General features: G+C 44.6%; 1 protein-coding gene across 1 annotated transcript; it reads right to left on the minus strand.

The window, feature by feature from the left end:
* Positions 1–38,728: 38,728 nt before the first annotated feature.
* atoh1a (atonal bHLH transcription factor 1a) lies at positions 38,729–40,454 on the minus strand. The gene has a single exon (XM_055641522.1). The coding sequence runs from the start codon at positions 40,165–40,167 to the stop codon at positions 39,316–39,318; it is 852 nt and encodes a 283-aa protein (XP_055497497.1). The 5' UTR covers positions 40,168–40,454; the 3' UTR covers positions 38,729–39,315.
* Between the last annotated feature and the right edge of the window lie 20,494 nt (positions 40,455–60,948).

Consider the following 60,948-nt stretch of genomic DNA (forward strand, 5'->3'; position numbering starts at 1 on the left):
TTCTGTGTAAAACACCTGGCCCCATGCATCTCCTTTAAAGTTAGCCCCTCTCTCGTTCAAGCTAGCCTTTGACATTTCCACCCAAGGATAAAGGTTCTGACTTATGCCTATCAAAATGTTATAAACTTCTATCAGGTTTTCCCTCAACTTCCGGCATTCCAGATAAAATAATCCAAGTTTGTTCAACCACCCCTTGTACATAACACCCACTAGTGCAGACAGACTCCACACAGACCGCACCCGAGGTCAGGATCAGACCTGGGTCTCTGGCACTGTGAAGCAGCACTGTGCCACTGTACTGCCCCAATGGTTATGAGACAAGGCTATGACCTGTGACTAACTGAATATCTTATCAGGGTTGCCAAACTGTGACATTTTTGGAAGGGAAATAACGTTGCATTAAATATGATCACAGTGCAGGAAGGGAGAAAAATACAGAGGAAACCAACATTTTAGCAAAAGTTCTTTCATATCCCAGAAATCTGCATCAGATGACGAGAATGCGCTTTTCAACTGCAAGTCATCGTGATAGATTCCAATCAAAGAGACATTTCCAATGACATGTTTCATTCTGAATAATATTCCAAAATATAATGTAATCGAGAACTGCAGATGCTGGTTTATACCAAACACAGACACTAAATGCTGAAGTAACTCAGTGGGTAAGGCAACGTCTCTGAAGAAAATACATCGATAGAAAAGTGTCTATCTATAATATTCCAAACAACATAGATATTTCTATTACTACCTCTGTAGTCATGAAATGCTTTGAGAGGCTGGTGAAGAATCACATCTGCGCCTTCCTCCCTCGGAACATGGACCCGTTGCAGTTCGCATACCGTCCGAACAGGTCCACGGACGATGCGGTCTCCCAGGTCTTGCACACCGCTCTCTCCCATCTGGACAGCCAGAAGGGGGGGCTACGTGAGGATGCTGTTCATAGACTACAGTTCAGCCTTCAACACGATAGTCCCCACCAGACTGGCCGGGAAGCTAATGGAATTGGGGCTCAACACCTCCCTGTGTGCCTGGGTCCTGGACTTTCTCACCGCCAGGCCCCAGGTAGTCAAGATGGGAGGGAATACATCGAAGTCCCTCACTCTGAGCACAGGATCGCCCCAGGGTTGCATCCTCAGCCCCCTATTGTACTCCCTGTACACACATGACTGTGTGGCTAGGTTCAGCTCCAATTCAATAATTAAGTTTGCTGATGACACTGTGGTGGTGGGCCTGATCTCAGACAATGATGAGAAGGCCTACCGGGAGGAGGTGGCTGATCTAGCACTCTGGTGCCAGGAGAACAGCCTCCTCTTGAACATCAAAAAAACGAAGGAGCTGATCGTGGACTTTAGGAGGGCACATCATCCGAGGACGTACACTCCATTGAGGATAAATGGGGATCCTGTGGATAGGGTGAACTGTTTTAAATATCTGGGAGTCCACATCTCCGAGGATATGACATGGACATCACACGCCTCAGCACTCGTGAGTAAGGCAAGGCAGCGCCTTTACCACCTCAGGCAATTGAGGAAATTCAGAGTGTCTCCGAGGATCCTCCAGTGCTTCTACACAGCGGCGGTGGAAAGCATCTTGTCCGGGAACATTACCATCTGGTTTGGGAATTGCTCTGCCCAGGACAAGAAGGCTCTGCAGAGAGTAGTGCATTCGGCTGAACGCACTATGGGAACTTCACTCGCCCCCCTGCAGGAACTATACAACAGGAGGTGCAACTCCAGAGCAAATAAAATCATGGGTGACCCCTTCCACCCCTGCAACGGACTGTTCCAGCTGCTACGGTCAGGCAAACGCCTCCGTTGCCATGCGGTGAGAACGGAGAGGTTGAGAAGGAGCTTCTTCCCAGAGGCCATTAGGACTGTAAACGCCTATCTCACCAGGGACTAACTCTACTGAACGTTTTTCCTTCCATTATTTATTATGTAAAAGAATATGTGTGTTATGATTGTGTTTATAATTTGTTTGGTTGTTTTGTTGTTTGTCTTTTGCACAAAAGTCCGCGAGCATTGCCACTTTCATTTCACTGCACATCTCGTATGTGTATGTGACGAATAAACTTGACTTGACTTGATTTGACTTGAAACTAGAAACAACAGATGCTGGTTTACAATCCATCATTGAAAATAACCACAAAAAAAGGACCCAAAGTGATGGAGTGACACATCGGGTCAGCCAGCATTCTGAAGAAGGATCCTGACCCGAAATGTTACCTATCCATGTTATCCAGAGATGTTGCCTGACCTGCTGAGTTACTCCAGCACTGTGTGTCTTTTTATTGGATATTCCCATTGATTGCTTGAGTTATCTGCTTAAGAAATTGACTGAGTATCAATGAGTATCATGTTGACTGGTTAGTCTGTACATCAGCTTTGTCATGTTAATGTTGGCAATGTTTTACAGTCCATTACCCACAGGATCAATTTCATTAGTTTCCCAACTGCTCCTGACCGATATGGTTACACCACATCCACTCAGTTTTGCTTCCCTTCATTTACTATGCCATTAGAACACAGGACATAGAATAGTACAGTGCAGAAACAGGCCCTTCAGCCCACCATGCCTGTGCCGACCATGATGCCAGGACTCGGAGGATTTTGCTGGGATTTGAGGGCATGGGATATCAGGAGAGGTTGAGCATGCTAGGGCTTTATTCCTTGGAGCACAAGAGGATGAGGGGTGATCTTATAGAAGTGTACAAAATCATGAGAGGAATAGATCGAGTAGACACACTGGTTCTCTTGCCTAAAGTAGGGGAATCAAGAACTAGAGGATGTACCTGTAGGTTTAAGGTAAGGGGGAACGATTTAATGGGGACCTGAGGGGTAATTTATTTGCACAGAGGGTGGTGGGTGTATGGAACTAGCTGTCGGAGGTGGTAGTTGAGGCTGGTACTATTGCAACGTTTAAGAACCATTTAGACAAGTACATGGATAGGACAGATTTAGAGGGATACGGGTCAAATGCAGGCAGGTGTGACTAGTGTAGATGGGGCATGTTGGTCGGCATGGCAAGTTGGGCCGAAGGGCCTGTTTCTGCCCTGTATGACTCTATGACTCTATGCAATCTAACTAATTTTCACTGCTTGCACATGGTCATCTATTCCTTACTTCTTCAAGCATCTAAACTAAATTCCTCTCAACGTTGCTATTGTATCTGCCTCCCCTGGCAGCGCATTCCAGACACGATTGCTCTTTGTGTAAAAAAAACAGCCTCACACATCTCCTTTAAACTTTCCCCATCACACCTTGGTGAACGTGCTGCAACCATCCCACCTTCAATCTGTGACCACGAGTATTTGACATTTCCACACTTTGTAAAGAACTAGAGTTGTCACCTCACAGTGCGAGAGACTTGGGTTCAATCTTGACCTCAGGTGCCGTCTGTGTGGGTTTGCATGTTCTTCCTGTGACTGGATGGGTTTCCATCGGATGTTCCGGTTTCCTCCCACATCCCAAAGATGTGTGGGTTTGGTACGTTACTTGGGTCTCTGTAGATTGGCCGGAGTGTGCAGGAAATAGATGAGAAAGTGGGACAACATCGAACTAGTGTGAACGGCTAATCGTAGGTCGGCATAGACCCGGTGGGTCAAAGGACCTGTTTCCATGCTGTATTTCTCAACTAAACTATCCTTGATTCTTGGGCAGTACTTGATTGGATGATAGTGTTTCATACACACCTGTTTAATGCCAACAAAGAAAGGAATCAAACGTGTAGTTATGAGATTCACGCATGTTGTTCCAGTTTTGTATACGTCCAAACATGCATTCTATCCAAACATTATCGCTTTGGAAGTCTGATAACAGTCTTCGAGAAATAATTAGTAAGTCAGTCAGCATCTGCAGAGAAACAAACTGAACCAACACTTCAATTTATCCATCGGAAAATAATGTTGGTTCTAACTCGAAGATAGACACAAAGTACTCAGCGGGCGGGCAGCTCTGGAGAAAGGGAATAGCTGATGTTTTGGGTTGAGACCCTTCTTCAGGCTGAGAGTCAGGGGATAGGGAAAGTAGAAGTATGAAAAGGTGCAGATATATGATGATAAGCTCGACTTTTCTCAGTGACTTACAGTTAGCATTAAAGCTACATTACAGCTAGCATTATAGTTAGCATTACAGCTAGCATTACAGCTAGCATTATTTTCCAATGGATGAATGTTAATTCAGTTTCTTTCTCTGCAGATGCTGCGTGACTGGCTGTTTATTATTGCAGAACACACAGGTAACAGCATCATTTTTATTCTGACAGCGTTAGAGCTGCTGCCTTTCAGCGCCAGAGATTCAGGTTCAATCCTGACTGTGGGTTCTGTCTGTATGGAGTTTGCACGTTCTCCCTGTGACTACGTGGGTTCTCACTGGGTGCTCGCTCTAGTTTCCTCATGCACTCCAAAGACATACATGTTTATAAATTAATTGGTTTCTGTAATTTGGCCCGAGTGTATAGGATAGAATTAGTTTGTATAGGGTGATCGCTGGTCTGTATGGGCTTGGTGGGCTGAAGGGCCTGCTTACATGCTGTATCTTTTATCAGAGATTACCCCGTTCATTGGCACTATCCTACACACTAAAGCAATTTGGAATTGTGCTGAAGCCAATGAACCTGTAAATCTTTGTAGTGGGAGGAAGCCGGAGCATAGAAACATAGAAAATAGGTGCAGGAGGAGGCCATTCGGCCCTTCGAGCCATTACCGCCATTCATTGTGATAATGGCTGATCGTCCCCTATCAATAACCCGTGCCTGCCTTCTCTCCATATCCCTTGATTCCACTAGCCCCAAGAGTATCTAACTCTCTCTTAAATCCATCAAGTGATTTTGCCTCCACTGCCCTCTGTGGCAGGGAATTCCACAAATTCACAACTCTCTGGGTGATTTTTTTTTTTTCTCAACTCAGTCTTAAATGGCCTTCCCTTTATTCTAGGACTGTGGCCCCTGTTTCTGGACTCGCCCAACATTGGGAACATTTTTCCTGCATCTAGCTTGTCCAGTCCTTTTATAATTTTATATGTTTCTATAAGATCACCCCTCATCCTTCTAAACTCCAGTGAATACTAGCCTAGTCTTTTCAATCTTACCTCATATGACAGTCCTGCCATCCCAGGGATCAATCTCGTGAACCAACACTGCACTGCCTCAATCAAAAGAATGTCCTTCGAACCAGTGTGAACTAGTGTGAGCACACAGAGACAACCCATGAAAACGGGTCACAAGGACCGTACAGATAGCACCAGTAGTCAGTATCGAACCCAGGTGTCTGGCGCAGTAAGGCAGCAACTCTGCCGCTGCACCCTACATTTGGTGAGCTCTAAACTAAACAAAACATTAGAGATCTAACTAATATTTAGATGCTAACAATCTCCAGTCTGGAACTAGGTTGTGCGGTAGGCACCCTTCACCAGCCTGCATTATACCACCTCTATTTGACTCTTGCGGCAGACAGTCACGTATTATCACCACAACCTTGGGAGCACCTGTCTGCTTATACGACTTGGAATCTCTCCTGCATCTGAGTAAATAACAGGCTCCACTTCAGTAAGGTTATAAATGAAAAAAAAAAGTTTATTGCTGGGTGTGTAACTGAATCGAGCCACGAGATGAAACAGAAAACAAGTTTAGACTGATTGGTAATAATTCTTCTGATCTAACTGCCACTGTATCTTGTTCTGAATTTGCGCTAGTCGTGGAGTCATACAGCATGGAAACAGGCCCTTCGGCCCAACTTGCCCATACCGACCAACATGTTGCATCTATACTAGCCTGCATTTGGCCCATATCCCTCAAAAACTGTCCTATCCATGTACCCGTCCAAATGTTTCTTAAGTGTTGCGATAGTCCCAGTCTAAGTAGCATTTATTACATTTATTTCATTTATCTTTTAAGATAATGTCTGAAAAATTGAGATTCAAACCAGGACATTGCTTTGATTCTATTCAGCATGCTAATTTATCCTTGGTTGAGAGATTCTACCTTTTCCTGATTTCTGATCTCAAGACATAACGTCACAAAATACCTCAGTGTGCATTTTCATTGAAAATACTTTGTTACTCATTGAATTTATATTGTAAGCTTCTCTCATCTATAACTACTGTCATTTAAAAAATATAAATATCTATTTTTTGTAATTGAATTCATTGTCTTTTTGTCTTTTTATGTGGTGGGGGGGGGAAGGAGGAAACTATTTTTCTCAGTCCCTACCTGGTCGGAGATGCGGCTTATCGCCGAGCCGCATCTTCGCCCCTTCCTCGCGGCCTACCAACAGTCTGGAGCGGCGTTTCCTGCCGGGTCCGGCCATGACTTCAGCTTTTGCGGCAGCTCAGTGCTGAGGCACCATCGTGGAGCAGGCGATGCCTTACCCGGGTCGCCGTGCAGTAGGCTCCGGAGAGCTGTGACCACCGACTCCAACATCGCGGAGCTGCAGTCTGTGGAGCTACCAGCCGCGGGCGGCGCTGAGCTTTAAACACCTGGGATCTCACAATGAGGTCGCCAGTGTTGGAGCTCCGACCAGCGCGGCCCGTGCACTTCGGGAGCCGCGGTCTCCGGGGAGGAGGCGGCCGCTCCAGACACTCCGAGCCGCTGAGAGTGTTCACCCGATGCCAGAGTTTCATCAGCCGGCGAGAGGGCCTGAAGCGTCGGGCTGCCGTATTGGTGACTGTGAAGGCCTCAATAGGCCCGATTATGGGTGAACAGGGGATGGGACTGGACTTTGCTGCCTTTCCCCACAGTGGGAACCATTGTGGGGGGATGTTTTTTATGTTTACTGTTACATTTTTTGATGTTGTGTCTTATCTTTATTTGTGTGCTGCAATGGCAAGTCAAATTTCACTACACCAATTGGTGTATGTGATAATAAATGTAATTTGTCCTTTGTCCTTGTTCTTGTCCTTGTCAAAGTATTATACAGCATGGAAACAGGCCGTTCGACCCAACTTGCCAACCAACATGTTCTATCTACGCTCATCCCAACTGCCTGCATTTGGTCCATATCCCCCCAAACCTAACCTATCCATTTATCTGTCTAAATGTTTCTTAAACATTACAATAGTACCTTTAAACATTGGAATAGTAGCCAATTCATGAGCTCAATCTTTGCAAAAATGTACTAAAGAATGGTGTCATACCCATTGGGACAGCCAGAGACCCAGGTCCGATCATGACCTCGGGTGCGGTCTGTGTGGCGTCTGTCTGGATTACGGGGTGTTGTGTACAATTCTTTAATAAAATATTTAATATAATCTCAGACTACTGCCAGCAGAATCTGATAATTGGAGGAGACCTAAATTGTGTACTAGATCAATACTTGGATAAATCTTCATGTCAAAGGAGAAGGACTCCAAAATCAAAATAGAGTGAACTTTTAAATACGTATATAAATAATACAAACATAACCAACGTATGGAGGATTGCCAACACATCCGGAAGAGAATACTCTTTTTATTCAGGTGTTTACTAAACGTATATATGAATTGATTATTTCCTGGTTCATGCAAAACTTATTTGTTTTACCTATAACCCTAAATTTCACAATAATATCATTTTGGACCATTGTCCGTTAACTTTCTCCTTAAAATTAGAAGGAATGTATAATAAAAAAAACGTTCTGGAGATTCAACCCACAAATACTAACTGAGACAAGTTGTTGTGACTTTCTGAAGCTACAGATGAAAATGTTATTTGAGACAAATGATACACCTGGTATTTCTTCAGCGTTTTTGTGGGAAACTTTCAAGGCCTATATCAGAGGCTGTATTATCTCTTACCAATGGAACAATTGGAACTAGAAAAACAGATCAAACAGCTTGACTCAGAAAATGTGATTGACCCAACCACTGCAAAATATAATAAGAACTTTTTATTTTTAATAAGAAAATTTAAATTTAAACCAGATAATTTCTGCAAAAATTATCAGGGTATTTCAATATACTAAGCAAAAAAATTTTGAATTCGGTGACAATCCACACAAACTACTGGCACGTCAACTCCGTAAATCAGAGAAGGATCACACCATTCAAAAAATTAAATCAGAAAAAGGAGAGTTGCTTACACTGCCTAAAGATATTAATGAAAGATTCTTAAAATTCTATCAAACACTATACTCATCAAAAACAACAGCCGAACCTGCAAAGATGAAAAGTTTTCTTGAGAACTGCAATCTCCCATCCCTTAATGAGGAGGGACGGGATGAATTAGGTGCATAGATAACAACAAAAGACATTGTAGAGACTATTAAATCACTGAAAAGTGGAAAAACGCCAGGTCTGGACGGGTTTAGTAATCAATTTTATAAAAAATTCAAAGATTCAATTTCTCCATGCTTACAAGCCCATTATAATCAAGCATTAAAAGAACAGACTTTACCACAAACCCTTGCGGAATCAACTATTACATTGATTCCAAAAAAAGATAAAAACCTTGAGGAGCCTGGATCATATAGGGCAATAGCCCTTTTAAATACAGACCAGAAGATATTAGCTAAGACTTTGGCACATGGATTCAGCTTGGTTATTAGTAAATTAATACATCCAGATCAAACTGGGTTTATACCTAATCGACATTTGTTTTATAATTTGAAACGTTTGTTTACTATAATATACTCGCATAGAATAACAAACGAAGATCTAACAATTATTCCTCTAGACGCAGAAAAAGCTTTTGACCAAGTGGAATTGGCTTATCTTTTCACAGTCTTGGAAAAATTCCAATTAGGAGAAAACTTCATTTCATGGGTGAAGCTGTTATATACTAATCCGACAGTCAGAATACTGACAAACCAAATGCTTTCACCTAAATTTCATTTATCCAGGGGTAACAGACAAGGATGCGCCCTTTCACCAATGTCATTTGCCTTAGCCATGGAACCCCTTGCTGAGAGTATTAGGTCACATTCGGTCATTCACGGATATAATACTAAATATACCACCATTAAGATTTTGTTATGTGCAGATGATGTACTTTTATACATTACTAATTCCCAAGTTAGTATCCCAAATGTACTAAACATTATAGAACAATTTGGTGCTTTCTCAGGTTGTAGAGTAAATTGAAATAAAAGTGAAATTATGCCAATAAAAGTCCAAGACCCTTCTCAACTCCAAAGATTTCCCTTCAGAATTGTTACCGAAAAGTTTAGATATCTCGCAGTTTACGTGACTAGAAAATACTCCTCCCTATTTAAAACAAATTCACCACCATTAATTACTAAACTATATGCTGACATTCAATTTTGTAAAACACTCCCTATTTCCCTAATAGGTAGAGTAAATGCCATAAAGATGATTTTCCTTCCGCAACTCCTATATTTATTTTAATCAATCCCGATATATCTCCCCAAAAGTTTAAAAAAAAATTGATTCTACTATCACTAACTTTATTTGGGATTACAAAACCCATAGAATACATAAAAGACATTTGTGTAAATCCAAAGAAAACGGAGGATTAGCTCTTCCTAACTTTCTTTTCTACTACTGGGCGACTAACATTAAAAATATAATCTTCTGGTTGGACGATACATGTCAACAGGTAAATTGGTTAAAAATGGAGAATTGTTTGCATTTTAACATAGGCTCGACTCTTCTATCTCCAATACATCTGAATAAGTCAACGTCTGAGAAAAATCCGAAAATACACAGTACCCTACGTATCTGGAAACAGTTGAAATTTTTTCTTATACTGAGAAATTTGTCTCTCCTTCTGCCTATTGCTAACAATCCCTCGTTAGTGGGAAGGAAAGTGGGATATATCTCCGTTTTTTCTTTTTGTATCTTTCTTCTTTTTCTTCATTCTTTCCTTTTTACTTTTTTTTTCCCGTTTCATGTATCAATTTATAAAATGTTAAAAATGAAGCTGTACGAAAACTGTATAATTGTTATGCCGATTGCTTTATTCTTGTACAATTGCTTCTAATAAAATAAAATAAAAATAAAAAAGAATGATGTCGATCACAGAAGGTGATGGTGTAATTTAGTGGGTCAGGCAATATTTCTGGAATACATGAATAGGCGACGTTTTGGATCGAAATCCTTCTGAAGAAGGGTCGCAACCTATCCTTCTAAAGAGCAGAGGCTCACTTTAACTACACGGATTGAAAAGTGTTTGTTTATTAAAATATGTGACAATCTGTATTTCTTCTGCCTTATTTGTTTATCTCTGTATCATTTGAGTACAGTGTCCGTGTTGGGAGTGGGATGGGACACTGCTCTCCCCTCTTCTTCTCTCATCTAGCATTTATATCAAGAGGACTGGAATACAAAAACAGAGATGTACTGCTGAGGCTCTATAAGGCGCTGGTCAGGCTGTATTTGGAGTACTGTGAGTAAATTTGGGCTGCACTTTGGTAGTAGGAACAAATACATAACTACTTTCGAAATGGGGTGAGAATCCAGAAATCGGAAGTGCAAAGGGACTTGGGACTGCTGATGCAGATGTCCCAAAAGGTTAATCTGCAAGTCGAATCGGTGGTAAAGAAAGCAAACTCAATGCTAACATTTATTTCAAGAAGGCTTGTATACAAAAACAGGGATGTAATGTTGAGGCTCTATAAGGTACTGGCAAGGCCACATTTGGAATAATGTGAGCAATTTTGGGCACCATGATGAGTGTTTGACAGCACTGGGCCTGTACTCAATGGAGTTTACCAGGTTGAGGGGGGACCTCATTGAAATTTACAGAATAATGAAAGGCATAGATAGAGTGGATGTGGAAAGGATGTTTCCACTGGTGGGAGAGTCTAGGTCATAGCCTAAGAATTTAAGGGTGCTCTTTTAGAAAGGAAGTGAGGAGGAACTTAAGTCAGAGGGTAGTTAATCTGTTGAACTCATTGCCACAAAGGGCTATTAAGGCCAAGTCAGTTGATATTTTTAAGGTCGAGATAGACAAATTCTTGATTAGAACGGGTGTCAAGGGTTATGGGGAGAAGGCAGGAAAATGGGATTAGGAGGAAGAGATCAGACATGATTGAATGGCCATGTGGACTAAATGGGTTGCATGGCCTAATTCTACTCCTATAACTTGTGAACATTTGAAAATCTATTATAAATCAAATCAAAATCTCTGCTGCGACTTGCATCCATTACTGTGTGCTTAATGATCATTAACCTACAAACCCCCACATCTTTGTGATCACATCTGAGCACCTGAAACTAGAAATGCTTGCCCCGCACATTTCCATTAAACTTTATCCCTCTAACCTTAAAGCTATAATTTTATACACTTCTCTATCAAGTCTCCCCTCTATCAAGTCTCTCCTCAACCTCCGACATTCCAGAGAAAACAATCCAAGTCGACCCAATCTCTCCCTGTAGCTGAAACCCTCTAATCCCGGCAGCATTCTGGTAAACTTCCTCTGCACCCTCTCCAAAACCTCCATATCTTTCCTGTAATAGGCTGACCAAAATGGCACTCAATACTCCAAATGTGGCCTAACCAAAGTCCAACTGACTTGTGTCTTCTAATATGTCCTTGTTGTACTTACGTTAGATAAAACTCATTTAACTTTGATTTTGCATGAGTGAATCTTGACCATTTGCGGCAAGGTGTACAAGATTTGGTGGATATCTGAAGGGGACCTTTTTCACCCAGAGATTGCTGAGTAACTGGAGTACTCTGACTGAGAGAATAATGGAAGCAAAGTTATTGACAACATTTAAGAAGCATCTAGATGAGTACTTGAATTGCTTGCACAAGGGCTAGAAGGTGGGATCAATAGTCATTGCCTATCAGCTGGCTTTAAACTTTAAATTTTAGAGATACAGCATGGAAACAGTCCCACCACATCCATGCCAACCAGGGATCACCCTGTACACTTGCACTATCCCACACACTAGGCATAATTTACAATTGACAGAAGCCATTTAACCTATAAAGCTGTACAACTTTGATGTGTGGAAGGAAACCAGAGCACCTGGAGAAAACCAACGCGGTCACAGTTAGAATGTACAAAGTCCATACAGACAGCACCCACAGTCAGGATCGAACCCATGTCTCTTGCGCTGTAAGCTAGCAACTCTGCCGCTGTGTCACCGTGCCACCCCGGCATGGACATGGTGGACTGAATGGCCTGTTTCCCTGCTGTATTACTCCATGGCTCTATCTTCAGCACTGTTTGGCGGCTTTCAAAAAGAGTAACTACCCGATATACCTCACCCACCACCACAGTTACAAAGGAATTGAATGGGATTTGTTGAACAGGGACAATGGTGGGTAGCGTTCTTTTTCAGCTTCGGTGGTGGGTAGAATAGAACGAAGGGAACTCCAGCTCCCGGTGTGTCATTACTCACTGATAGCATGTCCCTGTAGGCATTTGAGACAACAGATGCCAGCCAAAGTCACCTCCCCCACCCCGCAGACAGCCAACTTTCATTTGTAGAGTACATATATTTATCTGGCGGCTTTATCGAGCAGCCCCTCCCGACCAGGATTCTGAGGAGGATCCAGGCTTGTCCCCAATAAAACATTTACCAACCTTTAAGATAACACACATCCCATGATCCAGGAGATGATGAACAGGATAAGCACTGATTATGCCCTTTGGTATTTTAAGTATTATAAATGAGAGGGACATGGTTACCCAGAGAATAGGCACGCCTGTGTACGTGAGTGTGCTAGTTGCTAGGACAAACACTAGTGCATTTGTTATTTGAATTGGAAAGACATGACATTTTCTTCCCCAAATTCACTGATAGTGTTGATGTTTATGCCTTAATGTGGGACGGTTTGTATGAACTTTGCTTGATTTCTTTTCTGTTTGGTTACTAAGCTTGTTGGGCTTAGAACAGTCAAAAAGTTTTGATACAGTTTCATCTATAAAGCAATATGAGAAGCTTTTATAATCCATTCATTCAGTTTCTTTCATGCCATGGTGAACTGTTTAAACCATAGTGATAGAATGTTTGATACTATTTAGGTCTGTGTTTAAACTGCTGTCCATATTTTCAATGGGATACTATTAGATTTGCAACCTGTGTGTCTTATCAGATCAAAGTTTGATTAAGGCGAATGCAATTTGCCATCATTGGCTTTATGACAGCAGCATAAAGATTTTTTCTCTCTGGAACGTCGGAGGTTGAAGGGAGACTTGATAGAAGTATGTAAAAGTATGAATGGCATAGGTAGGGTAGACAGTCAGAACCTTTCTCCATCAAAAGTGGGCATAGCTGTGGATGTGCAGGACAAGATTTTTATACAGAGACTGGTGGGAGTTTGGAACGCATTGCCAGGGGTAGTGGTGGAGGCAGATACAATAGTGGCGTATAAGAGGCTTCTGGATAGGCACATGGAAGTTCAAGGAATAGAGGATATGGATCGTGAACCGACAGATGAGATCAGCTTAACTTGGTGTCATGTTTGGCACAAACATTGTGCGCTGAAATCACCCTGTTATAGGAAAGATGCCGCTAACTTAGTAAGGGAGCTTAGATGTTTTTCCAGAATGTTGCCAGAAGTTGAGGTATATGGATTGGTTATACAGGCTATGATTTTATTATGGAGAACAGGAGGCTGAGCGGTAATCTTATAGATCAAGCACAGTGACACAGCGATAGGGTAGCTTCCTTACAGCTCCAGACCTGGGTTCGATCCTGACTATGGGTGCTCTCTGTATGGTGTTTACAGATTATCCTTGTAACCGCATGGATTTTCTCCAGGTGCTCCAGTTTTCTCACACATTCCAAATACATGCATGTATGTAGGTTTTCTTGGTTTCTGTAAATTGTTCCTATAGTGTAGGATAGAACTAGTATACAGGGTAATTGTTGGTCGGCATGGAGCCGGTGGGCCGAAGGGCCGATTTCCACACTATGTCTCGAAAACTAAAATAAAACTAAAGTTTATACAGTGGTCACACAGATAAGGAAAGGTTGGACAAACATGGACTGTATTCTCTGGACTGTCAGAGGCTGAGGGGAGACGTTTGTTCGCTCGTGTGTCAGACGATGTAGCTCGCTGATGGCTTCTGTCATCATCCAACATGTTGACAGAATTGTCGCCGGACGCGTCACAGAGTGCATCGTGTCATCGCTTCCAGGGATCGCCACGAGGTGGCTTCTGTCATGATCCCCAGGGGAAACCTGATAGAAGTTTATAACATTTTGCAAGGCACAGACAGGGTAGACAGTCTGAATTTGTTTCCAGTGTGGAAATATCAAATACTAGAGGGCATAGCTCTAAGGTGAAAGGTGGAAAGTTTAAATGATATCAATGAATCCAGTTTTATTACATAGAGTTAGATGCCTGGAGAGGTGGTGAAAGTAGATACCATTGCAATGTTTAAGAGGCAATTAGACAGGCCCATGAACTGACAGAGAATGGAGGACTACAGACCATGTTCTAACATCATGGTGGCCACAGATATACAGTAGTTGGCTGAAGAGCATCTTCCTGGGATGTGCTGTTCTATGTTCTATGTATGTTAGTTTCAGCATATAAATTATGAACACGATTCAAGAATATTTTATTGTCATATGTCCAGAAACAGAACAATGAAATTCTTACTTGTAGCAGCACAACACAATATGTAAACATAGTACTCTGAAAAACACATAATAACCAAAAAGTATATTAATAACATAAAAATAGAAATACAAAATATAAAATAACACAAAATATTATATCTATATTACTAAAAGTTTGATCGTGACCACTTCCTGTTGTACTGTATATTGATTTTAGAAAAAGCGCTGCCACACGTCTGTGATTTTTGGCCATCTTACTCAGAGTCCCCCTCTGCTGCGCAGGACAAGAGGAATTTTCCCATCCATGAAAAATAAAAGAGTTATTAGTGGAGGGACTATAAAACACGGAAGTGTAGAGTGCCTCAGTCTGTTTCTGCAAGATGGGGGAAGCGAGAGGGTCATGTCTCTCAGTCTGAGCTGTGAATAACACTGAACACATGTCTACTAAACTGTGAGTGTGGTTTTACTGACCTTTAGTGCCCTTAAGGTAGTTTGAAAATGACAATGTGGTTGGTTTGAAATAATGCACAGCAAATGGTTGTTGGGGGTAGTTGGTTTGAAATAAAGCACAGCAAATGGTTGTTAGTGGTGGTTGGTTTGAAATAAAGCACAGCAAATGGATGGTTGTTGGTGATAGTTGGTTTGAAATGGCAAATGATTAAAAGTCTAAACTTGACAACTTCCTGTTTGCACTCTATATTGATTTCAGATAAAACTTTACCACTTACGGCTGTGATTTTTGGCCATCTTACTCAGTCCCCCTCCGCTCATCAGGTGCAGAGGATTCTTCCCATCAATGAAAAATATTAGTGTTTAAAAATGTCGCGAATCTCTCTCCTGTCAATCACACAATGAAGGCCACACCCCTTCTGGTGGGAGGAGGGAGGGATTATAAAACCTGGAAGTGTGGGCGTGGCTCAGTCTCTGCAAGATGGGGGAGGGAGAGGTCACAAATCTGTCTGCGCTGTGAATCAACTGAACACACTGAATGTCTACTGAACTGTGAGTGTGGGTGTTTATGTGGTTTTGTGTGGTTTTATGGTGGCTTTATGGTGGTTTCACCATGCTTGAAGTGGTATGAAACTGCACTTGACTTTGGTGGCCTTGCACCCTGCTTGAAGTGGTAAGAAACGGCAATTGAATTTGGTGGCCTTGCACCCTGCTTGAAATGGAATTTCAAGGAATAGCCATGTCAACTGCCAGCACATCAGGCTTGAGTGACTGAGCTGCCACCCCAAGAATCTATTTAGCCCACAATGTTACTAGTGGAAATCAGTCCTGCCCACAAAACCCATGCTCACACTCTTTCTATAGTGGTATATATATATATATATATATATACTATGACTTATATATATATATATTGCACCCTATATATATATATATATATATATATATATATATATACATATATATATATATATATATATACATATATATATATATATATACATATATATATATATATATACATATATACACATATATATACATATATATATATACATATATATATATACACACACTATGTACACACATATATATATATATATATATATATATATATATATATATATATATATATATATATATATAGCCTTTATTTATAGCCAATATAGGTATGTACACAAACCTACCTGAATCGTGGCCTCTGCACCCTGCTTGAAATTTTGTGCTGTTTAGAGGGGAACTAGCCATGTCAATCGAAAAATGTTCCCTAGTAAATCATTAACGGAAAATCAGACCCCGTCGCAAAAGGTTGAGTTTTTTTTATGGCCTTGTATAATATGCACTCTCCACTCCGCAACCTCTCTATCACAGCCCAGGGTTTTATAAAGCAAACAATTAAAGGTATCCATTTTTACATAGGGGGCTTCTTAAGAACCCTGTATATAAAGTTTTCTATAGCGAGTAGCTCATTTTGGGCTCTTTATATCCCGCAGTATTTTTCTGGGCACTTGAGGGCACAAATCCAGCGCAATGTGAACGTTCTAAACCAGCGCGTTCACAGGAACCCACTAGAAAGCTGATTTAAATTGACTTTACTTACAGCAATTGAACACTAAATTCCTTCCATTTGGCCTATAAATTGATGTAAATGAGATTTAAAAATCATGTTTTATTGTGAATTATTTGTGAATATTATTTGGACACTTGGGCTACTTAAAAATGTTAATCATTTATTAAGAAATGGATAGATGTTTAGATCTAATAATTGAAGTTTGAAATTAGCTACAATTGGGTAACTAACTAATTATATGCTTTAATTTCAGGTCATCCAAGTAAGATTATTTTATATTTGTTCAGAATGCTTCAATCTATGATAACTGAAAATTTCATTCAGTTCTCTTAATTTTTAAGAAGGTTATGGGCTTTTGACAGCACACGATCACAGCTTTTTTGTTATGTCCATAGAAAATCAATAGGGAACAAGATGCTAATTTCCGAGTATGAAAATGGCCACAACTTTTTTATTACTTGAGATATGAACGTGAATTAGGTGTCAAATTAAACTTATTGTTATGCTTTATCTGATTGGATAAATTGCAGACTTGATTTTTTAAATCTCAAAATTTTGTAACATTGCTACAATATAGTATATAATCGGAGCCTACATAGAAGTTGTAGTGTTTATTAGTGTTTAATTGACAACACATACATTAAGAGTTGACACACACAGAAACACATACACACATATATACACACATACGCACACATATACGCATACAAACATATACACATACAAACACATACACTCGCACATGCGCGCACATGCGCGCACATGCGCGCACACGCGCGCACACGCGCACACACACGCGCACACACACGCGCACACACACACACACACACACACACACCACCGCACCAGATTCTTTGATCAACGTTCACAAATACAACAGGGGTAAAAGATGTACCAGGTTACAATACTGTTGTATCTGGTTGAAGATCCCAAAAAGCTAGAAGCCGGCGACTTTAGGAATAATATCTTCCACTCAAAGATTAAATGTCTTGCTGATATTTTGTGGGTTTTGAAAATTGCAAGACTGGAAGAGATGTTTTAGTGAGTTTGGAATTGACATCTCCACTGTCTCGCCACTGCACTCCGTGGTCTTGTGTTTATATCTACAGCAGGCACAAGCGAAACACTGATATCAGGCGTAGGAAGGAACTGCAGATGCTGGTTTACACCGAAGATAGACACACAAAAAACTAGAATAACAGCGGGTCAGGCAACATCTCTGGAGAAAATGAATAAGTGGCGTTTCGGGTCGAGACCCTTCTTCAGACTGAGTGTCAAGGGAGAGGGAACCGGGAGATATGAAAAGGTACACAAAACAAATTAATGAAAAATGCAAAAAGACAGCTTGGTACAAATTAATGAAAGGTAACGGGTTGTGCCAATGTTTATCCATCTCGCACACATCCGCGCATGGTATTTCTGATCTGCATTCCTGAATGGGAGTTACTGATATTCCACATTATTATCCCACACCTCTATCCAAATATATTAGTTTTTTCGGATTTTGGAGTCAGTTTCGCCAAAATTCCCAATAACATTTGGGCCGTCTGAAAAAAGTTCATAAAGTTGTGAAAGATTACTCAACGCTTCTGAAAACCGGTCCATGTTAAAGAGACCGTTCTTTTGTTACCATTTTAATGAGAAGTTATTGTGGTTGTCACCTTATCTAATATCCTCTCGCTTTGCTTCAGAAGTGTTTTAGAGAGAGAAGGAGAGAGGGGGGGGGGGGGGGGGGGGGGGGGGGCGGGATGGCGATGTGATGATGTTTGTGTCCGAGCCAAGTGTGTAGCTGGTCAAAAGGCGACTGGTATGTGTCTATCCGCTCTCCAGATGGTGGACGCGGTAACCGGGAGAGATCGGGTAACGTGGCCTGAACAAATGATATTGAGAGAGAGAGAGAGAGAGAGGGAGAGAAAGTGGCTTTGCATAACCTCGGATCCATTTATTATTTATCTCTTGCATAATCGAGTTTTGTTTACTTTAGAGATACAGCGCGGAAACAGGTCTTTTGGCCCACCGAGTCCGCGCCGACCAGCTATCCCCGCACACTTGCACTATCCTACGCACACTAGAGCCAATTTACAATTTTATCAAAGCCAATTTACCTACGAACTTGTGCGTCTTTGGAGAGTTGGAGGAAACCGGAGCACCCGGAGAAACTCGACGAGGTCACAGGGAAATCGTGGATACACCGTACAGACAGCACCCGTAGTCAGGATTGAACCCGGGTCTCTGGCGCTGTAAGGCAGCAACTCTACCGCTGCTCTACTGTGCCACCCCATTTTATATCTTATATAAACGTGGCTTGTGTTCATTTAAAAAAAAATATTTTATCAATGATCCATTAAACATTAAAGCCATCACGACCGGGGATCTGGGTTTAAAATAAGTTCCAAAACACGGTATAAATGTCTGAAAAAGAGGAACGTGTGGTTTAAAAACAGAAGTCTGGTATAAACCTGCGCGATCGCCGCTCAATGCCTCCCGTGGCAACTTTCTGTCCCTTTCATCTGCTGCTAAAAGTTAATTCTCAGATCCGTAATGTGGCGAGGTTGAATTTTCTGCGCGGCTTGTTCCCCTGGGCTTAGAACCACACTGTCCCCGTGTCTCTTACTTTTAGACACACAGGGGACAGGCCCTTCGGCCCACAATGTCTGTGCCGAACATGATGCCAAGTTAAACTCATCCCTTCTGCCAGCACGTGCTCCATATCCCTCCATTCCCTGCATTTGCCCATCGGGACCAGAACGGTCACAATCCGGAACATCGCCTGCCCATTCCGTCCAGAGATGCTGCCTAACCCAAGCGCGTTGTGTTTTGTCTGTCTAAAAGCATCTTAAACACCACCATGGTATCCACCTCCACCTCCACCACCCCTGGCAGTGCGTTCTGTGCTCCCACCACCCTTCTGTGTAAAGTACTTGTTCCGCATATCTCCCTGAAACGTTGCCCCTCTCATCTTGAGAGGAATAGATCGGGTCGATACACAGAGTTTCTTGCTCAAAGTAGGTGAATCGAGGACCATAGGATATAGATTTAAGGTGAAGGGGAAAAGATTTAATAGGAATCTGAGGGGTAACTTTTTTACACAAAGGGTGGTGGGTGTATGGAACGAGCTGCCATACTCGTTAAGAAACAGACAGGTACAGAGATAGAACATGGACGTGGACCAAACGCGGGCAGGTGGGACTAGTGTGGATGGGACATGCTGGCCGGTGTAGGGAAGTTGGGCCGAAGGGCCTGTTTCCACGCTGTATCACTCAATGACACCTTAAAGCCATTGACACGTCGATTTGATTATTTATCCAATGCATTTAGTTGCAGTAAACACACTCCGAAGTGAAGGCCCTGTCGATAATACAAAGCGAAGCCAATTTTCCGATTTAAACCCGTGCCACAATTCAATAATACTTTATTTAATGTTAAGTTATTGTCACTTGTACCTAGGTACAGTGAAATGCTTTATTTTGCATACAACCCGGTAAACTCATGTTACAGATAAGCATATATGGAGAGAAGGAATAGGCGACGTTTCGGGTCGAGACCCTTCTTCAGACCGAAGACCCTTCAGTCTGAAAAGGGTCTCGACCCGAAACGTCGCCTATACCTTCGCTCCATAGATGTTGTCTCACCCGCTGAGTTTCTCCAGCATTTATGTCTACCTTCGATTTTTCCAGCATCTGCAGTTCTTTCTCAAACTGTAGATAAGCACAATCTTACATAAGTGCAACGATTATGGTCTAAGAATAGTAGACTTAACCGTGCCGAGTCCACAATTTCGGGAGAGTCTGTCTGTGCCTATCCCCGCCACGCTGAGGCAAAGAACTACCATCAAACCGTGCACTCACTCACCAAATCCAACTAATACCCGGGAGCTGGTCTCCGATCTTGCGCTGGGGAGGATTAAATTGCGATATGTAGTGGGGGAGCGAGCGAGCGAGAGAGGCAGAGAGAGAGAGAAAGAGAGTTGTGGAAGGGGAAGGATCTTGGGCGAGGAATTTAACTGCGAGTCTCAACGCGGGATAAAACTGAGCCGGTCTCATTCTCCAGACCGATATAAGACCTGCGTTAAATAAAACAGGATAGGATGCGGCGCGAGGAAAATAAATAGCTGGGTCGATTGATTCAAACGTGCTGCAGCATAAAAACGCGGAGAAAAATCTGTAGAGCCGATTTATCTGGGTGAGAAACGTGCAGACTTTCGTTATTTTTTTGCAACAGCGAAAGAGGTGCTGGTGAAGAGAGAGTGAAGCAAGTCATGTCGGGATGTTCTGCACGGTAAAATGTAGACACAAGGAACTACACATGTTGCTTTACAAATTACAAAGACATCTCCACTACGGGTGCTGTCTGTACGGAGTCTGTACGTTCTCCCATGTGGGCTTTCTCCGGGTATTCCGATTTCCTACTACGTACAGATTTGTAGGTTAATTGGCCTCGGTAAAATTGTAAATTGTCCCTAGTGTGTGGAGGATTGTGCTGGTGTATGGGGGTGGGGGGGATCTTGGTCGGCGTGGACTCGGTGGGCCGTAAGGGCCTGCTTCCACACTGTATCTCTAAAGATTAAAGATGAAACCACGCATTGACTCGGTGCCAGTGTAAGGAATCTGACAGAACAACAGAACAGTATTCGTTTAGGAAAGGCGCCCAAGAGCAAAGTGTAACTGCTGTCAACACCCACCTTTCAAGGGCTTTGTGTTGCAACTTTGACCTTTTTCTCTTATTTTTTTGTTCAGGGTTGCTGGTTGCCAACGGTGCTGCCTCTAAAGTTAGGTCTCGCCGTTTTTTTCCCCTATCCCGCTAGGTCCTGCAGCTTTCCCGGGAGTGGGGAGGGGGGGTCATGCAAGGGCGTTGGAAGGGGTTCCCCGGCGCTCGCCAGCTGACGACGCGTGGCTCAGTTTCTGCCTCTCAAGACACCGCGCACATACATACACACTGAAACCCGGCGCAAATGCCAGCGCCGTTCATTGTCCCTCGCTTAATTAATAACTGTCCTTCCAGTCACACTCTGCGGGCTAATTCTGACAGCAGTCTGCCGGCGAGATCGGTCACAAATATCAATTACATCGCACCCCCACATACAGAAGCGAATACATCTCACGATCAGGGCTTGGAGTTTTCCAACCACCGAACTTTTATATAGAGTCACCATTTATTTGGAGGATATTCGGTGGATATTGACGCGCTTTGCACAAGGTCGCTTTTTGCAAATAATGATTCGAATAATTCAATTATCATATGAACCATTTCGTAATTGATACAAAGCATTAATGATAATCAGTGAACTAATGGTTCTCGGCGATTTCAATTAGTGAAATCGTTCAGAGCCATTGGAAATGGGGCGAGGGAATGGATTATGCTACCATGAATTTGCGAAAATGGGAATATTTTTTGTTTCGCGAGTTTTGAGCATTATTCCGTCATAGTTGGAAGATTTCGCCGACCTTGCCCCGTTGATACATCCCACTTATCGCAGGGCATACTTGATAATTTTACTAGATGCGGATTATCGCCTCTTATCGCCACGGGAGGTGGTGGAGACTATAGTGTTTGTTGGTGGTAGCCAACAAACGAAAAATTCTTACTTACAATAAGCTAAATTCTTACTTCCAGATGTATAACAGGTCTGTAAGCACAGTACTTACTAGATCACATGATAAAACAAACAAAACAAGTTCAATAAATGTTAAAAAAAAAGCAATATTAGTGCAAAACAAAACAATAGCCCGAAGTCCCAGTGCAAGTAAAATAGTTCATTTAAAAAGTCGCAAAGTGCTGGAGTAACTCGTCGGGTCAGGCAGCATTTCTGGAGATCGATGTTCTCCGTGGATGCTGCCTGACCCGCTGAGTTACTCCAACACTTTGTGTCTTTTTTTTTTGTAAATCAGCATCTGAAGTTCCTGGTTTCTGCAGGACAGTTCGTAGTTTGTAGCTTAGTTTGTTGTGTTCAAGTTGTGGTTGTTGGGGAGAAGCTGTGATCTCCTGAACCTGGAGGTCACAGTTTTCAGACTCCTGTACCTCTTTCCCGATAGCAGGAATGACATGTGAGCGTGTGTGGCTGTGCACAAAAGTGCGTGTGTGTGTGTGCGTGTGTGTATGCATGTGCTGCGTGTATGTGTATTTGTGTGGGTATATGCGTGTGTGTCTGTATGTGTGTGTTTGTATGTTTGCATTTGTGCGTTTGTATGTTGTTGTATGTGTTTGCATGTCTGTGCGTATGTTCGCATGTTTGTGTGTGTGTTTGTATGTTTTCGTATGTGTTTGTACATGTGTGTATGTTTGTATGTCTGTGCGTGTGTACGTGTGTGTGTCCACGCGATTGCACACATCGGCAATTTCTTTTGCCAGTATCCTAGCTACCTGGCGATGGAGTTTAGAAGCTTGGAGCTAATTAGAAATATCGAAGAGAAAGGATGCAGTCAGCGGGATATCAGCGGCCTGGCATATGGTAAATGTGCTCCACGCACCACACAAGTTTGAAGTCTCCAAAGTGTTAATGAGATTATTAAACAGGCAGCAACAAAGGTTACAGCTTGCTAGTGGAGCAGAAGAATTCAGGCTTTCAAGTGCGAGTAGGTGTTTTAAAATATGTCTCACACTGGATGACGCCGATATTCAACTTCAGAGTCTGCAGTGACTTGAGTGGGCTTTGTTTTCCCAGGTAACTGAACCAAGTAGAACAACTAGAGAGTGGTCCCGAGCTGCTATCTATCTCACTGGAGACCATCGGACTGTCTTTGATCAGTCTTTACTGGTCTTTATCTTGCATTGAACGTTATTCAGGTTATTCCCTTTATCATGTATCTGTGCACGGTGAATGCCCGGTTGTAATCATGTATAGTCTTTCCGCTGACAAAAGCTTTTCAGTGTTCCACTGTGCCACACAGTGTTCCACACGTGACAATAAACTAAACTCAACTCATTTTATTCACGATTAGCTATTGTCATGATGTTTATAGATTGGTGTATTCGACATCGGAGTGAATTCAGAAAAGGATTCGGGAGATTCCGAAGTCAACGAAGTTTATCCATTGGAGTCACAAGAAGCTGCAGATGTTGGAATCTTCAGCAAACACAAACACCAAAGTGCTGGAGTTCTTCAGGCTCTGAAGAAGGGTCCCGACCCGAAACGTCACCTATCCGTGTTCTCCAGAGATGCTGCCTGACCCGCTGAGTTACTCCAACACTTTGTTCATTATTTTGGATATTCCCATTGATTGATTCAGATCTCCGCTTACAATAAGTAATTAATTGTTCAATGGGTATCATATTGCCGAGTTGGTCTTTACAACAGAATCTGTCTATAGTATAAACCAGCATATGCAGTTCCTTTTTATTATAAGATGCTGAGTAACTCAACGGGTCAGGCAGCATCTGTTAAAGGAACTTCTTGACCCGAAACGTTGTCTATCTATTTCCTCCACAGATGCAGCCTGACACACTGATTTCCTTCAGAACTTTGTATTTTTTTTAGAAACAAAAGAACAGCAGATGCTGTTTAATACACAAAAAGACACAGAATGCAGGAGTAACCCAGCGGATCAGGCAGCATCTCTGGAGAACATGGATAAGTGATGTTTCGGGTCGAGACCCGTTTTTTTTTTTTAACCTTTCTCGAGTTTATCCAATGTGGGAAAATAGGTTAAGTTTTAATTATGGAGACACGAAGAACGGCAGATGCTGGGACCTTGGGTAAAACACAAACTGCTACTGTAACAGCGGGTTAGGCATTCTGAAGAAGGGCCGGGCTCCTCCTCCTCCTCCCTTTTTCCTTCCTTCTCCCCTCCCACCACCATCAGTCTGAAGAAGAGTTTCGGCCCGAAACGTCGCCTATTTACTTCGCTCCATAGATGCTGCTGCACCCGCTGAGTTTCTCCAGCAATTTTGTGTACATTCTGAAGAAGGATCCCGACCCGAATCTTTGCTCGTCCATTCCCTCCCCAGATAGAAGGAATTGCAAATGCTGGGAACTTGTGTTTAGTTTAGTTTAGTTTAATTTAGTTTAGTTTAGTTTAGAGATACAGCGTGGAAACAGGCCCCTCGCCGCCTTCGTGTCCGCGCCAACCACCCCGTGCACTATCACTATCCTACACACTAGGGACAATTTATATTTTTTACCGAAGCCAATTAACTAACAAACCTGCAAGTCTTCGGAGTGTGGGAGGAAACCAGAGGACCCGGAGAGAAGTACAATACGAAATGTTGGAATAATTCAACGGGCCAGGCAGCAAACGTTTAATTGCGACATAGAAACATAGAAAAAATAGATGCAGGCGTAGGTCACTCGGCCCTTCGAGCCAGCACTGCCATCCATTCAATATGATCATGGCTGATCATCAAAAATCAGTACCCCGTTCCTGTTTTTCCCCCATATCCCTAGATTCCTTCAGCCCGAAGAAACATAGAAACATTAACATGACAAAGCTGATGTACAGACTAACCAGTCAACATGATACTCATTGATACTCAGTCAATTTCTTAAGCAGATAGAAACATAGAAACATATAAAATAGGTGCAGGAGTCGGCCATTCGGCCCTTCGAGCCTGCACCGCCATTCAATATGATCATGGCTGATCATCCAACTCAGTATCGTGTTCCTGCCTTCTCTCCATACCCTCTGATACCTTTAGCCACAAGGGCCACATCTAACTCCCTTTTAAATATAGCCAATGAACTGGCCTCAACTACCTTCTGTCTTTACTCGGTCTTGAAAGAAAGAAGGCAGTTGAGGGTAGTTGAGAGCTTTACTCTCACTTGGAAACATCGTCTTAACACGAATTATTCAATGCCATACAGAATGTCAACATGCATGAAATCATTCTTGTATTTTTAAAGTTATTTCAGGATATCAATTTAGCACCGGAAGGCACTGCACTGATTATGTGTTACATGCCTGGACCCGCTGTAGTCTGTACACCCAGGTTAGGCGTTAAACCCAGGTTGGGGGTTTCCTCCCCTTAAACCCACCTTGGTGAATCGGACCTTAGTTAGCTCTCGGTTGCCCGAAAGCGTCCGGGAGTGAAACCGAGAGAAATTTAATTTTAACGCCCGCATTTGTTCTAATCTCGCCACCTTGTCGACCGAAATCATTTTAGAATTAGTTTTTATGTTCCTATAGTACGGGGACGCAAACTCATGGCAAATATAAACGGGGGGCACAATCCGTAGCTTAAAATGAATGTCACGGCACCATGTATATAAAAGTACTGGACAGCTGTTATCAGGCCTCTCACCAGCTAGAGAGCAGTCCTGATCTCCCATCTACCTCATTGCAAACTAAAAACTATTTTTGATTGGACTTCACTGGACTTTATCTTGCACTAAACGTTATTTCCTTTATCCTGTTTCTGTACACTGTGGACGACTTGATTGTAATCGTGTATAGTCTTCCCGCTGACTGGATAGCACAAACCAAAATGCTTCCCACTGTACCTTGGTACACGTGACAATAATACACTACAACTAAATAATACACTAAACGAAACTAAATAATGGACACAAAAAGCTGGAGTAACTCCGCGGGTCCGGCAGCATCTGTGGTGAAAAGGAATAGGTGACGTTTCGGGTCGAGACCCTTCTACTGGGTCTAATGAAGGGTCTCGACCCGAAACGTCACCTGTACCTTTTCACCAGAGATGCTGCCTGACCCGCTGAATTACTCCAGCTTTTTGTATCTATCTTCGGTTTAAACCAGCACCTTTAGTTTTTTTCCCCTACACTAAACTAAACAAGTCTGAAGAAAGGGCCCCAACATGAAAAATCACCCTTCAATGCTCTCCAGAGATGCTGCCTGACCCGCTGAGTTATTCGACCATTAAGTCTTTATTTCCCCAAAATTACTCACTACTGAAAAGGTATTTGCAACGCGAGAACATGTTGCATAACATGGCAAGCGTGATCTTCAGTTTCAATCCTGTAAATAGCTTTTTTGTAGGTTTGAAGTCGTTATCGTGCTTGCGTCTTAGCAGGGGAAGTCATTTACACCTTTCTCTGGCCGCTGAAAGGGTTCAACGCCTGCGTCCCTTTGAGCTACCAGGATGTCGCCTTGGTCGAATGGACGATAGATTAATCATGGCCCTCGATGAGTTGGCGTTGGGGGTATTGCGCTGTGTTCTAACTCTGTGTTGGCTCTGTGAACTCTCTGAGAGACGATTTGTGGGGTACGGACCAAATATGGGCAAATGGGACTAGACTAGATTGCATTTTGGTCTGAGTTTGGATGAGTTGGGCTGAGGGGCCTATTTCTGTGCTTTATGACATTATCTCTCTATAACACAGAAACAGTCCATGCCGACCTTTACCCCCCCCCCCCCCCTCCCTTTACAACACAACCTAGAACAGTATAGCACAGTAACAGGCCCTTCGGCCCATAATGTCTGTGTCGATCATAGAGTCATACAGTGTGGAAACAGGCCCTTCGGCCCAACTTGCCCACACCGACCAACATGTCCCAACTACACCAGTCCTACCAACCTGTGTTTGGCTGATATTGCTCTAAACCGGTGCCATCAATGTGCCTGCCTAATTGTTTCTTGAATGTTGTGATAGTACCTGCCTCAACTTCCTCCTCAGGCAGCTCATTCCTTGTTCACAAATATTCTCTTTACTCAACTTGACAACATCAACATTAACATTAACATATTGGCAATAACATGATGCCAAGTTAAACTAATCCCTTCTGCCTGCAACATGATCCATATCCCTCCATTCCCTGCATATCCATGTGCCTGTCCAAAAGCCTCTTAACCACCACCATTGTATCTGTATCCACCACCCCTGGCAGTGTGTTCCAGGAACCCACCACTCTTGTGTAAAAAAACGTGCTCACAGAGAGTCATAGAGAGTACAGTGAAAGGCTTTGTTTTGCATGCTATCCAATCAGATCGTATATATGAACTCATGGACCATCAAGTTCACCACCAATTTTCATCCTGCACTCAAATTTACTTGGACCATCTCCGACACCACCCTCCCCTTTCTTGATCTCACAGTCTCCATCACATAGACTATTGACTGACGTCTATTACAAACCCACTGCTCCCAGAACTATCTTGACTACACTTCTTCCCACCCTGCTTCCTGCAAAGACTTCCATTACCTACTCCCAATTCCTCCGTCTACGCCACATCTGTGCCCATGTTGAGGGCATCCGAGATGTCCTCATTCTTGATTTAAATCTTTTTATTTGAATTTCACAGCAATTTGCATACATACAATGATAACAGACAGTGACAGTCAAGGCATAATTGTGCAACAGTATGTAAGCGACCCTCAAAGCCCTTGCCCTTACCCACCTTCAACCCACCCGAATCAGGTCGGAACCAAACGGGGCCAAACAACACTCACATACATACACATCCACACAAATATGGTAAGATAAATGAAACAAAAAGTACTAAAAAAAAAAGGAAAAAAAAGGGGGTCACTAATAACAGTAAATAAGTAAGTAATTAAATAAATAAGTGTGGGGAGGGGGGGGTGGTAAGGGGAGAGCAGCTGCAGTAGATCAGAACAATGGTGGAGAGCACCCAGTCCTCTTCCGAGTCCGGGGACAAGTTGAGAGAGTTAACAAGTTCCAAGAAAGGGTTCCATGTATCTAGGAATGTCTTGGTACAGCCTTTGAGAGAGAACCTAAGTTTTTCAAGCTTTAAATTGTAAAGCACCTCCTTAATCCAGCGGGCGTGTGTCGGGGGACTGGTGAGCCTCCAGTTAAGCAAGATCAGTCTCCGGGCTAACAAGGTTGTAAAAGCTAGAACCCGTTTCAGTGCAACAGAGAGGTTGGTGTTGGGTGGGGTACCAAAAATGGCTGACAGTGGGTTTGGAGGAATAGTCAGGCCGTAAACTCTGCTTATCAAGTCGAAAGCACTCCTCCAAAAGGCTGCTAGCTTAGGGCAAGACCAAAACATATGGCTATGGTTGGCAGGAGATTTATTACATCTGTTGCAGGTGTCCCTAACAGCTGGGTAAATTCTAGATAATCTTGCATTTGTGTAGTGGACTTTGTAAAGGACTTTGCATTGGATTAGGCCATGACGGGCACATATGGAGGAAGAATGGATCAAATCCAAGGCAGAGTCGCATTGCTGGTCTGTTAGTTTTGTATTCAGCTCACCCTCCCACGCAGCTTTTAATGAGGTATGAGGTTTCAATATAACCGACCCTAACAATTTATACAAAACAGAGATGCATTTCTTCTGGTTGGGATCTAGAGCTAAGATGGTATCGGTCAGGGTTTCAGGGGGACGATTTGGGAAATGGGGGAATGTCTTCTTCACAAAATCCCTAATCTGGAAAAAACGAAAAAGGTGGGAGTTTGGGAGCCTATATTTGGACGAGAGCTCCGCAAAAGACGAAAAGATGCCATCTTTGTATGTTTTTGATACTACTGATACCATTGCTATGCCAGGTTTTGAATGCGTGGTCTGTACTTGAAGGTTTAAAGATGTGGATTTTAAGCAGTGGGGTCAAGATGGGAGGGCCTTGTAAACCAAAGTTTTTCCTGAGTTGACTCCATATCTTGAGCGAGAGGGACGCAATTGGGCCTGCACCCACAGATGTTATAGAAAGGGGGAGTTGGGAGCATAGGACAGACCGCAACGGGAGATGTGAACTCGCCTTTTCCATGTGTACCCAGGTCGGTAGGTGGTCGCAATCATCATTCATCCAATACAGGAGTTTTTGCAAGTTAGCAGCCCAGTAGTATCACCTAAAGTCAGGAAGTGCCAAACCGCCGTCACTCTTAGGAGACTGCAGTATCGCCTTTCGGATTCTAGCCGGTTTGCTACCCCATAAAAATTTAGATATTGTCCTTTCTAATTTATCAAAAAAAGATTTAGTGATAAGTATAGGGACGTGCTGGAAAAGATACAGGAATTTGGGTAGGACGACCATCTTGACCAGATTTATTCGGCCCACGAGGGATAGCGGTAAAACTGACCAGCGGTCAAAATCTCTTTCAACTTTCTCAACCAGCAGAAAGTTTGTGCGGAACATATCAGATAAGGGTGTTGTGATAAAGACGCCGAGGTAGCGAAACCCGTCCTCTGCCCATTTGAATGAGGTTAAAGAGCGAGGGAGCTGCTTAGCCAATGAGTTAATCGGTAATAGCTCACTCTTTTGGTAGTTAAGTTTATAACCAGAATACGTGCCAAACCATTCTAAAATATTCGTAATCACAGGGAGAGAGCTGACTGGGTTCGAGATGTACAGGAGCAGGTCATCCGCATACAATGAGACTTTATGAGTTGTGTCGAACCGTGTAATACCTTTAAAGCCCTTCTCTGAGCGTAACCAGACCGCCAAGGGTTCTATCGCGACAGCAAACAGAAGTGGTGATAACGGGCAACCTTGTCTGGTACCTCTCTGAAGAGGGAAGTGAGGCGACAGTTTGCCGTTTGTTTGTACTGAGGCCACCGGGGACGAGTATAATAGACTGACCCAAAGAATAAAACTGTTACCGAGGCCAAACCTGTGCATCGCCTCATATAGGTACCTCCACTCGACCCTGTCGAAAGCTTTTTCGGCGTCGAGGGAGACCACTATCTCCAGGGTCTCACTACTCAGTGAATGGATGATGTTAAGGAGACGCCTGGTATTGTGGGAAGACTGTCGGCCTGGTATGAACCCTGTTTGGTCTAACGAGATAATAGAGGGCATCACTCGTTGAAGACGGAGCGCTAGGGCTTTAGAGAGGATTTTGAGGTCCACATTCAGGAGTGAAATTGGTCTATAGCTACTACAAAGCAGGGGATCTTTCTCCTTTTTAAGAATTAGGGAGATAGTAGCCCACGACAAGGTGGGCGGTAGGCGACGATATAAAAACGCCTCATTGTACATATCTCTCAGGACTGGTGCGAGGAGAGCAGAGAAAGCTTTGTAATATTCTACAGTGAAGCCGTCAGGGCCGGGTGACTTTCCGCTTTGCATCGATGTGATGGCTGCTTGGACCTCCGCAACAGTTATGGGACCACCCAAGTCTCTCGTGGCTTCATCGTCAATTCGGGGAAACGTCATACTACTGAGCATGTCACCTGCAATGGGAGGACAATCGGAAACGTATAGTTCAGCGTAGAATTTAGCAAATGCTTCATTAATTCTAAGAGGATCAGTATGAATCTCCCCTAAGCTGGATCTAATGGCTGGAATTAGCCGTGAAGTCGCCTCGGTTCTGGCCTGATGGGCCAAAAGCTTCCCAGCTTTATCCCCAGATTCAAAAAAGTGTTGCCTAGATTTAAGCAGTCGTAGCTTAGCTTTATTAGTAGACGTGAGGTCAAAGTCTGTTTGTAACCTAAGGCGTTCTCTATAAAGGTTAGGGTCTGGGTCAGATGCATATTTGTCATCAATGTCCTTTATTTTTTGTAACAGGTCTGCCGTTTGGGACGTCTCGGTTCTTTTCAGGTTGGAGACAAAAGAGATAAGTTGGCCCCTAATATAGGCTTTTGAAGCTTCCCAGAGTATACCTCTTTCTATGTCCGGCGAGTCATTCAGCTCAAAATATAAGGTGATTTGGGAGTGCAAGAATTGCATGTAGTGAGCCTCTGCTAATAATGAGGAGTTGAACCTCCACTGTTTAAAGGGGTTAGTTTGTTTACGAAAGTGGAGATCGAGGGAGGTTGCAGCGTGATCTGATATTACGATGCTATGATACTCGCTGGATTTGATTTTGGAGAGCAGTCTGTTATCTAAGAGAAAGAAGTCTATACGGGTATAGGTGCGGTGCACGTGGGAAAAAAATGAAAATAATTTAGTCGTGGGGAACGTAAATCTCCATGGGTCTGTGAGCCCAAGTTGTTTGGCGAAAGCATGCAGAGTCTTACCTGATTTAGTTAAAGTAGAGGCTTTGTTCGAAGATTTGTCCAGTATAGGGTCTTGGACCAGATTAAAATCTCCACCCACAATGACGTGGTGATTTTCAATATTTGGGAGAGATGTAAAAAATTTGGTTACAAATGAGCTGTCATCCCAGTTGGGACCGTAAACGCTGGTGAATATGACAGGTGCGTCTTGCAGTTTGCCAGACACCATGACAAAGCAGCCAGCAGGATAATTATTTGGGGAATGGGGGTTCCCTTCCCCCATCATTGATGAGGCCTTCACTCATGTCTCCCCCTCCCACTAGTCGCAACAGAGACAGAGTCCCCCGGTCTTCACCGTCCAGCATCAGCCGTCGCATATAATACATAATCCTCCGAAAATTCCTCCACCTCCAATGGGATCCCACCACTAGCCACATTTTCCAATCTCCACCCATTTCCACCTTCCGCAGAGGCCATTCCCTCCGCAACTCCCTGGTTAAATAATCTCTTTCCACCCAAACCGCCCCATCCCCAGGTACCTTCCCCTGCAACCACAGAAGATGCAACACCTGTCACTTTATCTCCTCTCTCGACTCTGTCCAGGGACCCTGACAGTCCTTTCAGTTTAGGCAGGTTCACTTGCACCTCCTCGAACCTCATCTACTGTATCCATTGTTCAAAATGTGGACTCTTATACATCGGCGAGACCAAACGCAGACTGGGCGATCGTTTCGCAGAACACCTTTGTTCAGCCCGCTTGAACCAACCTGATCTCCCGATTGCAGGACACTTTAATTCTCCTTCCAATTCCTACACAGACCTATCTGTCCTCGGTCTCCTCCATTGTCAGAGTGAGGCTAAACGCAAATTGGAGGAACAGCATCTCATATTTCATGGGCAGTTTACAGCCCAGTGGTATGAATTTGATTTCTCTCACTTCAGATAGCCCTGGCATTCCCTCTCTCTCTATCCCTCCCCCACCCAAGTCACACTAGCTTCTCATTTTCACCCTACAAACAGCTAACAATGGCCTGTTTCCTTTATAATCATTATTTTTTGCATATCTTTCATTCATTATTCTTTATCTTTCCACATCACCGTCTACATCTCTTGTTTCCCTTATCCCTAACCAGTCTGAAGAAGGGCCTCGACCCGAAATGTCACCCATTCCTTCTCTCCAGAGATGCTCCCTGTTCTGCTGAGCTCGCCAGTATTTTTTGTCTATCTTTGGTTTAAACCAGCATCTGCAGTTCCTTCTTACACATTTGGTAAATACCATACATGGATACACTTAAGTCAAGCTCAAATACAAAAGACTGAGCAATGGGAAGATACAGAGGGCAAAATATAGTTCTCAGCATGGTCATGCATCAGTTCCCTAGACAGAGTTCAATGTCTGCAATGGGTGGAGGTGAATTGGGCAGTGCCCCAGCTTATGGAAGGACCGTTCAGAAGCCTGATAAGAGAGGGGAAGAAGAGTGTGTGTATATGTGGGTGTGTGTATGTGTACATGAGTAATAACATACAGAGAAGTTTCATAATAGTAATTAGACTATTCCCGAGGATGCCACTGCTGAGGTTAGGAACCGAGGAGGACCCGGCGTGGCAGGATCGCCGTGAGGGTAGATTTGGGGGAGAGAACAAAAAGGACCTGGCACGGGGGTACTTTGTAACATTGTAACCACCCTTTATGGGCGACTGTTTGCATACCTTGGGTATGCAGACAAAGAATTTCACTGTGACAATAAATTATTAAATTCAATTCACTGCATGAAGGTAGAGATGATGAATAATGAGAATGTAAGAAATAGAAGCACGAGCAGCCTATTAAACCTTGTACGACTGCTCCATTGTTAAATTAAAACATGGTTGAACCTCTGACTCAATGTTATTTTCCTGCACTTTCCCATTCAGGAATGGGGACCCTGTCAGCTGATGTCTTGCTCAAGTGGGCTGAGGTGTTGGAGGACCAGCTTTCATCAAAGGTTAACTTTGGCTGCTTGGGAGGTTCAATCTGGAGAAGGGTGACTGACTACCTGAAATATCATCTATCCATTTCCTCCACATATGTTGCATGATCTGCTGAGTTCCTCCAGCACTTAGTGTTTTGCTTTGTGAAGTTTAGGTTTAGGTTTTGGTTTAGGCGTGTATTAGATTAGATTCAACTTTATGTCATTGCACATTTACAGTACAACAAAATGGTTTAACCTTGCAGTCATAACATAGAATAAAATAACAAAACACACACTCAACACAGTTTTCACATCCACCACAGTGAGTCCACCAGGTACCTCCTCACTGTGATGGAAGGCAAAAGTCCCAAAGTCCTTGTATTATTGTCACGTGGACAAAGGTACAGAAAATATTGATTTTGCATGCGATACAATCATGTCAGATAATACTCTGCATAACTACAATCAATTAAACCAGCATCTGTGCACAAACTATAATACAATTGATAAGAGCAAAGGGGAAGATACAGAGTGTAGAAAATAATTCTCAGCATTGTAACACACCAATTCCTGTTGTTCTTAAAGATGTGAAACATGTCCTAATGATTATGGAGATTATTCGGGGTCAGGGATTATACTTATCATATGTGGCTGTGTCAGAAATGAATTCTGATTCTAGTTTGACTATTTATTTCCTGAGAATATTGACATGATTCGTTATGTTGTCAAATACTCTCTTAAATGTCTACAGATGTATGGTAGAGAGCATATTGACTGGTTGCATTATGGCCTGGTACGGCAACTCGAATGCCCAGGAACGATGGAGATTTTAAAAAAAATTGTTAAATACTGTCTGGTCCATCAGAGTCATAAAATGATACAGTGTGGAAGCAGGCCCTTTGGCCCAACTTGCCCACAATGGCCAACAATGTCCCAGCTACACTAGTCACACTTACCTGCACTTGGTCCATATCCGTCCAAACCTGTCCTATCCATGTACCTGTCTAATTGTTTCTTAAACATTGGGATAGTCCCAGCCTCAACTACCTCCTCTGGAAGCTTGTTCCATACACCCACCACTCTTTGTGTGAAAAGGTTACCTCTCGGATACCTATTACATTTTTTCCCCTTCACCTTGAACCTATGTCCTCTGGTCCTCGATTCCCCTGCTCTGGGCAAAAGTCTGTGCATCTACCCGATCTATTCCTCTCATGATTTTTGTATACTCCATTCATCCTCCTACGCTCCATAAAGTAGAGACCCAGCCTACTCAACCTCTCGCTATAGCACACACCCTCTAATCCTGGCAACATCCTCGCAAATCTTTTCTGAATCCTTTCAAGCTTGACAATACCTTTCTTATAACATGGTGCCCAGAACTGAACACAATATTCTAATTGCGGTCTCAGCAATGTCTTATACAACTGCAACATGACCTCCCAACTTCTATACTCAATACTCTCTGTAGAAAGCCAAAGTGCCAAAAGCCTTTTTGACCACCTTATCTATATGTGACTCGACCTTCAAGGAACCGTGCATCTGTACTCCTAGATCCCTCTGCTCTACAACACTACCCCGAGGCCTGCCATTTACTGTGTAGGTCCTGCCCTTGTTCGACGTCCCAAAATGCAACACCTCACACTTCTCTGTATTAAATTCCATCAACCATTCCTCCGCCCACCTGGCCAATCGATCCAGATCTTGCTGCAATCGTTCACAACCATCTTCACTATCAGCAAAACCAATAACTTTTGTATCATTAGCAAACTTGCTAATCTTGCCCTGTATGTTTTCATCCAAATCAGCGATGTTTAACGGGCCCATCACCGAACCCTGAGGCACACCACTAGTCACAGAACTCCAGTCTGAGGAGCAACCTTCCACCATGGAGCCAAATTTCTATCCATTCAACTATCTCTCCTTGGATCCCATGCGATCAAACCTTCCAGAGCAGCCTACCATGCGGAACCTTGTCGAACGCCTTACCGAAGTCCATGTACACAACATCTACAGCTCTGCTCTCATCAACCTTTTTGGTCACGTCTTCAAAAAAAATCAATCAGAGTTGTGAGACACGACCTTCTACGTACAAAACCATGCTGATTATCCCTAACCAGCCTTTGCCCATCCAGATGCCTGTATATCCGATCCCTCAGAATACTCTCCAGTACTGTAACTTACCAACTACAGATGTTAAGCTCACCGGCCTATAGATCCCAGCATTTTACCTGCAGCCCTTCTTCAAAATTCAAGAGGCAAACATTTGCCACCCGCCAGTTTTCCGGCACCTCTCCTATCATGGGTACTGATCTCCCCGCCATCGAAGTGATCTTCAATAAGAGGCGCAACCTCAAAAGGGTCATCAGAGACCAACTTTCGTTTCACTCCTGCCATCGGGAAGAAGGTCTTGGAGTCTGATAACTGTAACCTCCAGGTTCAGGAACAGCTTGTTTCCAACAACTATCAGGCCATTGAACAGTACAACCTCCAACTAAACTCTTACCTATGAACTGCCTGGGTTGCACTTGGGACTTTGGGCTTTGTTTTGTTGAACTATATAGTTTTTATTTATTGGACATTTTTTTTTGGTTTATTATACTATCTAATGTATACTGTGTTTACAAACATGTTGTGCTACTGCTGCTGCTGCTGCTACGAGTAGGAATTACATTGTTCCATTTCTAGTGTACGGGTGATCGATGGAACCTGCTTCTACCCGTATCTCTAAATAAAACTAAACTAAACCTTGTTAGGAGTAAATGCTGCCTGGTTTGTTTCAACGTTTCTGCTTGCGAACAAACTGAACCGTGGATGCCGATTAGGACTGAGTTAATTACAGAAATACACTGAAAACCTGATCAACTGGACAACTGATTCCACCCACTCCATCCACCCAAACCGTCATAGCTCTGGTGAAATCTCGACAATCGATCTAACGCACATTGTACTGCATTTTATGGCAAGAGTCGATTTTTAAAACCCCCTTCCAATCTCGCTCTGCTTTTGTTCGTGTTGACTTTATTTTGAAACGAAACAAAAATTACCTGAGTATTATTAGGCGCACATTCAATAATTAAACATATTAATATTTCACCGTCTATATATCTCGTTTCCCTTTCCCTCTGCAGAAATGTCTCGACCGAAACGTCACATGGTTCTTTTCTCCAGCGATGCCGCCTGACCCGCTGAGTTACTTAAGCTTTTTGTGGAGTTTTCGATTTTAATCGTTATAGTTGAGATCGACAAGATATATCAGTTTGCAAATGTTGGCACGTACAGACTGGAATTAAGAGCGCGTTGGAACTTTATCACAGCGCTTAAAAAAAATTGCCTGTAAAATTCCAAAATATACGATTTTAAACAATAAAAGTTTGCTTTATCCGGCTGCCTCTGTGTACTCAGGTATGTGTTACATTTGACTGCGTTATTTACGGAGCGTGTTTATTTATTTATATCACCCTTTAAGTAAGTTATCCAATTCACCTGCAAAACAGTTTAACGGGGAGCAAGTCATTCAAGCCCTCGAACCAATGTTAAATTCTTGGCACGGCGTAATCGAGGAGTTTAAGGCCGATTTAGCCGTACATTGTTAAGAAGCGCCGACTGAAAATGTTGTCCCTCGCTGTAGAAGGCTAGTTGCTTCATTGACTCCATGTCGGATTTCGTAATAGGCTGTTCAGTTAAAAATGCTCGTGTGTCCTTGTAGTTTAGTTTAGAGATCATGCGCAGAAACAGGCCGTTCGGCCCCTTAGAGTCCGCGCCGACCAGCAATCACTAGCACAATCCTACACCCAAGGGACAATTTACAATTTCACCGAAGCCAATTAACCTACAAACCTGTTTCTTTGGAGTGTAGGAGGAAACCGGAGTAAATCCACGCAGTCACAGGGGGAAGGTACACATTTCGTACAGGCAGCACCCGTGGCCAGAATCAGACCCGGGTCTCCGGCGCTGTAAAGCAGCAACTCTACCGCTGCGCCTCCGTGTCGCCCGTTATGGGTCGTATTTATCGTTCGTTACTCGTTACTGTCTCATGTTAACAAGAAATGTAATTGCACCCCTGGTTGTGTGGGACAATAAACTAATCCCAACCTGAATAATGATGGCTGCGTAAATATGATGTTGATCGACTTGAAATATCTTCACAACTCCTGAATAGTTTAAGCATTTTCTATTCTTATTTCTGATTGCCAGCATCGACGTGGTTGTATTTTTTTTCTTGTTAATCCACGACTAAAATTCTTTGTCTGAGCAAATCCATACAACGCCCTTCTTCCCCCCCCCCCCCCCCCCCCCCCAACTACTCAAACAAAAGTTGACACCGAATTAAAATGGGTGGTGCAACTTTTCCCTATTCAAGAACAGCGGATCAAAGGACAGGCGACAAGTCTTTGTCTGGTTCACTGATTCAGTGAGCACTTTCTCCCCCCTCTCTCTTTCACTCTCTCCCCCTGTCTCTCTTACACACACACGCACTCATGCCAATGCCTTGAAAATAAACCCTGCACCGCATGCTAAAAGCTATTTTTCCAAAAATAACTTCGACAAATTCCACGCTTTAATTTCACAGAGAATGCAGTCTATTCGTGGAATCGCGTGGATGTATGGAGCCATACAGCGTAGAAACAGGCCATTCGGCTCAACTTGCCCACACCGACCTACATGACCCAATAAACATTAGTCTCACTTGGCTCCTATCCCTCCAAACGTGTCCTACCCACGCACTTGTCCAAGTGTTTCTCAAACGTTGCTAACGTTCCGTTAGAAATTTCGTTAGAAATACTTTATCGCGCTCTCATATCATTCAGGGAAGTGATTCCTGGTCCATGTGCGATTCCAGATCCAACAACGTGGGGACCATTGGAGACTGAGAATAATACAGGCCTCCTGAATGACAAGAAAAAAAACTATTCCATTCATGGCGGCAACCAACTTCGAGAAAATACCAATAAAACTTCCCAACTAGCGAACTTTAAGATGGCTTTATAAAACCGCGCACACCCCGAAATATAATAATTCGGTAAAAATAAATTTGCGCTACATTATGTTAAAATTCCCAATAACAATTCAATATAATTAACTTTACAAAAATCAACAAAAATATGTAACTAATAAATCGATGTAATTGTGCCTCTCAGCGTGGAAATAGGCCCTTCGGCCCAACTTCCCAGACCAATATGTCCCATCTACACTAGTCCCACCTTCCTGCGTTTGGCCCCTATCTCTCTAAACCTGTCCTATTCCCGTACCTGTCCAATGTTTCTTCAACGTCGCGATGGTACCTACCTCAACAACCACGTCTGACAGCTCCTTTCATACATCCACCCCACTCTTCGTGTGTAAAGTTACCCCTCGGCTTTCTATTAACCCCCCCCCCACCCCCCTCTCTCTCTCACCTTCTATGTCCTGTGGTTCTCGATTCCCCTACTATGGGCAAGAGACTTTGTACATTCACCCGATCTATTCCTCTCATGATTTTGTACACAACAAAATAACAGTTAGGCCAGTGTATATATATTTTTTAATTCATTTATTTAGCATTAAAACACTCGAAGGAACAGTACACAAACGGTGGCGGAAAGATTGCTAAACTTAAACGAAACATTTTCATTTAAGACGATGATTTTTATCATATGCGTGGTTAAAAAAAGTACTTGTATTTACACGCGCACACACACAAACACACTCAAAAAGTAATCGAACGGAGATAAGCGGTCGAGAAAAAATACACTCTTATTAGCAATAAATAATAATTCTATATTTGCAGTCGCCAAGACACAGAGAACGACCGGAGACAAATCACGTCTGGAACCATATATATAATCTATATAAAAAACAGTGATGCAACGTAGCTACTTAAATATTTCAACGATAGAAATTGGCAGTTTCAGTTCCCGGGCTGAGTTTTTTTTAATATAAAGTGCGTGTATTGCAAGAAACATCATCAGCAATATGGAAAATTCGTATAAAAATTAGTATTCTTACATTAAAAAACAAGAATATTCAATTAGCATTTAGCATTCATAGCAAAACATAGAGAAAACATAAGAATCATGGAAGACAGGTTCTTATTCCCTTGCAATTTTTGCATTTATTGGTAATTCGGGGGCTGTTGAAGTCCTGAGAGTTCCTCGTCCTCGCTTTCCATGTCCATTAGATTGTCTTCGGAGTCACTGTAGTGTGAGTGTGGGGAGAACTCGCCGTCACTCCGGTGAGAGCGGGGGGACGTTTTGCTGCTGTCCTCGGTCGCCATCTCGTCCTGAGACAGGTCCAGCTCTTCCCCTTCCTGAAAGGAGAATTGCACGGGGAAGGCCGTGTTCGAGTGACGCCTGCAGCCCGGGGCGGCGTTGCTTGCAGCCCGGGACGAAGCTTCGCCCTTGGCTCCGGCTTCACCTCCTTGCAGCAGCTCGGCCAGGGCGCTGATGTAAATCTGCGCCATCTGCAGGGTCTCGTACTTGGAGAGCTTCTTGTCGTTGTTGAAGGACGGGATGACGTTCCTGAGCTGGTCGAAGGCGTGGTTCAAGCCGTGCATTCTCCTCCTCTCCCTGGCGTTGGCCGCCAGCCTCCTCTGCTTCTGCACGCCGTTCACATGCCTGCTCGGCGGAGCTCGTTGCCTGCAGCCCAGCTCCTGCAAACCCACCCCCTTCAGCTTGCACAGCTCCCGCACTTTCAATTGCGGGCTCTTGCACTGCCGAGTCGGCTCCATCTCCGTCCCAGGTCCCAGAAGTAGCATCTCGTCGGACGGCCCAGGTGCCAAGTAGTCGCCGTGAGCCGGGCAGTTGCTTTGCAAACTGGGCGCAAGCCAACCCCTGGGGTCAGTGTCCAGCAGAGAGAGCGGGGCGGCAGCCACTGGTGGCGGGTAGCCCGGAGCAGCGTGCTGCACGCACCTGTCAGCCGCCAGTTCCTTCATCCCCGTCCAGTCTTCCGAATGCATCTGACTCATTGCTATCAAAGAATCGGAACGTGGACTGGGCAGGAAAGGAATTGTAAAATGCAACAAAAAAAATGATCAAGTAAAAAAAAGTTTTGTTGGATAACCTTGTTATTGCTCCAAAAGCGCTGATGCTTTTGGTGGTCGCGCGTGTGTACACGTAAAATACAATTGCACAGATGCTCAAATACAAACACTATGCATGCATGCGGGCACGGGCGGGCGGCACACACACACACACGCGAGTGAGAGAGAGTGAGAAGTGTGCGCAGGTAAATCTTCTCCTGTTGCTGCAGAAGGGGCCGCGACCGCCTTTAAATGCGGCACGCGCCGCCGGGATCAAAGCGCCGCTCCGGGTGTCAGCGGGGAGTCGCGAGGGGGGGCTGCTCGCGCCGGTCGCGTGTTGGCAGCCAATCGGGTCGCGAGCCGGCGCGTGCGGCCAGTGAATGGGGGGGAGGGGCCGCCATGCAGATGAGCGCGGCGGGCCCGCCCAATCGGAGACAATGGAGGGCGTGGCTCGCGCGTGCGGGCGCTCCCCCCTCCACCCTTCTGTTGGCGCGTATGAATGGGCTCGTCCCGCCCCGCCCTTTCTCCGCCCTCCATTCACCCCGGGGCTGCCTTCACCCGCACCTCGCGCCAGCCACGCGCCTGCCTCCCTCCCCCTGACTGCCTGCACACCTGGGGGACTCGCACCTCCCCTGATCACTCGTTCACCAGTTTAACCCCCTGCACCCATGCAACTGAGGAGGACAGATTGCATGTTGTACACGCTATAGCAGGGGAAGGTAACTGGGTACTTCATCCCCCCCACCCCCCGCAGCAGATAAAGGTTGCAAAAGGTACATTCTTCATTAACGCACCATTATGTGCATTTGTAACATCTAATCTTCATTGCATGAGATTGCAGATGACACCGCTTTGGTGTCATCTGCAAAGTTTTAACCTTGTAACATCTTACCAACAACTGGAGAGCGGGCCTGAGCTACTATCTACCTCGTTGAAGACCTTCGGACTATCTTTAATCGGACTTTACTGGAGTGTATCTTAGAAACATAGAAACATAGAAATTAGGTGCAGGAGTAGGCCATTCGGCCCTTCGAGCCTGCACCGCCATTTAATATGATAACCATATAACCATATAACAATTACAGCACGGAAACAGGCCACCTCGACCCTTCTAGTCCGTGCCGAACACATAATCTCCCCTGATCATCCAACTCAGTATCCCGTACCTGCCTTCTCTCCATACCCTCTGATCCCCTTAGCCACAAGGGCCACATCTAACTCCCTCTTAAATAATGCCTCACTGAAGACCCCGTTATCTTGCACTAAACGTTATCCCCTATTATCTCTATGCTATTACATTTATGGACACATAAACTAACTACAGCAAGTAAGAGTTGCATTGTTCCGTTGTCGGTACATATGGCATTCCCTTTATCCTGTATCTGGACACTGATTGCTCGATAGTAATAATGAACAGCCTTTTCGCTGACTGGATAGCACGCAACAAAAAGGTTTTCACCGGTACACGTGACAATAAACGAAACCAAATCTGCAAAAATAAGATTTAGATATAGCGGAAAAAAAGGCTTTGCAAGTTTAAAGAACGGTTAGCCGTGTCTCTCTGGATGATAAACTACATACGCAGAAGTCACCTCAAAGCAAGATATTAATTGTAGGGTCTCGACCCGAAACGCCACCTATTCGTTTTCTCCAGAGATGCTGCCTGACTTGCTTCAGACGTTTGTATCTATCTTCGGCGTAAACCAGCGCCTGAGGTTCCTCCCTACACTTTCTCACTCGACGTGCATACGACAATAAACTTGACTTAAAACTAGAAACTCAGTAGATTATTGCTTTCCCGTTAAGTTATTGTAGTTCTTGCTCTGGGGGTAAGGTATGTGTAACATTAACTCACTGAAAACTCCGTTATCTTATTGTGTAGGCAGGAACTGCAGATGCTCGTTTAAACCGAAGATAGACACAAAATGCTGGTGTAACTCAGTGGGACAGGCATCATCTCTGGAGAGAAGGAATGGGTCGGGTCGGGTCGAGACCCTTTTTCTGACTGGTTAGGGATAAGGGAAACGAGATATAGCCTTTATCTTATTGATCTCCATTCAGTTACAATCATGGCAACACGAGTTATCTCTGTCAAACACACCACAAACCTGCGGCAAGTTCGGCATTTTCGCTGTTGATTCACGTGTTGCACCATCGGTAATTGTTTAAAATAAGCGACTTCATGCTTAAATATAAGTGGTATGGTTAGGAATGCAGACAAATGACTATTTCAAAGTGCAAGGTGTAGGAAGGAACTGCAGAAATAATTCTCAGTCTGAAGACGGGTCTCGACTCGAAATGTCACCCATTCCTTCTCCCTAGAGATGCTGCCTGTCCCGCTGAGTTACTCCAGCTTTTTGTGTCTATCTTCCATTTCAAATTGCAATGCGAGAGTCTCTCTCTCTCTCTCTCTCTCTCTCTCTCTCTCTCTCTCTCTCTCTCTCTCTCTCTCTCTCTCTCTCTCTCTCTCTCTCTCTCTCTCTCTCTCTCTCTCACACACACACACACTCAGACACCCACGTATGCACACACACACATACATCCATACCAACACACACATACATATACAGACACCCATACATACACGCACACATACGCAGAATATACTTGTATATTTGCGTGTTTCTGTTGGCAACTTTCCGCCGTTTCCCTAAACTATTAATTGAATGCGCAAACAATTGTGTCTTAAACGTTAAAGCATTTGGATTATTGTCGTTAATTCAGAAAGCCTAGCCAACTGCGATGTAAAAGATGATTTAAATCTAGATTCTGATTATTTGTAAGTCTTGGAAAGGTGTTACAATCGAGGTCCATTGCACCACGCGCTGAGCACTTCTAACTTGCAGTTTAAAGCCAAGATTTATGAGTCACTCATACCTACATTGGGATTTAATGACTGCTACACCATTGTACAACAATGTGGAGAAACGTGCCTTAGAGAAGCAGCGTGTTAAGCCTATTAAAAGATTAACCTCCCACCGCGGTATGTTTACTTTAGAACTTTATTGCCACAGCAAGCTTCCACTTTTCTTGCTTTAGCCTTTGGTTCGACCTATTTTTCATTAATTTAACAAAGGAGTGTAAGCACTCTGCTTCACTTTTTAAAAAGAAAGATCAATTAGAAAATTTCCCTTTGCAGTTAAACCATGTTCAAGGGGTCCCTTCCGTTGGTTTTTCTGAAGTGCACTATTGTGCCGGCCTGACTTGTGACAACCCAGGAGATAACTGTTTCTTTGTGCATGAGTGAGATTGACAGAAGAGTTTGTCTTACAACGCTCAGATCTCTCAACAAAGGCCGTGTTAGCGGGCGTACCCGAGGGTCGGTCTCGGTAAAGAATCAAGGAGCGAAATCCCACTCCTCTCACTTGAAAGATAACATCAATTAAGTCGCAGCCATTGTCTCTGAAATAAGCACTGTGCAATATTTAGTTTCCACTTGCATATGCCTTAACATAAAAACCAGCCATCAACGAAACAGATCACCGATGCATCGCCTCCCCTCTCTCTATCTCCGTCACTTTCTTCGTAAGTTACTCGTTAGAATTCGGTGTCCTGGCGGCAATTTGATGTTTGATAGATATATTGACGGTCCACGCGTGCAACAAAAGGCAGCGGCGTACTACCGGCCAAGGTTAACGTACTTTCATCTAAATTGCACATCATTCGCAACCGTTTAAGAAGTGGCTGGATGTGCTATTGTTAAATCAAACAACACAAGAGAATCACACACACACACACCACAATGTATTGCAACTAAAAAAAATCAAGTTCTCAATCGCCCTTTAAAAGATTATTATCGAACCAGTTCCCACCGGTGCTGCAGTCCTAATGATACATTAATGTATCTTAAATTATAATGTCCATTCCTCTCGGATCATTAGTCGATTAAATCAGATCTATTTCCTATGATCGTTTTTTATCCAGCATGGATACGAAATAGATTTTAAAAACTATCTTTACTCTCAAACACCCACAGAATGTTTTCATTTGTTTGATAGTTGCCGTTTACAACATTGAAACACAATTGTTGCCTTGAACGACCGATTAGTACGATTTATGCACGGGGAAAATGTAAACAGCCAGGCCATTTCGTCGTGTTATGCTTTGTGTAGAGGTTTCTCTGTTTTACAGCAGCGAAATTGGGAATTGAATGGGTTTTCTGACGAAGGAAGGAGGTGAAAAGTTTGTTGGAACTTCGGTCGCTTTCATAAATCTCTCCTTTCGCCGTTTAACCTACTTGAGTTTCATGCCTTTTTTTCAACGTGGACAAGTTCATTCTTTTGATCTGGCAGCGGCACGCCCCAGTCAAGAGACTGTTACAACGAGAATCGGTCATCTCACTCTGCGGCACATCACGGCTCTTGGAGTTGCTTTGTTATTGTCACGTGCACAAAGACACAGTGAACAAAGTTTGTTTTGCCAACTCTCCGGGCAAATGATACCATACATGAATGCAATCCTGCCATGCACCAGCACAAAATTACTACACCCTCTTCTCCTCTCTCCCACCAAGCAAGAGGTACAGAAGCGTGAAAACCGATACTTCCAAATTCAAGGACAGTTTCTTCCCAGCTCTTATCAGGCATCATCTCACCAGCTAGAGAGCGATCATGACCTCCCATCTACCTCATTAGTGACTCTCTGACTATCTTTGATCGGACTTTACTGGCTTTAACATAAACTGTAAATTGCTGGTTTGTAATCACGTATAGTCTTTCCACTGACTGGATAGCACCAAACAAAAATGCTTTAACTGTTCTTCGCTACAGATAGAAACATAGGAACATAGAAAATAAGTGCAGGAGTAGGCCATTCGGCCCTTCGAGCCTGCACCGCCATTCAATATGATCATGGCTGATCATCCAACTCGGTATCCTGTACCTGCCTTCTCTCCATACCCCCCTGATTCCTTTAGCCACAAGGGCCACATCTAACTCCCTCTTAAATATAGCCAATCAACTGGCCTCAACTACCTTCGGTGGCAGAGAATTCCACAGATTCACCACTCTCTGTGTGAAAAATGTTTTTCTCATCTCGGTCCTAAAATACTTCCCCCTTATCCTTAAACTGTGACCTCTTGTTCTGGACTTCCCCAACATCGGGAACAATCTTCCTGCATCTAGCCTGTCCAACCCCTTAAGAATTTTGTAAGTTTCTATAAGACCCCCCTCAATCTTCTAAATTCTAGCGAGTACAAGCCGAGTCTATCCAGTCTTTCTTCATATGAAAGTCCTGACATCCCAGGGATCAGCCTGGTGAACCTTCTTTGTACTCCCTCTATGGCAAGAATGTATTTCCTCAGATTAGGAGACCAAAACTGTATGCAATACTCCAGGTGTGGTCTCACCAAGTCCCTGTACTACTGCAGTAGAACCTCCCTGCTCCTGTACTCAAATCCTCTTGCTATGAATGCTAACATACCATTCGCTTTCTTCACCTGATAACACTAATAAACTAAACAAAACTAAACAGGCAGGTAAAAAAGAGAAAATAAACAAAGTGCAGAATTTAAGTTTCACAGCTACAGAAAAAGTGCAGATTAAAAAGTGCAAAGGGGTAGATTGGGTATTCATACTTAGAATTTAAACATTCTGTTCAAGAGTCCAATTACACACAATTTCACAGTCCTGTGATACGTGACAATAAAGCAAAATTGAACAATTGAAAGTTGTTTATACAGCAACTTTCTCATTAATGAAACAAGGAACTGCTGATGCTGGTTTACAAATAAATGGACACAAAGTGCTGGAGTAACTCAGCTCGTCAGGCAGCATCTCTCAAGAACATGAATAGGTGATGTTTCAGGTCAGGACCCTTCTTCAGACTGTTCAGAATTCAGAAAGAAGCTATTCCTGAGTCTGGTGGTATGTGCTTTCAAGCTTTTGTGTACTCTACCCAACGTGAGAGAGGAGGAGGAAATGCTTGGGATGTGGGTGGTCTTTAATTATGCTGGCTGTTTTCCCCAGGCAGAGTGAAGGGCCTGTCCCACTTGGGCAACATTTTAGGTGACAGCCTGAAAAGAGGATGTCGCGTCGTGGTGTGGTCGTGATGCGCGGTGACGCATGTAGTGACACACGGGTAACGCACGGTGTCTCCCTGCCGCACCAGGATTTTGGAATGTTCAAAATCCTTGCACGACATCTGCGTGTCTTATCATGTTGTGCGCCCTTTCGCACGATGACGTATGGGTGGCGCATGGTGATGCGGGGTCATTGCCGATGCTAATTTATTGTGCGTCATCGTGCGTCACCATGCGTCACCATGCATCACTATGCGGCAATGATGAGTCATGATTTATAGGGAAGCTGGGTAATCAAATAACATCACGTGCCCCAGATGACGCAACCTGTCGTATCTCGCCGTATCATGTCGCGGGGGGACGTACATTGACGCCGCTTAAAGGCTGTGACGTCACAGGCGCTGTTTTATGCTGTCATATGCTGTCGCATGCCAACCTATAGACGACGCATGGTAACGGGTATCCTGTCCTATGGTGACGCGTGGAAATCGGTGACCCATGGTGACGCGGAGTGTCATACCTTGGTGCGGCTGTGTCGTATCCTGTCATCTACTTGACGGTTTTTAGGCAACATCGGGCATCAGTCACTGACGCCCCTCATTACTCATAAAATCGCAAAGTGGGACAAGCCCTTGAAGGAGAGATGTAGCCTGCAATTTCTAGAGTGTTGGAAGTGTTCCAGATATGACGCCTTCTATGGTTCATCTGTACAAATGGTAAGAGTTATTGGAGACATGCTATATTTCCTTAGGCTTTAGAGATGCAGCATGGAAACAGGCCCTTCAGCCCACCGAGTGCATCACCCCCTATGCTAGCACTATCCCACACACTGGGGACAATTTACAATTTACAGCAGTGAATTAACGTGCAAACCTGGGCGTCTTTTGTAAAAAACCCACGTGGTCAGAGGGAGGATGTACAAACTCCGTACAGAAAGCACCCATAATCAGAGTCAAACCTGGGTCTGTGGTGCTGTAAGGCAGCAACTCTACCGCTGTGCCACTGTGCCACCCTCAATGCATATTCTATTCACGCGAGGGTTTAGCTTTCTTATTTTTACATGTACCAGAAGTGGTGTAGAGCCTTGTCTTGTGCACTATCAAATCAAATAGATAGATGAAACGAGAACTTACCGTTTGAAGTTTGATCTTTATTTTATGAGAAGTTGGTGAGGGAATACGTGAAGAGCCCGCCAGTCCGTATGCGCGTCAAAACTCAGAGCAGCAGTATGAAACCACAGAATAGTTGCTGACCTAATCTATAGAAAGATTAACGACCTTCGAACTACCAAATGATCTTTATGAGAAGTAGGGTTGGGAGTGGAGGGCACGTATACCCTCACTTCAAGTTCTCATAAAATAAAGATCAAACTTCAAACGGTTTATTATAAAATGTCTGAAAAGTTCGCTCATTTGCACATCCTGCTGTCGCAAGGATGTGATCCAGCGGAACTTCCATATTTCTCACAGCCAACGTGGCTGCAGCCCTGGTAGAGTGAGATTTAAATACATCAGTATTGACTCCTGCAAATGCTAATACGCATCTTAACCATCTAGAAATGGTCTGCGCCGTTAACCTTCTATGTGGTTTTTTATGACTGACGAAGACAGCCGGTTCGCTGCCTCGAATGTGTTTTGTAACCTTTATGTATTCTTTAATATATGTAACCACACATAATCTGCGATCTGGTGGATACACCAAGAGCTCCAACTTAAAGCCTAGCGCATCTGATCTACTTTGCTTAATTAGCTCATCTATATAAAAGGTTACCTTATTATTGGATATAACTGTCTTATCCAGCCTTAATTTCAGTAACGACTGAACTCGTTGCGCTGAAACGAGCACCATGAGCATGACCAATTTATAGGTGAGCTGGGCCAAAGATAAAGATGCAGCTGGTGCCCGACCGCGAAGCAGCCTTAATACTATATTAACGTTATATACTTACCGATATCTGGGCCTAGGAGGATTATTGTTAAAAATACCCTTCATGAATTTGGATACCAATGGATGAGAGTTGACAGAATGGTGTCCAGAGCCCAGCAGGAAATATGACAACAAAGCACTATGAGCATTGTTAAAAGCGCTATAACTTAATCTTTTCTCAAAATATAAGGTTGAAAGAAATTCCAACACATCGGCTATATTGACACAAAAGTCTTCCCATTGTTTAAAGTATGAGATGTACTGCTTCTTAGTGCCGTCCCGCCAAGCTGCAGTGATTACGTCCACCGTCCGGTTGGATAATCCGAGCCCCAGAAAGGTCGTCTCAGATTCTGCAAATTAACAGGTCGATTCTGTCATGTAGAGGATGAGGTTCCCGAGCAATGGGCTGAATAAGCAAATGTTCACGTCTATGAACAACCATGGGTGGTTCCGTTAATACTCCTAACAGTAAAGGGAACCATGGTTGTGTAGGCCAGTTAGGCACTACTAAAATACCCGATGCAAAGTCTTGCATGATTTTTTGCAAGCATCATCCAACGAGGCAGAATGGAGGGAAAGCATAGAATGCTTGAGCTGTTGGGACGTGAGGCTGCCGCATCTTCCAGGATGGGCGAGGTGGGCCTTGGCCTAAAAAAGACCTGTAGGAACTGCTTGATCATGCCAGCAGCTTTTGACTCCTCATGCAAGTCCTTGACCTGCTTGCTCAAGTCTTCTCTGAAGAGGAATTTAGGAGGCTGAACATTGCTGGTCCTGCATAAATGTGCGAACTTTGGATTCAATTCTGGCTAGATGGCGTCTTTCCGGAAGCAGTTGATTTCAAAATGGGCATTGCACGCAGTGCCATAGCATCCTGCTGAACTTCTGATAACTGAACCTCATCGATTGACCTAGCAAAGGCCATGATACCTGAGGACAATAGCCTCAGGATCCGTTGAAGCTTCATTTCTCTGGATCTTGTACTGGACCCAATATTATCTCAAACAGTGGCGTAAACTAAGGGCACATTTAAGGTTGTGCAATTCTCCGGACTGGGATATCTCGCAGCCGTTTCCACCATAGTTTCCTCCTTCAGTTGGTGGGAAGTGAGGTAGCTGCTGCTGCTGGCCAACTCCCCTTGAAGTGGCTTGCCTGTCCCTGAAGGAACAGCAAATTTGGAGGCAAGAGCGGGCAACTCTTCTTTATGCGATACACTCACATCATGCATTACGGCATGGGCCTCCGGCACACATTCGTATTCGGAATCATCTGCATACTGATCTCTGAAACTCCCCGCGTCTGAGTGGGAGGAAAATAGCAACCCTGGACCAGGAGCTGCAGCAGGTGTTTGAATTGAACTGCCTGAGTATGCCTCCGTAGCACGGAAGATATTGTGTGCTAGCATCTTCTCCATAAGATGCTCCATCTGAGACAAACGGCCTAACACATCAGACATGGATGTGGAAGCAGAATCTTCTTGGCTTGAATCGTCCGACAGGACTTGTCTCATTGTTTTAGCTTTGGCTTATCCCCCTCTTTCGGGGCTGCCAAGCTGCTCCCTATAGGAGCCAATTCAGAGGTAGCTGAGCAGACCGGATCTGTCAGTGACTCTGACGTAGAAATGGACGGCCACGGCTTCTCGCACTGCCGCGGTGTTCTACTGCCGCTTTTACGGCGGCCCATCTTGGTTTAGTCCTAGACTTTCCCATAGGCACAACCTAGAGACTTGTTGAAAATAAAGTACACCAAACATACCCAGTGCAAGTTTGCACTTACCTGAGAGGTGTTTAAACACCGCTGGGGGAACCGACGCTCCCCCCAGCCGGTCCATGCGCCATGCGCTTGACGTATTGACGCGCATGCGGACTGGCGGGCTCTTCACATAGTCACTCACGTGACTTTGATATAAAATCGGACAATAATGTACACAAATACAATCAAGGAAAACTCAAGTATAATCAGTAGAGCAAAGGGGAAGACACAGAGTACAGAATATAATCCTCAACACGGTGGTGCACCAGCTCCAGAGACAAAGTCCAATGTCCACTGTGGGGTAGAAGTGAATCAGACAGCACCCTTGCTCATGGAAAGACCCTTCAGATGCCGATAACAGAGGAGAAGAATCTGTTCCTGAGTCTGGTGGTGCGCATCTTCTAGCTTTGGTATCTTCTGCCTGACAGGAGTGAGGAGAAGGAGGAACGACCAGCATGGGACTTCATTACTGACTTTACAGATTTCCTGTGCTGGTGGCAAGCCAGTATTCGTTGTTCATTCCCATTTCTCCGTGAGGTGGTGGTGGTGGCTTCCTGAACCAATGCATATATATGGGTTCGGCACAAAAAGCAAGAGTAACACACTTGGCTCAGGCAGCATCTCTGTAGAAACGGAATAGGTGATGGAATGTGGAGACGCTGCCTGACCCGCTGAGTTACTCGAGCTTTTTGCGTCTGTTTGTGGTGTAAACCAGGATCTGAAGTTCCTTCCTACACATACATATATATGGGTTATATGTACATTCACACACACACACACACACACACACACACACACACACACAACACACACACACACACACACACACACACACAACACACACTTACACACACACACACACACACCACACACACACACACACACCCAGACACTGAGGAAGGGTCCCAGATCAGACGTTCCCTCTCCATAGATGCAGCCTGACCGCCGAGTGTTTTCAGCAGTAATAACATCAAACTTTTCTGGGATTTTCCTGGCACATTTGTATTCCGATCTATGTATTTAAACCACATCTCTATATAAACAAGGAACATCAGATGCAGGTTTTCAAGAAAAAGACATGCAGTACTGGAGTAACTCAGAAGGTCAGGCAGCATTGCTGGAGAACATGGAAAGGCAACATGTCGGGTCAGAATGCTTAGTCATCGAGTCATAGTGTGATGCAGTGTGGAAACGGGCCCTTTGGCAAAACGTGCTCACACCGAACAACATGTCCCAGGTACACTCGTCCCACAAGCCTGCGTTTGGTCCATCTCCCTCTAAACCCATTCTCACCATGTACTTGTCTAATGGTTTCTTTAACATTATGATTGTCCCTACCACAGCTACCTCGACTGGCAGCTGGTTCCATACACCCACCTCCCTTTGTGATTGATTCCCGCAGACTGATTGTTGGGGGATGGAGGGGAAGAAAGCTGAAAGAGAGGAGAGGCAGGTCAAGGTGTGGCAGATCATAGGTGGACACAGGTGTGGGGGTTCTTGGACAGACAGATGATTGGACAATGGCTAGGGAAGAAAAAGAACAGAGGGCGTGAGACAATAGGAATGAAGAGTTGCAAACTGTGAAGCTGGAGGAAGGAATGTGGGTGGAGGGGCAGGGTGTGAATCCTGGTGAGACAATGAGGAAAGTTTAGTCTTGTTTATCGTCACGCGTACCAAGGTACAGTTAAAATCTTTTGTTGTGTGCTAACCAGTCAGCAAAAATACTATACATGATTATAATCGATCCATTCACAGTGTACAGAAAAAGGATAAAGGGAAAAAAAGTTTAGTAAAAGATAAAGTCCAGTAAAGTCCGATTAAAGATAATCCAGGGGTCTCCAACGAGGTAGATAGTGGCTCGGAACCATTCCTTGCGGCAGCGCGACTCACGTTGCAGCGCCCCCTACAGCCTGTCTGTCTTTAAACATTTTTTTTGTCTAGTTAAATGTAGTTGTTCGTGTTTTTTAATAGTGTTTTTAACTGTGTATATGTGGGGGGGGGGGAGGGGGAAACTTTTAAAAATTTCTTCCCTGCACGGGAGACCCAACCTTTTCTCTGTCGGGTTGTCGTTGTGGCCTAGCACCGTGGAGCGACCTCCAACCGGAACGACCTGGGGGCTCTAGTCGCGGAGCCTGCGTAGCTGCGGACTACTCACCATCGGGCTGGCCGGCCTTGCAGTGTGGTTCACTGCTGCGGCCCGCCTCCGAAACTCGGAGGCTCCAGTTACAGACCAGTGGACTGGGACACCGGGAGCTCGCGGGTCCGGGTGGGAGACCGCTTTTTCGGAGCTCCCGCAACTCAACGTCTCCAGCCCGTGTTGCGGAGTTGGAACTACCCGGAGCAGGGGCCGTACATCGTCCGGCACGGCTTTAGTGGCCGTGGGACATTCCAGCGCCCGCCGGGGGCTCCACCCTTGTGACTTTTGGGCCTGGAGCGGGGCCGTACATCACCCGGCGCGGCCTTAAATGGCCGTGGGACTTACCATCGCCCGCCTGGGGCTTTAAAATCGGGCAAGAAATGGTGCAGGCGAGAGAAAAGACTTTGCCTTCCATCACAGTGAGGAGGAGATTCATTGTGATGGATGTTTGTGTGAATTGAATTGTTTGTATGTCTTGTAGGAATTGTCTTTGTTTGTATGGCTGTGGAAATGGAGTTTCGTTTGAGCCTCACTGAGGATCAAATGACATGTAATAAAATATTGTATGTTGTATTCAGCTGGAAAATAAACGGTCCCGGAAACTGGGGGTGTGCGTTTTTACATTTCTGTGCTTCTTTCCTGATGGGAGAGGGGGGGAAGAGGGAGTGGCTGGGGTGAGGCTTGATGAAAGGGGGTGGGTGGGGGGGGGGGAAGGGGAAGGGGGTATTGTTAGAGATGACCTAAAATTGGAGAATTCACTGTTCATACAGTTGGGTTGTATGTTGCCCAAGTGGAATATGAGGTGCTGTTCCACTTCTTTGTTTTGCTTTTGGTTCACATCCATGCTCGTGTGATCTCTCTCCTCCTCACTATCAGTAGATATATTAGCGTGTTTGCATATTTATGAAGCATACTTGGAATAGATATAAAATGAACAAATATTGGGCATTCATTCAATTATAAGGCTTAGGTTTATTATCTGTGTACTGAGGTACAATGAAAAGCTACATTCTGCCACACATAATACCACACATAAATGCAATCAAGTCAAATTCATACAAAAAATAGAGCAAGGAGACTCAGCTGTTTCTTCCCTGCTGTTATCAGGCAACTGAACCTAAGTACCAACAACTGGAGAGTGGTCCTGAGCTACTATCCACCTCATTAGAGATGTTTGGACTGACTATAATTGGACTTTATCGTACACTGAACATTAATTCCTTTATCATGTATCTGTACACCGTGGGCGGTTCGAACGTAATCAAGTACAGCTTTTCCTCTGACCGATTAGCATACAATAAAAGATTTCCACTCCACTTTGGTACACGTGACAATAAACTAAACTAAACTAAACCAAACTAAATTAAATTAAACTAAGATACACAGTGCAAACCCTAGTTCTCAGAGTTGTAGTGCAGAAGTACCATAGAAAAGTCCACAGTCTGCAATGGGGTAGAGATGTATCGGACAGTACTGTAGCTTATGGAAGGACCGTTCAGAAGTTTCATTTTACGATACCGAGCCAATGCCTTTATTCCTGCAATGATCTCATTTCTTTTTTTTTTTTTCCTGAGTTTTCATGAAAGAGAGTTTGGAAGGCTGGAAAGATGTTGTTCGATCAGTTGTAATGGGAACACCAGGAACTACAGATACTGGAAACTTGAGCAAAGCACAAAGTGCTGGAGGAACTCAGCGGGTCAGGCAGCAACTGGGGAGGAAAGGGACAGGCGACGTTTTGGGTCGGGACCCTTCAGACTGATGCAGTAGGGGAGGAGAAAAATGGAAAAGAGGAAGGGGTTGGACAAAGCCTGGTCAGTGATAGGTTGATACAGGTGGGAGGAGGGGAGTTACTGGGTAGATAAAGGCTAAAGGAACTGCAAATTCTGGAATCTTGCATAGAACACAAATGCTGGAGTAACTCAGCTGGTCAGGCATCATCTGCTGTAGCTCTAAAGTGTAAAGTCTAAAGCCTGCGAGAGAAGGAACAAAGGCACGATTGAGAGAGACACAGAGAGAGAAATGTTATTGTCACATGTTCCAAAACAGAACAATTAAATTCTGATGCAGCAGCACAATAGAGAGAGTCATAGAAAGTCAGAGTCACAAAGAGTGGAGAAAGGCCCTTTGGTGGAACTTGCCCACATGAACCAACATGTCCCACCTACACCAGTAGAAACATAGAAAAATAGGTGCAGGAGGAGGCCATTGTGATCATTCCAGGTGTGGTCTCACCAGGGCCCTGTACAACTGCAGTAGGACCTCCTTGCTCCTAAACTCAAATCTGCTCGTAATGAAGGCCAACATGCCATTAGCTTTCTTCACTGCCTGCTGTACCTGCATGCTTACATTCAGTGACTGATGTACAAGCACATCCAGGTCTTGTTGCACCTCCCCTTTTTCTAATCTGACACCATTCAGATAATAATCTGCCTTCCTTTACTTGCCACCAAAGTGGATAACCTCACATTTATCTACATTATACTGCATTGCCATGCATCTGGCCACTCATCCAACCTATCCAAGTTGCCCTGCAGCTTCATAGCATCCTCCTTGCAGCTCCCATGCCACCCAGCTTTGTGTCATCTGCAAAGTTGGAGATGTTACATTTAATTCCCTCGTCTAAATCTATATTACTAAAACTCTGTTCTTGACCGGTTTTGGCGATCTGTGCTGCGATTTCCGAGAGAACGCCGCCACCTACGGCCGTCATTTTTGGCCACCTCGCTCAGAGCCCCCCTCCGCCGTATGTGTGCCGAGGATTTTTCCCGTCGATGAAATATGACAGAGATATTAATGATTTTACAAAATTCTCCATCTCTCTGCTGCCCCCGCTGGTAGCGGGGGGAGGGACTATAAAACCAGGAAGTGGTGTGCCTCAATCAGTCTCTGCAAGTAGTGTGCCTCAATCAGTCTCTGCAAGTGGTGTGCATCAATCAGAGCTTTGAATGACACTGACAAATGTCTACAGCACTGTGAGTACCCTTAATTTGGTTTGAAAATGAAAATATGGTTAGAGGTAAAAAAGCACTGCCTGCAAATGGTTGTTTGGGTTTGGGTTGAAGTAAAAAGGCACTCTCTCTCCCCTCCCCATCCCTCTCTCTTTCTCATCTCTCCCCCCCCCCCCTCTCCCTCCTCTCTCCCTCCTCCTCTCCCCCTCCCCTCTCCCCCTCCCCCTCCCCTCTCCCCCTCCTCTCCTCCCCCCTCCTCCCCCCCCTCCTCCTCTCCCCCCCTCTCCTCTCCCCCCTCCTCCTCTCCCCCCCTCCTCCTCCCCCCCTCCCCCCTCTCCTCTTCCTGTCCCCCCCCCTCCTCTCCCTCCCCCCCTCTCCCCCCCCCTCCCCCCCTCCCCCCCCCCCCCCTCCCCTCTCCTCTCCCCCCCCCCTCCTCCTCTCTCCCCCCTCCTCCTCCCCCCCCTCTCCTCTCCTCCTCCCCCCCTCTCCCCCTCCCCTCCTCTCCCCCCCTCTCCTCTCCCCCCCCTCCTCCTCTCCCCCCCCCCCTCCCTCTCTCCCCCCCCTCCCTGCTCTCCCCCCCCCCCCCTCTCCTCCCTCCCCCCCCTCCTCCTCTCCCCCCCTCTCTTCCTCTCCCCCCTCCCCTCCCCCCCCTCTCCCCCCCCTCTCCCTCTCCCCCCCTCTCCTCCTCTCCCCCTCTCTCCTCCTCCCCTCCTCCTCTCCCCTCCTCCCCTCCCTCCCCCCCCCCCTCCCCTCTCCCCCCCTCCTCTCCTCCTCCCCCCTCTCCTCTCCCCCCTCTCTCCTGTCCCCCCTCTCCTCCTCCTCTCTCCTCCTCCTCTCCTCCTCCTCCTCTCCTCTCCCTCTCCTCCTCTCCCTCTCCTCCTCCCCCTCTCCTCCTCTCCCCCTCTCCTCCTCTCCCTCCCTCTCTCCTCTCCTCTCCCTCCCTCCTCTCTCCTCTCCTCTCCCCTCTCCTCTCCTCCTCTCCTCTCCTCTCCCTCTCCTCTCCTCTCTCTCTCTCTCCTCTCCCCCCCCGCTCTCTCCCCTCTCCCCCCCTCTCTCTCTCCCCCTCTCTCTCCCCCTCTTTTTTTCTCCCCCTCCTCCCATCCATCCCCCCCCCCTAACCCCCCCCCCCTCCCCTCTCCCCTCCCTCCCCCTCCCCCTCCTTTCCCCCTCCCCCCCCCCCCCCTCTCCCCCTCCTCCCCTCCATGAGCATGAGTGCGGGGGGGGGGGTATTTGGTGTGTGACGCTGCATGCCGCCTCCCCCCCCCCCCCCCCCCCCCCCCACAACCGCACTTTGGGGGAACAGACCCCAATGAGTCTTGGTCTAGTAATTAATATATATTGTAAATAACTGGAGTCCCAGCGGCAACCCATCAGTCTGCCTGCCATTCTGAAAAGGACCCAACTATCTGTGTTTGACCCATATCCCTCTAAACCATGCTACCAATAACTAGACAGAAGTCCTGAACTACTATCCACCTCATTGGAGACCCTCGGACTATCTTTGATTGGACTTTACTGAACTTTGTCTTGCACTCAACATTATTCACATTATTCCTTTCATCCTGTACCTGTACACGATGAATGGCTCAATTGTAATCACGTATAGTCTTTCCGCTGACTGGTGCACACGACAAAAACTTTACACTTTACCTCGGTGCACGTGACAATAAACTAAACTAAACCTATCCTATCCTATCCATGTACCTGTCTAAATGTTTCCTAAACATTGCGAGAATGCGTGCCTCAAGTACCTCCTCCAGCAACTCGTGCCATACACCCACCACCCTTTGTGGACAAAAGTCGCCCCCCGAGTTCCTATTAAATTCCCCCCCCCCCACCACCTTAAACCTATGTCCTCTGGTTCTCGATTCCCCGACTCTGGGCAAGAGACTCTGTGTGTTTACCCGATATATTCCTCCATTTTGTGCTGCTCTATAAAACCCACACCCCACCCTTTGTATAAGAAGGTTACCCAACAGTTACGTTAAGAGTTGCTGTAGCTGGTGCTGTGTTTGAGCATAGTTTATTGGTGCAGTGTTTTTGCATTGGAGCTGGAGTGTGGCGGGGATGTTTGGACAGTGAGCCGCTGTCCCTTGCTGTGCTGTTGATCTTGCCTTGTGCAGGACCAACCCTGGCGCAAACACCAGGTTGGCTATTGTAACCGTGGATTATTAAAGTGTCCCCAGAACAATGGCGTTCTGTGTCCCATTGGCCACGCTCGGCTTCTTCCTTGCACAGTGTTAAGGGAAACTATTACCCCTGAACATTATTCAGTCTGGATACCAGCTAAGGCTGTGCCATCTCCATGGCAACTACAAATGGCGAGTCCTTCCCCCCCCTCTCCCCCCCTAAAAAAACACCCAAATCAGGAGACAAAATGTAGGAATGCTGGTGAGGAAGGCAAGTTATAAATCATTTAAATCAAATCATTACAAAATAAGCATTATATAGAATATAATAAAAATGAATTGCAGATGCTGGTTTATACCATAGATAGACACAAAATGCTGGAGTTACTAGATAATCACAAAATATTGGAGTAACTCAGTGGGTCAGGCAGCATCTCTGGAGACATGGATGCATTATACTGAACGTATATCTTATCTGCCTAATAAAATCGTGAATATTTCACCAGTTTTTATTTTACATTATGCGTGTGATTGTATCCGTTCTTTGGCTAACCGTATCTTTCCTTCTTAACGTCAGAACTGTTGTTGGGAATTTTAGTTTTAGTTGAGGTTTCAGAGATACAGCCTGGAAGCAAGCCCTTGGACCCACCAAGTCCATGCCGACCATCCATCACTTGTCCACACTCGTTCTATGTTATCCCACTCTTATCCACTCCCCTACACCCGAGGAGTGCTTTACAGAGGCTAATTAATCTAAAAAAAACACGCACGTCTTTGGGATGTGGGAGGAAACCGTAGCAGACAAAGGTACAGTAACCAATGCCGTCACAGGGAGAATGTACAAACTCTAGTCAGTATCAAACCCAAGAGTCTGATGCTGTAGGGCAGCAACTCTATCACTGCACCACCACGCTGCACTATTTAAGTTGAAAAGTTATATATGCCTTTGCCCTATGTTCTCTCTTGGGATGAATGCCAGTTTCATGAAAAGCAAAGGTAAGTTTCCTTGCGGTAATTTCATGTTCATGAGCAGAATTAGGCCATTCGGCTCATCAAGTCTGCCCTGCCATTTGATCATGGCTGATCTATTTTTGCCTCTCAACCCCATTCTCCTGCCTTCTCCCCATAACCTTTGATGCCCTTTACTGATCAATAACCAGACACTCTCCACTTTAAAAATACCCAATGACTGGTCATAAACTTCAGTTAGATTTATTTCAGTGAGACATTTCTCAGAATCTTCTTAAAATGACCTGAGAACGTTTGTAGTTTTCTGTAAATAAACATGTTGTAACAATGTTGATGGCAGTTAATGACACGTGACATATAAATATGTCGCAGGAAGCAGCATGTGAGGCTGGGAAAAGGCACCTCGGTCCCGCAGGCCATCAGCATAGGAGCACCACAAGGCTGCATACTCTCCCCTCTACACTCTCTAAACCAACGACTGCACCTCCACAGACTCCTGTCAAGCTTCTCAAGTTTGCAGACGACACAACCCTGATTGGACTGATCCAGGATGGGGAGAAATCTGCCTATAGACAGGAAGTGGCACAGCTGGCGTCCTGGTGACATCGCAACAACCTAGAGCTCAATGCTCTTAAGACGGTGGAATGGATTGTAGACTTTAGGAGAGCTACCCCTCTCCTCACCCCACTCACCATCAACAACACCACAGTCACTATCAACAACACCACAGTCTTTTAAGTTGCTTGGAACCATCATCTCCAGGGACCTTAAATGGGAGGTCACCATCGATTCCACATTCAAAAAGGCCCACCAGAGGATGTACTTCCTGCAGCAGCTGAGGAAGTACAATCTGCCACAGGAGATGATGGTCCAGTTTTTTACTGCCATCATAGAGTCTGTCCTCACCTTATCTATCATGGTCTGGTTTGGCTCAGCCACCAAGCACAACATCCGGAGGCTGCAGCGCATCGTTCGATCAGCCGAGAAGGTTGTTGGCTGCAACCTTCCCCCCCATCGAAGAACTGTACACTGCAAGGGCCAGGAAGCAAGCGGGCAAGATCATCTCTGACCCCTCTCACCCTGGCCACAAACTCTTTGAATCACTTCTCTCTGGAAGGCGACTCCGGACTGTCAAAGCCGCCACAGCCAGACATAAACACAGTTTTTAATCCACGAGCAGTAACTCTCCTCAACAGACAAAAGTCTGTAGCCTCCTTGTGCTCTGGTATTATTATTTCATTCTTCACATGTTTAAATTATAATTTTATTTTTAATTGTCTACTGTATATCGAGTTGTTACTTACGAGCAAAGCACCAAGGCAAATTCCTTGTATGTATACATACAATTTGGCTAATAAAATGTATTCAATTCAATTCAATTCAATAACAGTTTAAAAATAAATCCAACCTAAGCCAATGAAGGTTATACCACAATATAACAACAAAGTAACATGTCTGATATTGATAATAATATATGGAATGCTCAGTGTTGAATCATTGAAAGGTACTTTCAAGCCCAGCGAGTTCATGCCGTCAATTGATTACCTTACACACCAATCCATATTATCCCACTTCCTACACACTAGGGGCAAAGCACAGAAGCCAATTTGCCTATAAACCTGCACGTCTTTGGGATCTGGGAGGAAACCGGAGCACCTGGAAGGAACCCACGCCGTCACAGGGATAACGTGCAAACTCCACACGGTGAGTACCCTGAAGGGCCTCTTCCTTGGCTATACTGTCTTTACTCCATGTGACTCAACATTTCAGAAATTCTGAACGAGGATAGAAAGTGCAGGAGTGAAATTAATAGGCAATCAAGAAAGCAAACAAGTCACATTGGAAAGGCAAATAACTCGGTGAAATCACAGAGATGTTCTATGTATATATAACCGGAGGAAATACGAATAACAACCCGACTCCTCTATGGTTTAAAAAGAAAGGACACAAAGTTCTGGAATAACTCAGTGGGTCTGGCAGCATCTCTGAGAACATGAATAGGTGACTTTTTGGGTAGGAATCTTTTCAGATTGTTGGAGGAGGGAGAATAGAAGATAGCTGTAAGAGAGGTGGGGGCATGACAAAGCCTGGCAAGGAAAGAGTGGGTAGTTTAACTTGGTATCCTGTTCGGCACAGATATTGTGGGCCAAAGAATCTGTACTGTTCTTGTGCAATTTGGGGCAAAACATAATCGAGGACAGCACTAATCAGCATTTAGATACAGACAAGCAGTGCTTATTTTGTAAAAATAAAGTTTCAGCTTGCAAATCATTCTTTGCTGTTAATGAGTAAGAACGAACTGCAGATGCTGGTTGAAACCGAAGATAGACACAAAAAGCTGGAGTAACTCAGCGGGACAGGCAGCATTTTTGGAGAGAAGGAATGGGTGACATTTCAGGTTGAGATCCTTCTTCAGACTGGTTAGGTATAAGGGAAACAAGAGATATAGATGGTGATATGGAGAGATAAAGAACAATGAATGAAGAATATGTAAAAAAGTAATGATGATAAAGGAAACAGGCCATTGTTAGCTGTCTGGAGGTGAATATGAGAAGCTAGTGCAACTTGGGTGGGGGAGGGATAGAGAGAGATGGAATGCTGGGGCTACCTGAAGTGAGAGAAATCAATATTCATACCACTGGGCTGCCCAAGCAACATATGAGATGCTGTTCCTCCAATTTGCATTTAGCCCCACTCTGACAATGGAGGAGACCGAGGACAGAAAGATGTGTGTAGGAATGAGAAGGACAATCAAAGTGTCCAGCAACTGGGAGATCAGGTTGGTTCAGGCAGGCTGAGCGAAGGAGTTCCGCGAAACGATCGCACAGTCTGTGTTTGGTCTCGCCGATG

Source organism: Leucoraja erinacea, chromosome 1 (genome assembly GCF_028641065.1).
Source record: "Leucoraja erinacea ecotype New England chromosome 1, Leri_hhj_1, whole genome shotgun sequence".
NCBI classification, from domain to species: domain Eukaryota; kingdom Metazoa; phylum Chordata; class Chondrichthyes; order Rajiformes; family Rajidae; genus Leucoraja; species Leucoraja erinaceus.

Excerpts from the sequence above, each read along its gene's own strand:
- atoh1a (XM_055641522.1), bottom strand. The coding sequence starts at position 40,167 with ATGAGTCAGATGCATTCGGAAGACTGGACGGGGATGAAGGAACTGGCG.